Consider the following 72,089-nt stretch of genomic DNA (forward strand, 5'->3'; position numbering starts at 1 on the left):
TGGGTGAGGGTCGGGTCAGTGTGAGGCGACCATTCCTGTCAAGTAAGTAAAACTCGTTACGCAAATCTCACTACGGGACAATTGGACAACCATCTGCTTTCGACTATCAACGATCCTTCTAAAATCGCTGTTACTTTGTCGATCCTTTGATGACCTACGGTCACTCAGATCATTTTTCTTGCCAAAAATAGGATTATTTTTTATCAACAATTTGAGAATTACAGCATATTTCACGATTCTCTTAGGTAAGCAAATCAGCCTAAGTCTAACCAATCATTGTTTGCTTCGTATGTTTTTTTCCATTTTATCTATCCGTTAATTATATAAAATTCTTACATCCATCTCGATATGTGATGGTGGATGAATAGCTAACGTAATCAGGGTATGTAATAGATATAGTGTAATATTCCCTTAACTGTTGCAATTAGTTGACAGGTATTAAACCTACCTCACTTGGCCTAGGGGTTGAATCTGATGGGTCTAGTCATACTGATGAGATACAGGAGCTACACCCAAGCGATAGTGTCACACATATTCTCTACAAGAATTATGTTATACATATTTTATAGTAACGCACCATCTCCGCTTGGCATCTCCAATATGTAGCTCAACAACTTTTTTAAGAAGAGCTTTATGTCGGTCTGCAGCAAGACAACTAGAACGTCACATATCGCTTTCTGCAGAGTAATATTCTATACTTTAATTACTAGATGTTCCATATTAAACCTGAAATGCGTCTTCTGTTTATGCACGTGTATATCTTCCAGGATTAAATCAAAGCAAAGTTCTAAAACATCATAAAGTTGGTGCTTATTTCAATATTTTTGTCACAACGCACTAAGTAGAACACCCCCGGCAAACCTCTTATCATTCGTAACATTTTATATATCCACAACCATATTATCGATAAGGATATTCTGGTATTGATCAATGCTGTTACCCGAGTGCATTCTATGGACATTTCCAGTTTTTTCTTATTCTGCTTCATCAAAAGGGATAACGTCTGTGCGCTTTTGACTATTGTTTTTTTTTCTATAATTTCCCCCCACGACTTACGCGCTTAACTTAATAAGCAGCTACTACGGATATGGTTGTCAAAATCAATATCTTGTTTTTAGACATGTCGCCTTATTACTACGTACTGTGAAATATTTCGGAAGCACAGGTCAGAGCTTTGTTCGTGGTAAGATTTGTTTTGATTTGGAACAAAGCCACGTCTTTTAAGCGAGGAATATGCCCACTTTTGTGTACAACAGGGTACGTGTAGCCCCAAATCGTCAGCAGATTCAGGCGGAATTTTGTAATTATTAACGTGCTCTTTTGCCCGACACTTCTAATACACTAGTTTATCTAGTTTATTCTTTTTCTTAAGTTTGTTGATTTTATTGCCATCTCATATGGCAACAAGAAAACGAGCAGCTACATTAGTTACGTCGATAATAACACCAACCACTTTATCACGTCGCCTTACCATGCATAATACACAATATAGCTAAATATTACAAACGTAACCCAAAAAAATAATTGTCCGAAGTTAGATGAATTCTACTCAACAACAGACAAAATATACATGACGAAACCAACATCAAGAAGTTAAAAATACTTAAAGCTAAACAACGCAAAACACTGTTCTGTGTATCCAAATCGTAACACACTCCAATAATTGTCGTAACTTAAACCTGTAAAGTGACCCAGTACTGACAACGAGGCTTAACACTCTGCACTGGGCTACAGCGTTCGGACGCATCCACCACTGCTACTATATAAATAAACCTCCCAGCCTTCTTTTGCAAATAATATTCACACATCCTTCCTGATGATGGATTCTATAACAATCAAAAAGCAACACCGCGCCCAACTTCGGACTACACATAGAACAGAAATTCATTATTTCGATGTACATACAAAAAAGTAAATTATAAAAAGTTTAAATTGCATAGTTACAATTAAATGAAAGCACTCTGATATCTACCAGAACCTTTGTATATATATATATATATATATATATATATATATATATATATATATATATATATATATATATATATATATAAGAGAGGTCACCAACAATTATATATATATATATATATATATAAGAGAGGTCACCAACAATTATATATATATATATATAAGAAAGGTCACCAACAATTATATATATATATATATATATATATATATATATATATATATATATATATAAGAAAGGTCACCAACAATTATATATATATATATATCAGGTAATGTGATTTATAATTTAAAAATTAAAAAAAAAATTTTTAATTTAAAAATCAAATTTTAATTAAATTAAAAATCAGTTTCATATGAAGGAACAACAACAAAGTCAATTATCTGTACGATCGTTTCGGAAATCCATGCTTTTTATTTGTGGTATACATGAATCACGTAGAACAATTATACATAGTTTTTTTGGTAAGCAATAAAATAAAAAGCTATAGCAAACATCTAAATGACTACTTTAAACACAGTTCCTGATTTCAAAAAAAGAAAAACTAAAAGATTCATCTGCCTTACTTTTAATGCTAGGTTTATTTTTGGTATCTTTTCAATTCAATAGAAATCCTCCTAAATTTGCTGATGAGGAGACCGTGCTTACCAAAAAAACTATGTATAATTGTTCTACGTGACTTCATGTATACCACGAATAAAAAGCACGGATTTCCGAAACGATCGTACAGATAATTGACTTTGTTGTTGTTCCTTCTTATGAAACTGATTTTTAATTTAATTAAAATTTGATTTTTAAATTTAAAAATTTTTTTTAAATTTTTAAATTATAAATCACATTACTTAATATTGAATTAGCTCTAGGACATTTAACTATCGAGCTTATTATATATCTAAATTACAACGAGCATTTCCTGTAATTTAATTAAACTAGTAATTTCACTATTACATTAAAATACACTTAGCTCTTTAGACTATTATTCTAATCTCCTTTAAATTTATATATATATATATATATATATATATATATATATATAATAAAAATATATTTAAAATGTGTTCAGAATGTATAAAAGCATTTTCGCATGCATCTTGATTACATGTTTCCCGAGCCGATGAAATGTCTGTATTTTTTTTTTTACAGGCATTTCATCGGCTCGGGAAACATGTAACCAAAATGGACTGCGAAAATACTTTTATACATTCTGAACACATTTTAAATATATTTTAATCATTCTACACGTTGAATAATTTCTGAAGAGGACTCTTCACAGAACGTCTGAAACGCGTAAAAACTATTTCAATGAATTCAAAACATTATTACAATGATCTAAAAATGATACATTTTTATATGAAAAATCAAAAGACGGAATAATAAAATAATACATACATAGCAATTTTTGGTGACCTTTATATTTAAATATTCATTTTTTCTCTCGTTAAAATCTCTCAACCAACTATATATATATATATATATATATATATATATATATATATATATATATATATATTGTGTATATGTAGGCAATATTTTCTCATTTAGACAAACATTATTGAATAGCATGGAGTCCGTTCTATTCAATAATATATATATATATATATATATATATATATATATATATATATATATATATATATATATATATATATATATATATATTTGAAAATTTTCTGGGGGGTGCAGGATCTTACAATGGCTACATAGAGACCAAAATGCATAATGAATATAAAAATAAAAATGAAAATAAAGGTTAGCTAACCAGGTTTCCTTCCTCACTGATCTAAGCTTAATCGAGGAAAATACGATTTAAAGCAAAAAACAAAACAAAAGTCTCAGGAATATGGCGGGGTAGGACAAAACAAAACAAAAAAAACAGAAATAAACGGGGGGATTACATAGAGACTAAATTAAGTCCAAGAAGATTGTCTTTTTGCTTGCAAAGAGAAGGTCTCAAAGACTTAATAAAAAGAGTCTCTAAAATTTTCAAATGATAGGGAGAGTGCGACTTACTAAGGATCGTAAACATGTCAGCACTGAAATTCGTGACACACGCATGGTTATTTATAAGATGGTCGCAAATCGTAGAACCATACGTATTACTCAGAACATCCGAGGCTGAAAAATGTGCATAACGAATCTTTGCAAGCACATGCTGTTTCAAACGAAAATCTAATCTTTGCGATGTTCGCCCAACATAGCGCGCACTGCAACTACATTTTAATAAATAAATAAATAATAGAATTATTATGGGAGGGGGATAACATATTTGCGAATAGACGGCAACATAGGCAACGTTGAAAAACAACACGTGGGTTCGATGCAAAATAACACCGTTGCACAGACAAAGAAATGTGCTTAGCAAATCGGTCACTGATATTACCTAGCCAAGGTAGACATAGGTACACAGGACGTCAATTAGCTATAATTTCTTTGTGTTTATATATATATATATATATATATATATATATATATATATATATGTTTTCAGAATAGTTAAACCCCCCTCCACATATTAAGAATGGCTTTCAGCATGATTCTTACAATAGCGGTATCAAAGTTTTTTTTTTTCTTATTTTAAAACAAATTATAAAAAAAAGATACAAGACAATTAATTTTTTTTTTCATTAAATCGCTATTTAGGTTAAGGTTCAAAATAGTTAACCCTTCTCCCCATAACCGTTTTTTATGCAGTACAATACTTTGTTTCAATAATTATGGTTTAAATAAATATTTATTCCTTATTTAAAGATTTACAGTATATTTTATTTAACTGAAGAAATATTTATTGTTCATACATATATTTTTCCCTTTTTTTTACATTATTAGGTGAAGTTTCAGAATAGTTAACCCCCCGTCTTCATATTAAGAATGGCTTTCAGCATGATTCTTACAATAGTGCTATCAAAGTTTATTGATTTTTTCTTATTTAACAAAAATTATAAAAAAGATACAAGAACATTTTAAACATGTTTTTCGTTAAATCGTTATTTAGGTGAAGGTTTAGAATAGTACAACCCTTTCCCCTTATTAAGAATGGCATTTTATTATTTCAGCATGATGCTTACATTTTTCTTAATATAAAAAAAGATACAATAAAATGTTAAGGTTTTTTTTTTTAATTAAAATATTAGATCAAAGTTCGGAATAATTTACTTTATAGCCAATTAGCCAGCTTACTAAACTATATAACATTGACAATAAATTTGATAGGTATAACCTACCTCACATCATTTTGATTATCGAAAAATCAAAGCTTTACTGTACTTCGTAAGATTTACAGAAACACTTCATTTTCTATGCATGTAATACACAAGAATCTGCATATTATAACAGATTACAATGTTTTTATGGAAAAAATTTTGTACAGAAAATTCAAAGTGTTCTATTTATATTATCAGGAAGTTGTGATGCATTAATTGAAATCTATATCAATAATTCGACTTAAAAAGATTTGTGAATTTCCAAATCTTCATTGAATAAAATTCAAAATAAATAGAAAAGTCTATCGCATATTTAAAGTTGACGGTTGCTTATTTAACTTCATTAAAAGCCATCAAAGTCAACTAAGAGCTGCCCAATATTCTGGCTTAATGGATCATTTAGCAAGGAATGAAGATGGTTATTCTGGTGTACCAGTTATTCTACCATCTACATTTACAGGAAGTCCTGGGAATCTACAACAGCTTTATCAAGATGCAATGGCAGTTTTCTGTGACCTATTCATTACTTCCATATGTAATCCAAAAGGTCCTGAAATATTAAATAACTTGGTGGTTATCAGAACTTTCACAAAATCGATGTCAGCAATGTCACAGTTTTTGTTTAATTCACAATCTGACTCCCAAGAACCTGCTGACTGACTACTATTCTCACTCCAAGCAGCGTATCGACGTCCCTGTCACCGCCTCAATCATCACCAGCACTTCCTGACAATATCAACAGCATCAGTGACGATCGCATTGACCTTCAATAAAAGTTTAAACTAAAGTTCTTTGTTTGTTCTACTTGCTTCCATACGTATGTATATATATATATATATATATATATATATGTATATATGTATGTATATATATGTATATATGTGTATATATGTATATATATATGTATATATGTGTATATGTATATATATGTATATGTCTAAAAATTCATATGTATATATATATATATATATATGTGTGTGTGTATATTATAAATATTTATTTTATAAGGAATTTCTTACTGATGTGTTTTAAAAGATTTTAACTACCGTGGATTTCCACGGGGCCTGCTAGTATTTAGTAATGTGACTGATAATTTAAAATTCAAATTAGAATTAAAAATTAAACATCTGTTTCATCAGAAGGAACACAACAAAGTCAATAATTTTTACGATCGTTTCGAAAACGATGTTTCTATTGTGATAGACATTAAGCCACGGGCAATAATTTTGACATATAGATTTTTTAAACAAAGTCTCCTCATCAGCAACAGTATTGGGTGGGGTTTTCATATGTAAAAACCACCATTAATAAACCTAGCAATTTTTAAGTAAGGCAGATGTCTCTTTTAATTGTTCGCCTTTTGAAAACCGTAATTATCGTCAAAGCATTCATTTGAATGTTGATTGTAGCTTATAAATGTACATTATATATATATATATATATATAATTTCATGAAATTCGCGTTCACATATTCAAGCGGTGGTGACGAGGGACGAGTAGGGGTGATATCTCTTGGTGAGATTCTCTCTCCGGAGGTCTGGTTTAATCTAATTTCGGCTCGGGAATTCGCTACTATACCAAGGGAAAGTGTTGGTTGGTGCAATCTACTAGATTAATTAGGGTCCAACACGTCAAGCGGGGAATTCTCGAATTTTGCGTGTGTTCAACCCCAACAAGCCTGCGATAGCCTGCTTATCTGGGAGCAGAACTTGAATCCTTTCACAAGCTTTAAGGTCAGCAGTTGCACATTTCCGCACTTAGAAGCAAGACACTCTGTGCAGGTGTTCGTCAGGCCAAACGAATGTATGATTTCATTCCACATTAATCCATACAATGACATATCTGTCTGTTTTTACAAAATTTCATCCCTTTTGATAGGTTACCCGCATTTGTCAGGGATTCAATCAATGTTTAACAGACAATCTCAGCATATTTACCCGGACTAACTCAGGGTTTTAGGGGATCTTAATCTCCTCAATGAAGATCAATATCGCTTCCCTAGTCGGTCACGCTATATTAACGTATAAACGAAGCTCTTCTTGTAAACAAATTGAGCTTAGGTATTTGGGCAATGTGAACACATTGTTAATTAATTGCCCGCATGGCAGCAGCCGAATAGCTGACCACCTTATAAAAAACCTGTCTTGTGAGCGAACTTTAGCACGAATTCTTTTTCAATTCTGGTTCGTGCTCATACATTATTTATATAAAGAATGTTCACGTTCGGTTGAGAAGGACTTTCCTCTTTAAGCAGGAGAATGTCTCTTGGGTTTAAGCGTTATTACTCTCTGGGATATTCGAGCAATATAACTTTGTTGTATTTCAATTGCTTCCCCCAATTTTTCCCCATTCATAACGTAACGCAACTCTCGTCTTATTTGTACATATTTTCGATTCCGCTTCGTTTTTTTTTGTTGTTGTTTTTCTCAATAACGAATCCCTCGATGCAGCTTTGATAAAGCGAGGGCGAAACCGGTCAGCTGACTCCCCCATTATCGACACGGATAAATTTATAAAACTGGGCCCTATCATAACTCATGATCAGACAACCTCTTTAGAATCCAAATTTCCGGAAAACTCATACCCGGAAAACTCGTGCCCGGAAAACTCGTACCCTGAAAACTCCCCCCTTTTGATAGGTAGGAAAACTAGTCCCTTATTGATAAATATCGATTGTAAACACATCTTATGACCTTTCTTAAAGAAGAAATTGTCATTAAAAGAGAATACACATCTCATAATATTTAAAAAAATATTTTTATCTCTTGTTTTAAAAAAATAAACTTCATCACGGAGTCAAGACACGAAAAACGAAACCATATATTTATTAAAAAAATTAGTTTTAACAGTGTTTGTGTCATTACGAAACAAAAATAAAAGAAAGAAAACACGTATTATCAAATAAAGTAATTATTTTATTTAGAAGAATTAATTTAGTTTAAAGTATTATTGTGTTATTACGAAACAACAAAAAAGAAAACCCGGTCTTATGTAATTTTGGTAACGCGCTGAAATAATAACGTTATTATTTCGAAAGCAATTCTTTACATGGGAAGGGGAGGGTATCGTTTAAAAGTCATTACGGGGGCACTTCTGCTGTATGCAGACGGCGGCTATTGTTAATGGGCGATAACGCGGCAAAGATGAAACAAACAAATGTTTTTTTCTGAACAGAAAAATATTTGAACCCCAAACATTTATTGTATCAAAATGTATCAATATATAATTATAAAAACATTTACTTAAAAGTAAATGTATTTAATTGCTTCCTCAAATTTTCTTTCACTTTTTTCGTATATATCCAGAGTTTATTTTTTAATTGCGCGTGTATTTATTTAATTTTTGACAATTTTTTTCTTTGGATTAATTTTATTCATACTTTTTATTTCGTGCTTGCTTTAATTTTATTTTAGTTTTATTTAATTTAATTTTTATTTATTATTTTCTACACTAAATATATTTTTGTTAAATTATTTCTTCGTGCATATTCAAATAATGCTTTTGCCCCCCCCCAATTTTGGCCTCAAATAGTAGCTTCAAAAAGTTTCATGATTAAATAAACCAAAGAAAACCTTTTGCGCATGCGCTTTGAAGGAGTAATGATTAAATAAAAACACCAGTGCTCACGTTCCCCGTGAAGTACCAAATTTTCTAAATAAAATATTTGTTTTATTATTTGATAATACAAGAAGTGTTTTCTTTTTTTGTTTGTTTGTTTCGTAATAACATAGAAAATGTTAAAACCTAGAGTATTTTTTTGTTAGAAATATATGGTTTCGTTTTTAGTGTATTCCGTCCGGTTTCGTTAGATACTCAACCGTATTCACGTCCGGTAGCTTGACTTTTTTCCGAGCAGTGATCTTGGACATTACCTAAAAATATATAAGAGATTTTTTTTGTACAAAAGTAACACTGAACATTACTTTTTTTAGACTAAATCAACTCTTTAAAATAAGTTGAACCACTAAAAACTTTCAAAGCTAGGTAGAAAACGAACACTTAGAAAAATGAATTTAATTTTTTTTTAAAACAACAGTAAACAAGTAAAAATATATATTTTTTAAATTATGGGATGTGTATTCTCTTTTAAATACAATATCTTTTCAAGAACGGTCATAAAATGTGTTATAAATGTGGTATAAAATCGATATTTATTCAATAAGGGACCAGTTTTCCTTCCTAGCAAAAGGGGACGAGTTTTTGGGGTCGAGTTTTCCGGGTACGAGTTTTCTGGAGACGAGTTTCCCGGAGACGAGTTTCCCGGAGACGAGTTTTCCGGGGACGAGTTTCCCGGAGACGAGTTTTCCGGGGACGAGTTTTCTGTGGACGAGTTTTCCTGGGATGTGTGTGTGTTTTTATCTTTGTTGTGTGCGTGTGGGTGTGTGACCTCTACAGAGCCAGAACAGAGGCACAAGCTTGAAAGAAAGGTGTAACTGGCTCCAATCCATGTGGCATCAACTTTTGTCTCCGTTTAGTGGTAGGATTTGTCCTCGTCGCCGTGGTTCGCTTACGTGTCTCCAATCTTGGTCCTGTTTCCAGATTTTCCACAAGGCCGATCTGAAAATAGACTGCACTTCCAAGCAATGGCGTTTTCCAAACAAACAAATGAAGACAAGGATACATTCTTTTTTTGTGACGTAAAATAATTATTGCAGTAAACGTTACAAACAGTATATACACAAATGCTTTGGTCACTTATAAAAATTTTATGGGTTGGTATCTGTTCGCTAACAAAGTTCTTCGTCTGTTATCGTCAGTTTACACTTAAGAAAAAGATACACTAAAAAAGGAAATAGTGCGGGTCTCAACAATAGTTGCAATAGGAGAGGGGTTTCCGGAGACGCGTGGCAGTTTGTGCGTGGGTGCTTCGGATGTCTCCGTTATATTGGAATCGGTTAGTTGTATATCAGCCTACTCGATACAAGTCCCCAAACTATCAGCAGCCAATCGGAGCCGACCCCTTCACTGGTTCCAGTAACTTTCTGTCTCCCAAAAGTGGGAGATCCAAATATTCCCCACATACTTCTGAATACCCTGACGCAGAAGAAAAAAATAATAAAAAATAAAAATACGACCTTTAAAATTATCGAAAAGAAAAAAAAAGGTTTTCCTCCCCTTATTTGAATTCGTTAATGGCAAAACTGAATTATTATTTTGGTAAAAGCAATAAATATCCATATCCCGTTGATTGGCGACTTTTATGGTTTCATGATCAGATGACATAGTCCGGTTTTATGACCACCAGTCTCTCTTGCAATAAACATTTTTCTTTCCTTCGTCTTTCATTTATAACCCGTCGTGGAATGCTTTTCCCAAGTGTTTTTATGGTCGATTACAACTTAACTGGCCACCTGGCAGGCGATTATCTAGCCTTCTCTGGAGGCCTCTCAATGAAAATAGTTGAAATCATTCTCTGCTTGCGAAATATTTATATTCATGGTGTCCACTTGAACCTTTCAATTAACACAAATTCCCTTTTCTTCCATCATCATCATCATCATCATCATCATCATCATCATCATCATCATCATCATCGTGTTAAAACGGCCACACAGGAGCCCGGCTGTTTATCAATCCATCATCAAGGTCCCCCGTCGCTGTCCGGTGCCTAATCTGGTAATCTATATATATATATATATATATATATATATATATATATATATATATATATATATATATATATATATATATATAAAAGCGAAAATGTATGTATGTATGTCTGTATGTATGTAAGTATGTATGTTTGTGTGTCTGCTAAAAATTTTGACCGACGGAAGAAAATTCACAAACTTGGTATCATATTAACCCCCACCCTCCGGACGACAAATATCGAAAAATTACCCCAAAAGGACCATCAGAAGTGCGTCAACTGATCGATTTTCTGCAGGGGGGGGTCCCAAAAAGCGACATTTTAACGTTAAACATTACATATTTTTAAATCGATTTATAACTGTCCCCAAAAATACGGGCGCCAACTCTTCTACATAAAGCATACACGGGGCCGTTTATTTTGGGTCAACTTGTATTTAAAACCCGCTGAGTCATGTCACGTGATCTTGACGTCAGCCAGTTCTAATGGCAGTCTGAATTAAAAAAAAACATGTTATCGGTAAGAAAAAATAACCCTTACACAAGCTAAACTATGAACTTCTACGCTATGACAACCTTGCAAAAGTTATTAGCACATTCAAAATTGTTAGATACGATAGTTAAACGAAAAATAACAAGCAAAAATTGTGAAGTAAAAATAAAAAAGCTTACAAAAAATATTAACGATCGAAGTTTTTACAAAAAAAAAGCAGCCAGACGCCATTTTCCAGTCTTTAGAGTCAGGAAGACGAAGTGAGAGAGAGACAGAGAGAGAGAGAGACAGACAGAGAGAGTGACATACACAGACGTAAACAGAGAGAGAGAGAGACAGACAGACAGATAGAGAGAGATGTCTAGACAGAAAACGAAATACGTAATTCAATAACAAATAAAATACTGCTACGTCATCTCGTAATGCTCCCGAGATGATATTTAGTGGCTATCTGTCAATCAAACCTCTTTCACTCGCTTTATAACCTTTATTTTACCACTATAATCAATTCCTCTTACTCTTGGCCTACACAGTTAAGTGGTTAAAGTTAGTTTCACCTCCGCGTTCCGGGTTGAATGTACTTGCAATAACCCTTATCCCTGAGTGGCTTCCGGGCCTTGATAAGTGGTGATCACTGTGTAAAAAAAAAAAACTCACAACCTAAACTATTTTTTTATTTTGCGGGCAACGTTTTTTTTTATTGTTTTTACTTCGCTTATTCTCTAGTTTACTCCCCTCTATACACAGCGTTTTTTTTTCGATGTTTTTTTTTTAATTTGGTTTTTCCGATTTTTTTAACATCGTTTAAGAGTTATTACTAATCCCCCCATACACACACCTAAAAACACCCGGGCAACGCCGGGTACCCCCCGCTAGTATATATATATATATATATATATATATATATATATATATATATATATATATATATATATATATATATGGTGTTCATCGTGACACCCTGCACTGATGATTCCCGAAAAGATAAAACACTAGTGTGTGTATGTATCTGTATTATTATTATTATTATTATTATTATTATTATTATTATATATTTATATTTTTTACATAGGTGTCACTACTTATCAAGGTCAAGAGGCCACTCAAGAATAAGGGTTAAAGAGTGTGCAGTTGGCCTACACACACACATACACACACACACGTATATATATATATATATATATATATATATATATATATATATATATATATATATATTGATTTCAAGCCTCTGAGGGTTTTTGAAGTGTGAAAACGACGTTATTTTTGTATTTAATAATTTATATAATATATTTGAAGCTGTCCTCAGCTCTTGGTCACAAAAAAGTATCGTAATGAAAATGAAGGACGTTGAAAATAACGGGAAATTTTTAGTATGAGCAGCGTTCATTCCTTACAACAATTTTCGAAAGAGTTCATGTGAATTATTTTTGCGGTTTGTGGAAGAGGAATGTTGCATTGTTTATGAATCGGGCATTACTGATATGATCTCTGATAGTATAGTCAGCATTCTAGAGTGAGCATTAGTCATTATTTTAAATAATCCTCTACAACTGTTGTAAGAAATAGCTCCAGAAGTAAAGCTTGCTGGTCCTGACGATCTGGAAGAGAAGTTGGGAATGTCAAGGAATGAAATACAGAAAAGTACAGGATGATGCTACCAGCTGTGTGTGTATAGTTTGAGAAGTGAAGACAAGTACTTTGCTGGGTATTTAAGTTACTAAATGCATGTACTTGGGCGCTTGTAGTAAGTGAGAATGTTTCATATATGCTGTCCGAGATATGGTTGATTAGAGTACAGTTCTGTTTCGCAGGAAGTCTATAAAGAAAATATATAGCTAACGTTATGTTTTAAATTTACTCTAAAGCATATAGAGGCCTTATTATCTGACTTAACTGTTGTTGATTATTTACAGTAACCGTCAGATTGAAATAGTAAAAAAGTTTGTTTTATTAAAAAATTGATCCAGTCGATGAATAGAGAGCGAGACAATGTGCATACTAAAATTGAGCGAGTCCAAGAGACAAAAAAAACGATCGATATTAATGCTGATTATATTCATACTTTTTCAAAATAGTTTTAATCGTTAGTATTTTTTTCTCGTAACACATTTCCCCCTCCTGGAATAAATGCACTGGATTATAATTAATTTTTAGCCATTTTTTAAACATTTTATTAAAACTCATAGGTCAGCTCTCTAATAGGCCACACTAGCTTACATTTATTTAACACGGTGAGTGACAGCGCCTAATAATCACAGCACATAACTACATCTCAATGTTAAGAATTGTTTTATAGATATAGATTGTTACTTTGTAGCGTTACATTAATTTTGAATACGGGCGCCAATGCCCGCTACTTTACTTGGCCGGTAGTTGCTTTCAATAACACCCGTAGTTTTTTTTTTAGTTTTTTACAGGTGGGGTGGGAGGCATATTTTCACCGAGTAACGCCAGTTCATAGGTCTTGGTAGTATATAAAAACATTTTATAAAACCAACAGTCGGTTCTCCACTGTGCGATGTAGCCTACACCGTATTGTGAACTAAGTAACTGCGAAAGACATGTGATTTCACTCCCGGTTCATCGCGAGGACCTCATCCCCAACTAGAGTAAGCGATCAGTGAGTTTGATTTAAAGTAGTAGATAGGCTCTGTCTATCGCCCGGCTTCCATACTCCTTCTTTGCCTATTAGTCAAGCCCAGAGACACTATCTCAGTGATTCGACAGAAACACCCAGCGGTAGATCTTGTTTCCTGGCTAGGGCAATGAACGCCGTTCTTCCCCATTCCCAGCACGCCCCACCACTAAAACTGAACATTTGGGAGTGCTTGAGTATAAGATATGGCTGAGCGATTAGATTGGGTTGACCTTCTTCTAAAGGGTTGAGGGTACCGGATTGACAGTCCCTGGCTGCTGTTCCCGACTGGTAGTACAGGAGCCCTAACTCTTTGGTTTTGGTTTGGAGCGGCTGCTCCATCAACAGTTAAATAATATCGGGTTGTTTGTAGTGCCATGATGCGCATGGAAACGGACACTGCACTCATCCCCGGTGGGCTTTCCTGAGGCCACAATCCTAATTGGAGAAAGGTCAGCTGATGGTCTACTTGTGATGCATGTCTGAAGCTCCGCATAACCTCTTGTTTAGTTCCCCCTTACCGAAACTCTTAAAAAAAATATGACGACAGTACAATCTAAAAATAAGCTTAAACCAGGATTAGGGACAAACAAATTCAACTTGCCTCCTCCCTTGAGGCTCTCATTCACAAATATCCGTGGGCTTAGAACTAACTTAGCTGATGTTGAAGCATTTCTCTTAACAAATACCCCGGATATCTTAGCACTAAGTGAGACTAACCTACACTCCTCCATTCCCTCTAACCACTTTAACATGCCTGGATATCTCCCACTCTGCCGTAAGGACTCTGACAGACATATGCACGGACTTGGAGTTTACATTCGTAATACCCTTCCCTTGATTAGAGAAACAAACCTAGAAACAGATGATCAAGCCTTTATGTGCGTTAGACTAAACATGCAACACAATATTAGCTACTATTATTTTCTCTAACGCTCTCCCTCGACTCAGGACTGCTCCATAATAAACAAAGTATCTGACAGCATAGACACGGTACTGACCCTCGACACTAGCGCACAAATACATGTGTTTGGTGACTTTAATGTCCACCACAAAAACTGGCTTGGATTCTCTACTTACACAGATGCAGCGGGCAGAACAACCCATAGCTTTGCTATATATCACTCCCTATCACAAATTGTTACGTTTCCAACCCGTTTCCCTGACCAGGAAGAACAACACGCATCACTTCTAGATCTGTTTTTGACCACAGTTCCCGATGTCTGCACTCGGGAACGCTGATCATGCAGTGATAACGGTTGAAATCGCCCTAAACTCTAGACCCAAAACTGAAGAACCAGTGCTCAAAACGACGAGATATTATAATAAGGCTGACTGGGAAGCCATCAGGGAACTAATTAGAGATGCTCCATGGAAAAATATTTTCTCTCTCCCTGCTGAATAATGTGCAAACGAGACAACTGACTGGTTCAAAACTGCAATCGAAGTGCATGTTCCCATGCGGAAATTTTATAGTAAGCCTCACTCTCCCCAATGGTTTACGTCGACTTGTGCAACTGTCATTGCTCAAAAGCAGCATGCATACCATAGGTTTAACCGACATAAGTCCAGTTCAAACAGACTGAAATATATAGAAGCTAGAAATAACGTTAAGAAAGAAATAGCGACAGCTAAGAGAGAATTTACGGAATTTTACTCAGCAACCGACAAGGCTAACATGCTTGCCAGTCGATTTGCCTCAAACTCCACACTGGACCCTTCCAACCACCCCCTACCTGACTTTCCTATGCGGACAGACGCAACACTAGACGATCTGAAAACCACCCCTGCTCAGGTGCATGCTATCATAAAAAACCTTGATACCTCAAAAGCATGTGGACCCGATCTTATCCCAGCTGTGCTATTAAAAAAGTGCTCAGCCGAAGTAGCTTCAGTTCTCTCCAAACTCTAAAACAAATGCCTTAATGAAGCTTGCTTTCCGGTCTGTTGAGAATCTGCTTCTGTTGTACCAGTATTCAAGAATTCTGGCGAAAGGACATACCCATCAAATTATCGCCCCATTAGCCTCCTTCCACTTTGTGCCAAAATATTTGAGACCATAATTAACCATGCTCTTGTCCATCATCTTACAGATGCTAACCTACTGACTGACAAACAATATGGATTTAGACAAGCCCGTTCCACAGCAGACATCCTAACTGTGATCTCTGAACGTATATACCATTCACTGGACAACGCGGGGTAGGGCAGAGCGGTAGCTCTAGATATATCTAAGGCTTTTGACCGGGTATGGCATGAGGGTCTCCTCAGTAAAATCAGATCATACGGTATCACTGGAAGAATACTTACCATAATTAAGTCCTTCTTAGATAAGAGAAAACTCCAGGTTGTCCTCGACGGGCGTACATCTAAACAATATGATATAAATGCGGGGGTGCCCCAGGGTTCTATCCTTGGACCTCTATTGTTCCTGATATTCATAAATGACCTCCCCGACAACATTGCCTCTGAAATGGGTATATATGCTGATGACACTACACTCTATGGCAGGCACGACAGGAAGACGAATGATCACATTTCTAAAGAAATGGCAGAAACACTAGAGGAAGACCTCCAATCTGTAGTGGAATGGGGTCAAAAGTGGTTGGTCGCGTTCAATGCTGCCAAGACTAAACTAGTTTCATTCAATAATTACAAGAAACCCTCTCTACCACCCATAGCAATGGCCAACGACTCTTTATCTGAGAGTCCATCTTTCAAACTCCTTGGCCTAACGTTCACAGGAAACATGAGTTGGAACAATTACATTGAAGGCATTGCCAGGGCCGCTGCAAGAAAGGTGGGCTCTCTCTACCGTGCTAGAAAACTACTAATACCCGAAAGTATCCTGTACCTCTATAAGGCCACCATTCGCCCATGTATGGAGTATTGCTGCCACATCTGGGCTGGTGCATCTGCTACTAGTCTCTCGCTCCTTGACAAGGTTCAAAAGAGAGTCGCAAACCTGATAGGCCCTGAACTGGCATCTAAGCTTCAGCCTCCATCGACGAAATGTTGCATCCCTCTGCCTTTTCTACAAGTATTTTAGTGGTGAATGCTCTGACGAACTGCAATCACTTGTGCCCCGACGACGTGTGCACCCTCGACAAACCCGACAGGCTGCTAAATCCCACCCCCACACTGTAGAGATCCCTAGATGTAAAAGATCTTTTTACTCCAATAGTTTCTACCCCAGAACCGCTAGACTCTGGAATTCCATTCCAGGTCCCTGCTTCCCCAACAGTACTGACGTGCAGAAGTTCAAGTGTAACGTGAACCGACACCTTGCTTCCCAAATCCCTACATAGTACTCCAGTAGTTGTTGCCCCTGATAGTAGCCCCCTACACCAAAGTGGCAATTTGCCTTGTTTGGGGTGAAAATGTAATTTAAAAAAAAAAAAATGGAAGATTTCACTGAATTTCGATAAGTATATAGGAGTGTGAAATATTCGTAGATCATCATTCAATTCCGGGCAACGCCGAGCCACTCTGCTAGTTAAAAAATAAAATTTATCAGAACAAAACAAAGACTGTAGGTAACCTAAAATATGTATGATAGATAATAATTTTCTTATAAACTAGCAGCTCAGCCGGCCTGGTTCTGGCCCTATATACTTGTCACAACTTTATTTGATTACGTATGTATATATTAAACAATGTGATTCATGTCAAAGTAACCTACATCTAAAAATTAATTGTCTAGACCAAAAGTTGGAGGATGAGGAGGAGGAGAAGGAGGAGGTTGGAAGAGTCTGCAAAGATCAACTCTTTCAACTTTGACCTCTTGCAAGCAAAATTCTCGCCAAAACACTGATTTAAAAGCTGCTGCATGTTTGAATACGCTTTATGTAAAAATTCAAATATTTAGACCCAAATTTAATGAATACTTTCTAGAAACCGCAAATGTAAAACATTTAAACTTTGTCCCCTGGACAGCAAAAATCTCAGCTAAACACTGATTACAAAGCTTGTTTTTTGTCTGAATACACTTTATGTAAAATTTAAAATGTTTAGAGCAAAAATTAGCTGAGTAATTTGGTAGCGTCCGCAGATGTCAATTTTTAAAGACCTTGGACTCCAATTTTGACCCCTTCAGATTTATTGTTTTGGGCTCAAATCAAATTATAAGGTTTAATCCATATCCAACCAACCTACATTCAAAATTTCAAGTGTTTAGAATCAAATTGGTGGAGGAGTTTGGTGGAGTTTTAAAGGTTAAATTGTTTAACTTTGACCCTTTAAAAACCAAATTTCTGTCTGAAAACCAATTAAAACATTATTTACTAATCTCAATACCCATTATGTACAAATCACAAGTTTGTAGACTAAAACTGGACAGAGTAGTTTGGTAGGGAAATGTACACACACAGACAGACAATTTCACTTTTATAGGTATATAAATGTTAGCGTAAATAAAATTAGCTTAATAGCGTATCCGTCTTGACCAATTTGCATTAAGCCGCGTATACATCAAATTACCTGAAATATTTATCTGACTGACTCAGATGATTTTGTAAACTAGCAAATGTTAGAGACGGGGTCGAACAGTGGACACAATAAGTGGAATTTGCTCTGATGAACTCATTTCACTTATCATATCCCCGACTGCATTGAAGCTAGCCCTTGGAATATTTTAGAAATAAATTAATACCTTTGTACTAGTAAGGTAAAAAACGTAATTTGTAACTCTTTATTTTATTTTGTTTATATTCTCTTGTTGACCAAGGTCGCTAACATTCGATGCCGGCTGTGGAGCCTTCTACATTCAAACTACATGTTTGTAGACCATATTTAACACGATATAATCCCCACCGATGTTTGTGCTTAATTCTTTTATACTTGTTTATTCTATTAATTTTGTTTAATATAAGCTTATTTCAGTTCTAAAAATGCAAATGTAAGGAGACTATTAAAAAAATTACTTTTACGTTTATTGTTTTATTTTTCTCTCTATATATAAAGTGGAAGTCTTGCGCGGTAGGTCCCCCCCTAAAATTTCTCTCTCTACCTCTCTCTCTCTCTCCCTATCCCTCTCTCTCTCTCTCTCTCACTAGCAATCACAACACGAAAACATGTCTTGTGGGAAGGAATTTAATACGTTGAAGCTAGCCCTTGGAATATTTGAGACAAAAAGTAATACATTTGTACTAGTAACGTAAAAAACGTAATTTGTAATTCTTTATTTTATTTTGTTTATATTCTCTTGTTGGCCAAGGTCGCTAAAATTTGATGCCGCCTGTGGAGCTTTCTTCCTTCAAACTACATGTTTGGGGACCATATTTCAACACGGGATAATCCCCATCGTTTTTGTGCTAAAATGTTTTATGCGTGTTTATTCTATTAATTTTGTTTAATATCAGCTTATTTCAGTTAGTTCTTAAAATGTGTGAAGACTATTCAAAAAAATGAAATCTATAACGAACAGTGTCTTGTTGATTCCACTATATAAAATCACGCGTAAATACGGAAGGGGAAAGCATCTTAAAAATAATATCTTTAACTGCAAATTACCGACTAATACAAGTAAATATTAATAAGTCCTTTTAATCATTTTAAATGTAGAGTAGATGATGCATTGTGGACACGTTATCGGCAGTTCTCGTTCCTCTCGCTTCTCCTTATTTGTCTCTCAGTGCTCATTTTTTCAGTGAGTGAGTTTTCTGACAAAGGGAGAAGAAAAAGGTGTTTATTATATTGGCAGTATTTTGTGTGAACAGTTGCCAGAGATATTGGCAATTCTGTTTCTTTGTCTATACTTTGTGGGCATGCCACTAGTAAGTGTTATGATTTAATTTGTTGTTAAGAGTTATCCCCCTTGGGATTGACATTCATAATAAAAGCGCCCTCTGTTTCATTTTCCCGCTCGATCCTTTCAAGAGCGTATGTGTATTTTACAGTTAATAAAACCTTTCTAAAAGGCAATTCTTTACTTACTGATACTATTCACTTCAATTTTATTAACTGTTCGCTGTAAGCGTAACACTTTCCGCTTTCTTTCGGTAATTCACAAATACTGTGAGGGCTGCATGTTTGATGACATTCTTGTTTTGTTTTGAAATTGTTGGCATTCCCTTGACAACCGCCATAATAAAATAGTTTGCATTCGTGATCCGCAGTATCATAATGCCAAACCGGAAGACGAGATCGGCACGGCCCTACTTCCTTTTCAAGGTGGCAAGCATCAACTGGATTTACATGAGGATGTGGCGTTGTGTCAGGTATTCCGGTGGGCATCAAATGTTTGCAGAGTTCCATACATTTGTCAGCGGTAGGGAAACGGTTAGCATTGCCTCCACAACCACCGTAGACAAACTGGAGGTTAAGCTGCTGGATGTAAACGTTTCAACTGAGCTTACGTTATCTCCCTGATAGTCAGGGACCGAACATTGGATTAACTACTAAGAAGTATGTCCTATCAGCAGGTGCGAAGTACTGAGGCTGCTGTATTGCCATTTGGTGAATGAATTCTGGACCATGCAGTAGCTCCTGATGAGGCCTCTCGATACCACATTAGTGGGTAATTGTTGCGTCTTTATCTTACCATGTGCTACAAAAATCGTAGTTTCCTTTTCTCTAACATTCTCTCTCTTTCCTGTAAGTAAGTTTGTCGACCTATTCAACAAATCATAACTCCCAATCATGAACGATTTCTAGAAAAAATACTCGGTGAAACACAGATCTCAAACGTAGACGCTCACTACCATGTCGCCTTCTCTAATATTAGAGGTCTACGTTCCAACATTCCAGAGGTTCAAACTCTATTACAGGAGACTAAAACAGCCCTATAATTCCTAAGCGAAACTGGCATTGTACCGACTATTTTCCCAGATGATTTCGTAATTAAGGAATACTCTAACTTAACATCTAAACTTGACCTCCAAGATTGCCATGGGAATTGCGTATGGTTCTACATTAAAGACTACTTTCTCATGTGGCAGAGACATCTCAAAAGAGGATCCTAATTTACCCTACATGTGCTTCGGAGTTGCACTTGCTCACACTATTTCGTTTATATTTGCACTCTATAGCCCCCACAACAGTTGAGTTACTATCTTTAAGAGCATATCTGAGTAAATTGATCACGTCCTGTCTTCGAACCCTTCAGCAAACATTCGCGTCTGAGGAGACTTCAATGTTCACAATGTGGAATGTTAACCGACTCAAGCAAGACCGATAACGAGCGGAGGTTCTGTCACCATCTCCCCATTGGTTTGACCTCACTCACATTGTTCATGTGCCCACTGTCTACATTCAATGTTGAAAAATGATGTGTTCTCTATCGTATCAGACCTGACGAAATGGTTAATTTTTGGTACAAACCGTTTTATACGCTCGAAAAGGTTCCAACAAAAAACTACCAACCAGCTGTGGTTCTCCGCAGTATGTGCTGCTGACATTGTACAGGTAAATCACTGTTTCTATGGCTTTTCAAGTAAGAGATTTACTGAGACTCTCGTGACCTTCAGGCGGGTCAGAAACCTCTGTAAAAAAGTAATAAAGAATTTGAAAGAGTTGTATGATCGGTCCGTCAAGTCAAGTCCAAAGTAGCTCAGCAACGGATAGGGTTGCATCAGTTTTGGCAAATAGCAAAAAAAATATCCTGAACAGAAGTGTGTGTTTTATCCCAACTATCATCAATGGACCTGGGGGTAATCTCGTCAGCATCAGACAAAGACAAACTCTTTGAAAAGATCTTTGCAGCTAATTCTACCTTTAATGACCAAGGCCGCCAACCCCAAGTATTTCCTGATGTTTCTGAGAACACGCTATGCTACATACAAATATTTGTACGTGATGTTGCCAAGCTAATCAAAAACCTTGATTCCAGTAAAGCAACTGACCCTGACGGCATTCTAATTATAGTGCTATAAAAAAAGATTCAACCTGAACTAGCGCCTATACTTACAAAGTTATTTAAGCCTTGTCTTAAGGAGAAATGCTTCCCAACATGTTTAGAATTAAGGTGATTTCATGTCTCCAACTCAGTACAAACCACCAAGTCTCATGTTTGTCATAAGTAAGTTTCTGGAATATGTGTTAAAGAGAGATATAGAAACAATCTCAGCAAACACAACTTTCTTAGTGACGCGCAATATAGTTTCCGTTCTGCTAGATTTACAGCAGACGTGCTTACAGTTATATCTCATATGATCAGCGAATCTCCCGACGGAGGATTTCTCATGAGCAGTTGCTCTTGACATATCAAAGGCCTTTGATAAGGCATGGCAAAAATGTATATTTCACAAGATCTCCAGCTATAGTACAGATGGAAATGTCTCCTCAATTATTAAATCATTTCTTTCTGATAGATTCATAAGGCTAGCGGTTGATGGACAGTAATCAGAAGCTAACAGTATTAATGTTGTAGTCCCTCAGGGTACAATCTTTGGCCAAACCCTCTTCCTGATTTACATTGATGATCTTTCAAATCACACCCTTTCCTCATTCGTAGACATTTATGCTAACGACACAACAAGCTATTGCTGCACTCAAAAACCGTAAACGACCAAGTTCTCTCCGATATTCTCTCCTCTGATCTTTAGCATCTGGTAAAATTGGGTAATAGATGGCTGGTTACTTTTAATGAATCTATAACCAAGCTTATATTCCTACACTAGCAACGCTCTGATGCCAATCTGGCATCAGTTGAAATGAATGGATCTCGTCTTGGGTATGCTTCATGTTTTGACAAGCTTCTAGGATTGACCTTTACTTCTGACCTGAAATGGAACACGTTAATAAAATCCATTGCCAAGGTCGCTGGAAAAATGGTGGGGTCCTGCTTCCGTTCCAGTAGATATTTCACTCCCGCTGCAATTCTCTACCTATATAAGAGCCTGGTTCGTCCAAGAATGGAGTACTGTTGCCACATCTAGGCAGGAGCTATTAGAAGCAGATTATCCTGTCTTGACAGAGTTCAAAATCGTAGCTTAGTTGTGGATGCCCTTTTCTCTTTTCTACAATCTTTTTCCCACAGAGGAGACGTTGCGAGCCTGTGTCTGCGTTATTGGTATTTTCATGGCAATTGCTCTGCGGAGCCTGAGTCTATGGTCATCCCTTGCCAAACTTTAACGAAAAACATTCGTCTAGCGAAAACCGCTATCAATAATATCCCCCACTCTTTATCTGTGCCTAAATCTAAATGTATATTCAATGAACAAAGCTTCTTTTTAGAACTGTACGCCTATTGAACTCTCTTCCGATTGCTCGCTTTCCAGGTGACAACAATCTGATTGTCTTCAAGTCCAACATAAACAAGTTGTTGATGAACCGTTCCTCTAAATAATCCAATTTTCAAATGTCCACTACTTATATTTACTACGCTATAATCACATTGACTAATGTATACCAATTAACCCTCATTCCTGAGTGGCCTCCGGACCTTTCCACGTGATAATGTTTGTGTAAAAATAACAGCTTAAAAACCAAATCAAACCTCTTCACTGTTGAGGTCCCTAAATATCAAAAAGTATTCTACTTTAAAAGCTTTTTAAGACATTAGTAGCTCCATAGGGACAAGTGAGAATTTGCTTTGTTTGGGGGAGATTGTTATTAAAAACATATTGTAGCATTTGCTGTTAAACATCTAAATATATTCGGAGATTTTTAAAAGTATTTTTTATCCAAATTTTATTGTAGTCAACGGCTGCCTCCCGACTAAAATCAGGCATAAACATTTAAAAGAGTGTTTGATAAAATACATTTTAGAATGTTATAATATTCGAATTGTTCTGTTGTTTTTAATCTTATTCGGATATTAAAAAAAGTGCTGCCAATTAAGTAAATCAAGTAAAATTTGTGACAGCGGTTAAGGATCATCAAAACCCGCCAGGATACATAGTAAGTGAAAGGATGAGAACACCATCTATTTTTCTTAACTACTAACAGTTAAAATGCAATATGTGCATCTTCAAGTTAGGAAACGAATAAGTTAAGAAATATGTCATTTTTTATATTCCTTATTCTTTGATGGTAATTAGAAAAGCCTACGCAGCATCTATACAAACCAAAGTTGTTGGGAAAGTTCATACATCCACCTATATATTAAATCAGCTATTTAAAATTGTTACTCACCCAAAACCGAATGCATTTCAAGTGCAACGTTGAAAACTACTGAAAATTCATAACTATTCTTTGCGATATCTTCTATGTAGGGTTTGAGTCTATTCACATTATATTTACATTTATGTACATTTGTACATTCAAATAAACAGTTAGGCAATTCAAACGACTAGAGGTTTGAATGAAGAAATTAGTATAATATATGACATTTACAAAAACTTGTCACCCCTCAAATATAGAGATATTGAGTGCTGATAGTTCTCAAGTATGTCAGAGTATTTAGATCAAAAAGACACTAGAATTACAGTTGTCTTATAAGATTACTGATAAGCAATCACAAATCTCCAACATAACAAGAGTGGTACATGGCGTGGAGCATGATTGATAATGCGGATGTAATTAAATCTAATATTTGATTTTTAGACCTTGTTTAATAAAAAGATGCAATAGAGTAGTTGTGTTATTAATATGGATGTGTGAATGAAAGTTGGAAGCCACTAAAGATATTGGAAATTTGGAGCAATTTTCAAACGTTGTAAAAGCGTCGCAATGTCGTGTATATATCTTGTTGCGAACTCGGGTTGCATTTGATAGCTTGGTGCACGTGGTTTAATTATGAACTCCCATGTAGGTGTTATTAGCTATGGCAATAAATGGCGGTGCAAAAGTCTATATTTTAACGTTAAAGGAGAGAGGCATATTTTTAGCGGCATTAAATTTTACGATCTATTTATCTTCCAATTTCACAGATAATATGTAGTTTTCTGAGCTCTCAACTATTCCTTTCAGCATGAGTGCATTCGATTTTTTCAATATGCTTGGAGTAAAGCGTGATATCAACAGCAAATGATTTTGTGTTGGAGATAATTTCCTTAGAGAAAAACCTCTAGGAAACATTAATATGATTTCTTAGGGATACGAAAGGCCCTAGATAACTATTACTAAATCACGTTCTATTGCTAAGTCCAATATATGGTATCTGCTTTATATCCGATATTGATAAAACGCATCGTTCTGCATAAATCAAACCTGTTGGCCAAAGAGAAACAAAGCATTTATGGATTCGATGACTATAGCTTACTTCATTCAGGATTAAGAGATTTTAGCACAAAATTACGAAGCAAAAAATCCGAAATAAAGACATAGATAAGTCGAAGCTGACAATGATAAAAACGAAAAATTAGCTATAAAGTACGTGTAAGACTGGCGTTTCACTCAATAAAACAGATATAAAAAATAAAAAAAACCATAGAAGATATGAATGCAAAATATAATAAGTGAATATGTCAGCAAGAAAATTGTTGATGTCAGCAAGAAAATTAACCTCATGTACAATTTTTCAGTAAGTTTTTTTTTAATTATACTAAGCTCATTTTAATACTACTACTGCTGATACTACTACTACTACTACTAATAATAATAATAATAAAAATAACGACTAGGATTGCTCACACAGGTCATCATCAGTGAAAACTCACTGACCACACCCTTTGTTATTCGTGGGAGCCGGTCGGACAATACAACTGTCCTGAGTTTAAGTAAGTTTCTCCTACTTTTGATAACCGATGTAAATAAAATTGCGTTATCGAAAGAGCCGTTTACCATTAAGTCTTTGTTTACAATGACTACTGGGCTTTACATGAATTTAGGTGACAACAATCCTCCCCAAGGTCCTGGTTCTATTCGCACCTATCTGTCACGTAGGAGATACACTCTATTCATGAAAATCAAACTGGAAAAAAATTTAATAAAAAACTGAATTGGTGTGTTTCTTAAGTTAACAAAAGCATCTATTACCGTTACTTTCTCGACACAAATTAAGAAGTTTCTTTTGTTACATATTCATCTAGCCGGGTTGCGTTTCTGTTTCTATAGACCACACGCTGGCAACAGCTGGCTCATTTTCTACTTCACCTACGGCGTCGACTTTTTTATCTTATGTGGTGTAACCTTTTTGCATCTCTCACAACGGCAGCTCGCGCACACTTCCTAATATGCATCTGCGCATTATCCGCTACTGCTTCTAATACAATCGATTGCTGTCCATTCTCCTGATATTTTACTACGCGCTCATGTGCGCTATCTTACATAAGTTTCTTTATAAAAGTGTATTTACATAAATTTAATTAAATATCCTTCTTATTGTTTACAAGAAAACAAGAAAACACAACTCAAGATGTCACACACTGAAATAGGAATTATTAAATTCAAATTAAAAATGGCAGAGTGTATAGTCTGCTTAATATTTCCGTTTCCGTATTTATTCTTTCATTTTGTAGGAAAACGAAATGAATTTTCACCTATTTCCAAATATTTAAATACAATTTTTGAATAATTTAAAAGGAATAAAAACTCAGCGAACTCCTTAAATAGCGGAGTGTATGTTTTTTTTTTTTTTAAGATTAACAGAAATTTCATTTAAGCAATGTTGAAGTGCTTCAGGTTATGAAAAAATATAGTTTCTAATGTTAAGCATATTTTACAAAGCGAGGGATTGCTTCACCTTTGATGTTTGTTGGTCAGGTTTTACAAAATTTATGTAGGATATTTTATAATTTAATGGGTGTGGAAATAATTATGTATTCTCATACATTCTAGAATGTCTATTGCTTATTGCTCGTTAAATAAGCTCGTTGCGGGTATAAAATCTCTACTACTGAGACACCGGCTTGGGTTACTGGTCGCCATAATAACATTCCTTTTTCGCGACGGAAGTAGGGTCATTCCACTGTCAGATTTGTTGCGGTTTACCTGATCTATGATAGGTAATAAGTAAGTCTTGTGTGCGGCGCGTTTACGGAGAGCAGAGTTCTTGCCTCTCATGCAAGAGGCTCGGTTTCGACTCTTGTGTCCGGATGTGTCTAACTGATGAGTCCAAACGAAGGCGATATTCGAATCATGGACTTCCGCTTTGTAAACTGGAATCATGGACTTCCGGTTTGCTAACTTTCATGGCTCTTGAGAGCTGCGACTTTGTCAAGCTGTGGAAATAAGGATGTATGTTATTTGCAGCCTTTAAAATCTAATTTCCTATAGCAGGTATATATATATATATATATATATATATATATATATATATATATATATATATATATATATATCAGAATGTAGGGTTCTTTGCAGGTCCTGAACACTTTAAAATCTTATGTCATATATATAGATATATATATATATATATATATATATATATATATATATATATATAAAGCGAAACATCTGTGTGTGTGTGTGTGTGTGCCTGGTCACGAATAGGCTCCTATATGGTTGACTATTTTAAAATACTGGTTAAATATGATAATAGAAGTATCGAGGATCAGGAATGGGTATGTTTGATCTGGCAGAACGGCGGTTCATAAACATTGTGGGGTCTGCGTTCGCGCCTGGCCCCAAAATATGGAAATAAGAAATGAAAAAAAAAACGCTTACAAGTATGGAAATAAGAAATGAAAAAAAACGCTTAAAAGTGTTTTTATAGAGATGTACATAAGAATACTCTGATAAGTATGTCTTAACTTAAAATTGAGGGGTCTGCTTTCGCGCCTATACTCCATGGAAATATAGCACAAACTTTAACAAAGACTTTTCATATGTATTTGCGTAAGTATACTTTGGTAATTATGCTTCAGTTTGAAGAAACATGGTATAATAAAATTATTGGGTGTTTGTTCGCACCTGACCTCCATAGTATGTAAATATGTCACAAAGTTTAATAAGTTTTTTTTTAAAAGGGGGGAGGGTCCACAACAACACCTTAACTTTAATCTTATTTCACGTTAGCTTCTATTATTTTTTGTAATTGAATTATATTGTGTCGAATAAATTCACCTCATAAATTCACGTTCTTATTAAAGTGAAAGCCACTCCCCAAAAGTCGGAACTTTAGATAATTCTCAACTAATTTTGCATAACTCTCTTTTTTCCTTCTCCACTTGCACGTGGCACACTTTCGAAAATAGATAAATAATAAAACAAGAACGTTACTTGTTATCGTGTCAAAAGAGGGAAAGCATCCTGCTCACGTGATTAAGTGTCTTTTAAAAACATTTATATAACCTTTTTATTTTTATTTATATATCTGTTTAAGCTTTTTTGCCAGGGTACTAGAAGGAATTCAGTTAATTACAACCCTTTCTGCGTTTTCTTCACATTACAATAGTACAACCCTGAATCTGACGACGCAATACTACACCGTCCAATATTGTAAAACTGAAACGAAGCTGTTCTGCTCGAAAATGGTGCCATTTTCGTTTTATTCATATTTATATCGATTCTTTGCTTTAAAAAACTAAAGTAATTACGTGTTTACTTTTTTAATATGCAATTTTGTTGTTTCGGATTATATTACTAAATAAGTAAAGCTTCATTATTTTTCGAAACTGTTTTTGTTTCTTTGTTATTCGATATTTCCTCGATATTATTAAGTAAGAATGTTAAGCAGAAAAGCCAACAAACGACTACCCGGAAAAATAAATATACAAGAAATAAATATTACCACAGTCAATAAAAGTTCAGTTCATGTTTGTTTTGTTTTGAAATAGTTTTTATGCTCTTTACTTGAAATAATTTCAGCGAACCGAAATTAAAACGAAATTTGAAGCGATCGCTACTTAAATAAATTTTTATATGAACTACATATGCCATAATCGAATATTCCTCAAGCACAAAATAACGGAAAACATTAAAATATGTTTATAAATAATCCTTACGTTGACGGAACTCTCTTAAATTGTTAACAAAGAATGCGTAGGTGCCCCTCCTCCAATTGAAAATAGGGTTCTCCCTTTCAAAGTCGCTGCCATTTTGATTTTTTTAAAACCGGTTCGTGAATTTAAAAAAATAGAAACTACTTAAAAATACAAACCAATGAATTTTTCTATCATAGAAGTAAGTTTTATTGACTATGGTAACATTTATTTCTTGTATATTTATATTATTATATATATAACATTTTCTCTTTGTAAGTAAACATCATTTTGTTTATCACTCTTGACTACGAATGGAAACAAAGTTGATATAGAAAATATATTTTCGCGAAAATAATCTTTACTTTCATCATATTTTGCTTAGTGTAAACTTTTTGAGTATCAAAACCTATATTTTTACACCCGCCTTCTTTTTCATAACCTATCATACTTTCATCAATCACAGTCCATTCGCTGTAGGCTGCTTTTGAACCCAGTCAACGATTGGTACTTCTGCTTGTATATATATATATATATATATATATATATATATATATATATATATATATGTGTGTATGTGTGTATGTGTATGTGTATTGTGCATAATGGTTGTATAGATTGGTTTTCTAGAAGTAAATATAATGAAACTCAATGATTATTTACTTTATATTTGATTTCTCTATGAAATAGAGGGCATAGCTTGTATATAGTCTGTTTATTATACAAATATTATTGGTTATATAGGTGTATACATGTTAGAAGTGAATCCTAGTTCCAGGAGACACCTTCATCAGCCCCCAAATTAAAAGCGATATTGATACTCATGTCGTTTATTTTTTGGGTCTGATTTAAATATCGCTCCTATTTTGTTTAAGGAAGTTTTCTCCTTGAATTAGGATCCCATTAAAACATATATGTACATATGTAACCAATACTGTTTGTATAATAAACAGACTATATATTTATTCAAAAATAAGAAGCAAGAGATAAGATGTATGTGTATATACTTGCGTGTAGTCGATCAATTTTGGTCGGGGTTCAATGGGTAAAGTGTTTATTAAGATTTCATTTTTGTTTTCGCTAATTTATATTTCTGAATTCTTTTCCTTTCACTCAAAATCTTTTATTTTTATTGCTATTTGATTTCTGCCTCCATCTAGCGTTATATCTTTGGAAAACTGTTATCTTACTTAATTAAAAATTGGAGATGCTCAATTTTTCGGCCATAATTAGATTACTGTAGACAACACAATTCTTAATTCGTTAATTTTTTTTGAGTTTATTGCTGTCTACTAGACGGGAAAGAGCACTGATTATCTTCATAAACACAATCGAAAATTATCTTCGTTAATTATTTTGTTGGTGTTTTTTATTCCAAATATCTAAACTTAACATAAACTTAGAAATCTAATACCATACTAAGCTGTTTGATATTTGTTTATGAAGAAGCTGACATGCTAGTGACTTAAAAATTGTATTAACAAATTGATTTACAAAAAGCAAAATAAGTTTACTAATGGCAAGAATATATCTTCTTAACTCGATAGTATTCTATGCTTACGCTAGTCTTTATTATGTATAGCTAATGGGAATGAAGTTATAGTATTTACAAGAAACGCATAATACCAATAAGTATCATGAACGTTCTAAAATAAACGGTATGTAACCAAAATCAACAAATAAATATAAAATTTTAAAAAATACACACACTTTTTTTTGCTTTTGCTTTTCAATATATATATATATATATATATATATATATATATATATATATTATATATATATATATTAATATATATATATATATATATATATATTAATAATTTGATCCCCATGAACTGCTATGAATGCTTGGAATATTACCTACAATACCAAGTATAGAGATACAGACACGGTAGGATATTCATGTTATTCATTATTTTTATAAATGGTAAAATAAGATGGCCAGCATCCACTAATTTTTATAACTGTAGGGTAACATAACCGTTTAACTAAATTCATAGAATAAAGTTCCGTTTTAACTGTACTAACCGGCAATATATTCTTAAATTATCAGACTTTAATTGTCAATAGCTTCCTTGAAAAATCTACGAAGGTAACATTTTATGTTTGTCTAGTATTAAAAAAAAAACTATACTTTTTTATGAAAATGATTTTTTTAAACGAATTTTCAGACTGACTTGTGAAAGTATTCATTCAACGTTTAAATAGCAATCCACATCGAATAAATGTCTATAGTTCTGTTTGAAAGGTGCGTGTGTATCCTAAGATAAACAATTCAGAATCAGTTACTATAAAACAGGAAGTGTTTGTTTTTTTATTCTCACATACAAAGTACATATTACAAAAAATTTAGAAGCACGTGGGTCGAATAATAAATTAGATGTTTGTCGTATTTCAGTAACAGTTGAAATTTTTATTGTCCACTTGTATATTACTTTATGCCTATACATTCACAATTACTTGACATATTGCGCAAAATGAGAAGTACACAATTTGAATTTCCTGTCCGATCTTTTAAAGCAACTGTATAGCACAAAATAACTTTGCATTTCCACTAATATATGTGTGTGTATGTATATGTATATATATATATATATACATATACATATATATATATATATATGTGTGTGTGTGTGGATGTATATATATATATTAATATATATATATATATATATATATATATATATATATATATATATATATATAATATGACGAATACTTCAAATAATCAACTATAATATAATGAAACTATGACTTAAGATGACAGGAACATTACAGTACTGTTTTAATAGTAATACGCAAAAATATATAGAATATTTATGTATAAGATTGTATTATTCGAACAAACTCTACGATAAATCCAACTTTTTTTCCTTGCGGTAATCATGAATAGAGTGTTTATGTTAGAAAATGTAACTGCCTTTTGCTATGCTGATAAAACTTACAATGGATTCAGAGATTAACATCAAAATATTTGTGAAGATGGAAAATTGTTGTATGTTGAGACTAAGACACTTCTCGAATAGAATTTACGTCATATGTAACGGCGCTAATTTCAGACAAAATGGAATAATAATTTTTATATTTTAATATAGTGTACTTGGCTAAATACAATAGTATTTTGTGATGTCATCATGAGATATGGTCATAAAAGAATATAGATTGAGATAAACATCAATTTTTAGTAAAATGAATCTAATTATCTAGATGTATTTACCGTGAACTCATGCTATTAAGTAATGACATCTCTAAATGTACAAACTATCAACAATATTATTTCTGATTATTACATCCATGCGCATTTCTTAAACATAAAATGTTAAAATAAACTGGACAGACCAACTAATCTACCAGATAATCGGCATTAAGTATTTTGAGTGTATACATATTAAGTATGTACTGCACAGATGCTCGAGCCGGAATATCTCATCCTCATCATCATCTCAGTTTCAGAAATTCACCAACGAATCCACACAGCCTCTCCAGTGCTCTTTAACTGGCATGCCACTTTGCAGGTCCCAAACACCTTAAAATCTAATGACCTGTAACAGGTTGGCAATATAAATAATTCTTCTTCTACAACGGTTTAGTTGTCCATCTTATTGTAATGTCTTATTGTATATAGAGGATAAGCTTACTGGCTTCCACTTCGCTGTATCTCGTCCAGTGACTGGCTACTCTCATCTTTCTTTGCTGTAATTTCAATGATAGTGGTGGTAGATCACCATAAAGCTGTTGGCTTGCTGTGTGGCTCCTACATGATGTATTTAGCGTCATCCGGAGCATGCGTGTGTAACAGCCATCAAGTCTCTTTTTCAGCGTATTTGTAAGAGTCCATATATCAGCACCACAGAGAAGAACTTTTTCAACTGTCGCCACAAAACCCTTACTTTTAACTTTTTCTGGGAGAGTGGATGGGCATATCTTCCTCAACTTGTGACAAGAACTCCAAGTCGGTGCTCTTCTCTCTCCGGAATCTGGTTCGGTGCACTCTGACCATGCTCCAAGGTTCTTGAATTTTTCGACAACCAGAATAAATCGCGCATTTTATGATCAAAATTTACTTCTATCAAACAGCTAAAGATGCTGATTTTTTCAAACGAATTTCAACTGTATTTGTAGTACGTTTATAAGCTCTTTAAATATGGAGTACATTTCACGATACATGCCTACTACATATTATTACAGTTTAGTATAAATATATGCATCTGTTATCTATAAATATAAAAGCTAAAATGTGTGTATGTATATGTTCGCTTTTTGTGTATGTCTGTGAAAGGCTTTTTTCGTTGGACTTCTCGGTCGGCTCGTTCCTTCTGAAAACTTTTTACATCACGTCTAAATGATAAATAAACGGTCTATTTAATTTGCCCGACTTTCACGCACTATTTTCCCAGATTTTTAAAGCGTCTCGTGTATCTTTCGCTTTTCAGTATACAACAAGCAAAAACTGGCTTACAGCCGCGTCATGTTCCAAGGTCAAACATCATGCGACTTAAGATTCTCGAACCTGTCAATTTCATTTTATAAACGTTAAATTAAGATGCCTTTTATTCTCTTCTCTCGTGGCCGAGATGATTAGGTTCCGGTTTCTTTTCCATTTCCTTTCCACCTCCACGTCAAAGCATACTTTCCTACTTAAACTTTTTTTTTCTTTTACAACTCCAAACAGCTAGCCAACGTTTTTTTTTTTTAACAAGGTTGTCTTGATCACCCCTAAACACACACATCTACAAACACCCGAGCCACGCTGAGTAACCCCCCCGCTAGTGTATAATAAATGATTCCCTTATTCCCTTATCCTAGTGTATTTTATTCTGCGTTAGCTTAGTATGGACGGCTTATAGAATTTGGGTTTCTTCTTTGAGACGTTTTAGTCTCCACCGTTCTTTCATGTCTAGAAATCTTAATTCATCCTAAGTGGGTAAAGGTTTACCAATTTCCTCTATATATGTAGTCAATTAGACCGATTACTAATGAACTCAATATCGTATTGCTGTTTTATATTGTGTTTACCTTTATTTCATTTTACTAGACCGAATGTGCGTCGCCTCTGTGTACAAATACTTCCACATTTCATGGAATACCAAGCACAGCCTACTTGTTCAGTTTTCGTTTTAATTTTTTTTATTGTTTTGTTATTTCATGAAAATAGAACTTTATAAAATGGCATATATTCAATAACTGTTTCTGTCATTCCAATCGGGATATTATTTTAACATTTTATACATTTGTTTTAGTGCCATTGTGGGGAGAATAGAAACGAAAATACAAATGATCTTCCTGTGAAGCACCTGCTCGTTGAACAGGAAAAGGAGACACAAAGATGGCATCTGCGATATTTAATAGAAACGGCCCCATGTGATCTCGCGAGGTCACGCGAGATTCATCTGGGTGAATGTAATAAAAATACAGGTCGCTTACTTGATATACCACCGACCGACAATGCGCAAAATATGATCCCCTCAATCCAGTGTAAATTGTGACGTTTCGTTCAACTATGTACCGTTTTAATTTTCTTCCCGATTTGTTTGAACATGAAAATTTAAAATACAAGGTCAAAAACATCTATCTACTCCAACACCCGTCTCAGGTCTCCATTCAGCTTTACAGAAACGTCCATTTATCAGGATACCATGTACGTTAAACACAACTAAATATGTAAAGCATATGTGTTCCTTAGAGCTGTGCTTTATCATTCTAACGGGCCCTTATGTAAAGGTAATTGCACTATCAGATCTGCAGTTAGATCAGTAAAAAAGGTGTACGTAGCTATGGCTTGCTCTCAAATCTTGAACGCTATCTAATAAGCATTTCAGGTAATGAATTTCAAAATTGTATAATTATCTATTTTTATTTCTTCTCCTGGTGTTCATATCAAAGATGCTTCGACGTCGTACACTGTGGTATAAAAATATAGAAATGAAAGCTGAAAAAGGGAATATTCTTATATTTATTTCGAATCCACTCAAGCTTAAATAAAATCTCAAACACAATAAACTTACCTAAATCAATGATGAGAACATTCTTATTATTTAAAATGTATTATTAATTTTTATTACTATTGTTTATCTTCAAGCATATGTATTAAGAAAAATATTTTAAATGAAAAAAGTTTCATATTATGAAAGTATTATAGAATTTTTTTAATTTTACAAATTGAATTTCACAATCAACATAACAATTTCCAACGAAATCTACACAAAATCTTTAAAACCATAATCAACTGTAATAAAAACAAGATGTTTTTAAAATAAAAAATAGACTAGTGCTGGGGTTATTATTAGAGTCACATTTGTGGTCTTTGAGCAGAATGTATGGCCCTCTAGGTTTCAATTTGCCAACTTTATCACGAATTTTTAATTAATCGGCGATTTGTTTAATTTCAGTATTTATTATATATATATATATATATATATATATATATATATGCAGTCGCATAAGTTTGTATTCAGTTTTTTGTAGTTTTTTTAAGGTTTTCTGTGATTAGTAAAAATAACTTTTCAACATTGCTCTGGAGTTTTCCTAAGCATACACTGAAATACCCTTGGAAGAAATCCACATTGTTAAAAATGTAGAAAATCAGTTCTAGTAAATAACAATAACTAATGGATAAAAACTAAAATGATCTATAGACATCAGATCTTGTGGAATTATTTATTTTATATACCTTCACAAGCATATTTGATACTACGGATATCGGCCCATATAGAGATGATTCTGTAATTATAAAAAAGGCTCTCACAAAGTCAAGGGAGATAACTTTAAGAAAATCATACCCAACGAAATGAAAACATAGGCCTAAATTAGACATACTAGCTAACATAGAAATAACAAACTTTCTATACGTCACGTAAAATTTAGATAAAAAACATATATGAACCCTACTTAAAAGATAACCCTAATCCAATATACGTAAACTATCACTCACCATCAATTATAAAACAGATTCCTATCTCGATCGTAAGTAGACTCAGTAATAACTCAAGCAATGAAAATGTATTCCACAAGTCAATCAATATCTACGATAGAGCTGAAAAAAATAGTTGATAAAAATATAGATATCAACTATAAGCAAAAAAACACCAATACTTATAATAAAATTAAAAATAGAAGTAAAAAAAACATACTCTGGTACACGGCGCCATACAACAAAATGCTAAAAACAAAACTTGGCAAAAAATTTCTGGATCTCAGCGAAACGCACTTCCCCGTAACCAATCTCTTACACAAGAATTTCAATAAAAATAACCTAATGTTATCATACAGCTGCTTCGAAAATTTAGAGATGATAATAAAAGCACATAATAACAAAAAAATTAAATAAAACCAACGAAAACAATAACAAAATAAACAATAATAAGGGGGCATCATGACAAAACTAAAACTAAAACAAAGGACACATATGAAACTGTTAATAATAATAATAATAATAATAATAAACATGAACAACAACAACCATAGTAGAAATAAAAATAAAAACACTAATAGAGTGCAAGATAAATACATCTGCAAATCCTGCACACTTTGCCCATTTCAAAATAAATGTCTAACCAAAAGCATAGTTTACCAGGTCACAATATTTGCGAAAGATAACCAGATAACAATAAATATTACGAAGGTATTATTCCTTAGATTTCAACACCAGATAAGGGATTGGTTACATCGATGACACCTAATACGTTCCCTTTCGCGGTTCTATACATCCCTCCTGTAGTTTCTTTGATGTACAAATCATATCCACTGTCCCTCAACCACTTCTGAAACCACACTCTGACTCAGGCAGAACATCCTCGGCAATGTGTTTCAACATTCTGTCTAGCACGATCTTACAGACCGCAAAGAGATGCCCCGATAGTTTCCACCTTCATCTCTGGCACCCATCCTCTTGTACAACACCATCATAAATGCATCCCGCCAATCCTGCGGAACACACTCATCCCACCAATCAGTCCGCAACAAGTCCGGCAAGCGTAGCACCATCTTGGGCCCGCAACATTTAAAGATCTCTGCATGCAAACAATTTAGATCAGAAGACTGTCCATTGTTCAGCTTATGGACAGCTGCTTCAACCGCCTGGACCGGATTACTAGGAATCGATCTAACAAACTCCTGATCAACGTAAGAAGGTCTGTTCATCCACAAGCAGTGATAGGTGATCTAGATGGTCCGTAAACCGCACGCAGTAGGCTTTATAAGACCTTGGTGTTGTTCGAATCAGAGGCAAGCTGTATTTCTTCTGCTTTCTGCCTCCACCATTCATCCTGCATGTTTCGCAAGCACCTCTGCACCTCATGCTTGATTGCCTTAAAATTGTCCCTCAATCGATCTTGCTGACCAACCGTAAAACCACCTCTGATACAAGCCCTGGCCTTTGAATCAAGCAGAGCCTGAATTTCAATATTATTCTACTTGAACCAATCCTGATGTTTATGCTCACAATAACTTAATACTCTCTCACATACCTTAAAAGCAGACTCCTTAAACGCAGGTCCAGTGTTTTCATAGTCAATCACTTCCATCTCCTTGACTAGTTTCTCCCTCACAATATTGTCCCTTAGACGATGAACATAAAGTCGCTTTGTGATAGCCACACCAGGTCCCCTCATCTTTGCCATATCTGGGCAGGAGCTGCTAAAAACAGGCTATCCTGCCTTGACAGAGTACAAAATAGACTTCATGGCTTAGTGGGGGATGCCCTTTTCTCTACCCTGCAACCTCTCTCCCACAGAAGAGACGTTGCGAGCCTATCCTTGTTTTATCGTTATTTCCATGACAGGTGATCGTCTAAACTCCAATCTCTGGCCCCCCTCGCCACCCTTCACGAAAAACACCCGTCTAACCGAATCCACTGTGAAAAATTTCCCCCACTCTATATCTGTGCGTAAATCAAAACGCGGATTCCATGAACAACGCTTCTTTCTTAGAACTGCACGCCTTTGGAACTCTGTCCCGTCTGCCTGCTTCCCACCTTACTACAACTTGGATGTCTTCAAATCCAACGTTAACAAATTCCTAATGAACCGCCCACTTAAGTAAACACTTCATCAAATCTCCAAACTAACGTAATTTACTTGCAATAACCCTTATCCCTGAGTGGCTTCCGGGCCTTGATAAGTGGTGATCGCTGTGTAAAAAAAAAATTAATTGATGTTTTCTCGAATCAGTATTGAGCAGGTTTTCTTGTTCTTTTACATATATGTTTTTACCAGAATGGAAAAGGAGTGAGCTTTGCCTTGTGGGGTTTGTTCAAATGATGATTAATTTTAAAGTAATAACATGAGGAATTGATAATAATAATAATAATAATAATAATAATAATAATAATAATAATAATAATAATAATTAATAATTAATAATAATAATAATAAGAAGAAGAATAAGAAGAAGAAGAAGAAGAAGAAGAAGAAAAAAATAATAATGAGAAAAAGTATAAGAAATAAGAAGAAAATTTAAGTATTGAACCGAAGTAAGAAATAGAAAAAAAGACACACTACTGGTTGATGAGTAAGGGCCCAACTAGTTCTTAAGTTTTGGAAGAGTCAAGGGTTCAGTCGATATTTATTCTAGTTTTCAAGATGGTCGTGGATTTTTTGTTTGATTTTGTTTTTGTTTTCGTGGGATTTTTCTCCGGATTCATAATTCGGCTGGAGACATAGGAAATGCTCTCGTAATATTATAAGGAAAATCTTTTAACTCATAGGAGTCATGTGCTTAAGGAAACCCGTTATAGCTCTCAGGAGATCTCTGCATTATTCTAAGATGCGAGATGGAGGCGATGGGGTCGCAGGGATATGTTGACCTTCGAGGGCGCAAGGATTCACGCCACATGGTATTATTTGTGGGTGTTATTTTATCTATTAAATGTTATTATTTATTAGATAATGGTATTACAGTTTTATTTGCCCGTGGGGTGAGCTTAGGGGTCACCTTCATTAGTAAATGTGGGTAGTAGAAAATGTATGTCTTCGCTATATATTTTGAATAAAAAGGGGGAGAAGAAATGTTAGGAAATAAGTGGAACATAAGAAGGAAATATGGTAAATCATATTGTAGACAAATTGTACCGGAAGTGAGGGCCAGTTGATCGGATCTGCGTGTGAGTCACGTGATCAGGTTAGCTGGAGTAAAAGAGTTGGGATTGGACGACAAGAAGAGGGGGGTATAACAGGTCGTTCCCTCCCCTTCACTTGTGGGAGCGGGCTCTGGCGTGTGTGAAAATAAGACCTTGAAGAACCATGCAAGGAAAGACATTCATTTTCCATTCTTCTGCGATCGACACCTGGAAGATGAATTCCAGATGAACAAGATCAACGACGCATGAAGTACGTCCAAAATACATTTACCACACACATGCACACACACACATACACACACGCAACTGCATATGAACAACTAGATATGAATATATCACAAATAGACAGCAACATTTAGACGATCATACAACGGGGCCCTTTTTATGGTACCAACTATACAACAAATATATATTAACACAACGTCCAAGTATATATTAACACATTATTAACTCAACATCTAATATTTATTCCATTACATTTTTACATTTTAACACAAAATGCAAGCATTTATATACAAAGAAATCAAGTAATTGTGTAAACGGCATATAAATATTAATTAACAGATCTCAGTATATATTAACACAGTATATCTATATTTCTGTACACAGCATTGAAATATTTATTACCACAATAAAATTAAATATTTATAAACATTATACCTAAGTATTTATAACCGAATAACTAAATATCAAAGGCGACAATTAATATAAATAAAATTTGCTTCAAACAAATTATAGGTATGACAACATGAAAGTACAATAAAAAAAGAAAGGATGATGAAATAGCTGCTTTTCACTTTCCCAGAACTTTTGTTGTTTCTCTTCTGTTATATTCTTCTCGTATGCCTCAACTAGAAAAAAGTGTGAATATATTGTGCTCTCTATTCGATTTTACTTCCTATATTTTCTCTTCTCTTCTAGACGGATCTTCGCTTTTCGTTTCATTTTTTTAATCATCTTCTCTCTCTCCCTCTTTTTTCTCTATTTGTGTTTTAACACAAACGATAATCAACAAATCTCCTTCCCCCTCCCTCTCTCTCTCTCTCTCTCTCTCTCTCTCTCTTACTGCGTAAGGATAAAAAATACAAATAAAGAAAAGAAATAAAACAAAATGTAGACAACTTTTCGATCAGCCAAAACAATGTCAATTTTAAAATTAAAATATAAAATAGTCTGTAATCAACTTGCGCGATTGCATAAAAGATGTACTAGTGGTGATCCCAGTGTTGTGTATGTATACGCATGTATGTATATGCGTAGATTATGCATAGCAAGTAATAGATATTTATGTGGGTTTATGTATATATGTGAATTGATGCATGCCAATATATAAAAGATGTTTTAATATTCATGGCAGTTGTAACGGTTATAATATCGAATTAGGAAGCATGTAATCTAACAAATCCGTAAGTGTTTAACCACTAGTAAAATAAATAAAAACTAATTAACCTGTAAAAGGCAACTATTACTACATAACGTGATTATAAATCATTTGATATAGATATAATCAAAGGCGATTCCTATAAAAATCGTTAAATGGAAAGAAAAAATAAATAACAGATTTTCAATAATAGAAATTAAAACATATTTTTCAATAACAATGATGAATTCTTTTTATTTCCTTCCTCTTTTCCTGCCGTTTATGCGTGTTGTCTCTACATTTGGATTGTCTGACTCCCTACGCACACTGTTAGTTTTCAATTTTTCTTATACTTGATTCGAAGTATATGGAACAGAAGATTTAAAAATTCTTGAGTTTTTCTCTAATCTGAACACCACACCATGATGGAAGCAACGTTTTTTTAACAATGCCAGGAAACACCGATCCATGTATGCACATATGTAGTAAATAATGTTTGTACAAATGAACATTCTCTCTCTCTCTATCTCTTTTTCTTTATATATGTATATATATATACATTTATATATATATATATATATATATGTCTATATATGCTTAATTTGATGAAAGCCTTGCATTTTTCGTCCTTGTTTCACGTTCATTAGATTCAAAACCCTGAAGTTAGCGACAACAAATTTTATTAAGGCACAGTTTCCATACTCTTAGTTTAGGAACATAACTAAAACTATGTATAATTTTAAAAGTGGAATTATTGTAGTTGCATATTATAAGAACATTCATCCAATTTATATTCATTTTTTATGAATTCTTTTTGCTTTTATTGTTTGATGTTTTTTTATATGTATTATTGGAAGGATATGCAAGGTTTCTGTGTTTTTAATCCGTGATTTATTTATTTTGTAAAAGAAAATATTTTTGATGAGACATATAACGTAATTAATCAAATTTAATACAAATGGATGAACCAAGTAATAAACAAATGAGAAAGCAATGTCAGAAAAGAAGTCACATTAAACATTAAATTTTGAAATCTGTATAAATGACTTCCACTTATGTCAAATGAAAGAACACTAAGTAAAGTCAATTTGTTTAATGTAATTTAATTTATAACTTTGGAATCATAATCATTACAACGAAATCCGTTCCACCAACCACTTAATTCAAATACATAAGCGTGTGAGCTTACAATATTAATTTTGTTTTATTCATTTATGAATGTTGCTTACATTATTAACTGGTGAATATATTGTTGAGGAAATTAACTTTCCAAAGGATTCTAAACGCTTTCAGACGAAATAAATATAGCTACATAGAATTGAACGTTTGTTCTGATTAAATTTCTAATTGCAAATTTAATATATATAGAACACATATATATCAGATTGTATACAAATAGGCATTTCCATATAGCAGTCTATTTATAAACGTATACATATACATATATATTTTTTCGTAATGTGAGATATATTATAATTATTTGAACAGTCAAACAAACTCAGAAAAGGCATTAACGTCAACAAACAGAAAGTCGAATACTTGAGTTTCGCCCACATTATAGTTTATCAGTTAGACATGTCGGAACTCGAGACTCGAAACTCGAGACTCTTGCATGCCAGGCGAATATTCTGCAACATGAGCAAACCTGCCACACACAAAAAAGTCTATCACCTGACACAGATCAAGCAAAGCCCGACAGAATATTAACTATGGTATGAACCTACTTCGTCCAGAACAATTCTAAAAATTCTGTTGCTAATTGTTCACTAGGTTAGTATGTTGGATGGCATCGTGATCGCAAGTATAAAGTTCCTACTTGTGAGACATCTGCTTGGGGGTATAGCCAGTTAGGCGACGGTGGCAGAGTAGCTTTACACCATAGTCGGATTTCGCCCAATTGGACTTCCGATTTGTCGGTTTTCATACTCTTGTGAACTGTGATGTTGCTTGACTGTTGAAATAATTATATATATATATATATATATAACTACATATATATATAACTACATATATATATATATATATATATATATAACTACTTAGTTTACTTACATAAATTTAATATACAAAAGTATAGATTTATGCGTAAACTTTAAGTATTTACTTCAAAAGTGCTCAATACGTAGGTAGAGCTAGTCAGTAATTTATAAAATATATATGGCGATTAAGCTACACTGAATATTCTGCGTGTCATACACTATAGGATTCGTCAGGCTTATGCGCGAATTCTGTGGTTGCTTCTTGTTTTTATATATGTTGAGGATTTCTAGTTAGCCAATCTGCTTTTTAGTATCCACCGCGCCCCTTCCTATCAGCCAATGGGTATGCATTTTATCGAACAAAGGATTTGTTTCAGAACTAGGTTAGTGGTTTAAGGTAAATCTTTTCCTTCCTTTCTTTTATAAAAACAACATTAGCGAATAAATACTGGGAACTCAAAGAAAGCGGACATTCGCCGGTAGTCGAATGGAAAATAATGAGACAAACTACCACGTGCAGACATTTAGACGACCCATGTAAATTATGCCTCCATGAAAAATTTGCTATCCTGTACTTTAAAGAACCTCAAAATCTATTAAACTGTAGACGAGAAATACAAACAACTGTATTCACAAAATAAAACTTACTCTAAGATAGCGATACAAAATAGCTTTAAAACTTACAATAACAATAGAAAACAAACAAATAAATAAATTAAACAAACATGAATATATATAAACGATCACACATATATGTATATATATGTATATATATGTATATATGTGTGCATGTATGTGTGTACACATATATAAATATTTATATATATAAAAAAAAGGAAGGAAAAGATCTACCTTTAACCACTAACCTATTTCTAAAACAGATCATTTGTTCGCTCAAATGCATGCCTATTGGCTGATAGGAAGGGGCGCGGTGGATACTAAAAATCTGATTGGCTAACTAGAAATCCTCAACATATATAAAAACAAGAAGCAACCACAGAATTCGCGCATAAGCCTGACGAATCCTATAGTGGATGAAACGCAGAATATTCAGTGTAGCTTAATCGCCATATATATATTTTATAAATTACCATATATATATACATATATATATGTATATATATATATTTCATCCATCTTAATAACCATATATATATATATATAATGTAACTTGTGGTTCATTCGTAATTAACAGTCTAAATAACTAAATAAATAATTGCTTCGACATTTTGGTATACTATGTTTACTGTGCCCATGCGTGTTTTTATATATCTCTTTTTAATTTCAACATTATACTTACTTTTTCTATAATAAATAGGGGGTTTTCTTTGTACCGATTGGCCATTTTTTATTTATTAACAATTATTTATCACCGCGTCCCGTCACGTTACCAGTGTTTCCAATTTAGCGGTTTTCCCGCTGGATCTGGAGATTTCGTTTGCAATCTAGCGGGGAATTCTAGAAAATCTGGAGGTATTTCGCACCCACACATCCGCAATTTTAGATTTAAATAAAATAAAGAACAGCGCTTGAAAATACTTCAAAACATAAAATAAACTCATTCATGTAAGTAAAAAAATAGCATTTATTGCCTTTGGTAACAATTATTTATTGGATATTTTTTGCACCTTTTCTCCGGCTAACCATTCTTAAATCTCGCTATAAAATCGATTTTTCCAAGTACATTTTAGGGGGAGGCATTCCAACCTCCGTAGTTTAGTTTAAAATACGATCTAAGCAACCCCCCTTAGTCAACAATTCTAAAAAGAAAAAAAAAACAGCAAAAAATAAAAAATATACCAAACACAGTAGAATTTAATTATCTACCAACTTAAATACTTTTAACATGCTAAATTTTTTTTTATTTTTTATTTTTCTAATTTCCAAATATTCAAATGTTCAAAGTGGATTTTACACACTGAATCAAAAATAATAAACAAATGTCCGCTTATCGCTTAAGGAGTAAGAAAGCTTAATTTCTCAAAAGTTGTAAACACATGACTAGGTGTATCAGAATTTTTGCATGAATTTTTTACACCCCTAACACGAAACTGCGAATAAAATATAAAATCTCGTAACTTCTCTTTTAAGAGTATGTTGTTTATTTTCTTTATGGATTATACCTCCAAAATAAACTATTAAAGTTGTATAAAAAGTAATTAAAATATGTTTTTATTTAAAAAACACAGTTAAGTATTTTTCAGTTTTTTAAACTTTAAAAATCTATCAACATTTTTCTATTGATTCAATCTTTACGAAATTTTTAGGTTCAATGTGAAATTTTATGCTCTTTCCAATAAACTGAATATAATATTTAAGACAAATGTTTTTTTTATTCAAGCCCCCCCTATTTTAAAATGTCTATTAAAAAGTAAATAATTAATTTACTCACCAAAGTTTTATATATCACAAATTGAAGATAAAAAATCAATAAATAATATATTCAAATTGAAAACAAAAAAGTAGTGTTTTTTAGAAATTTTCCTATAAAATCCGAAGTTATAAACCATTTTTTGAAACATGCTTTTTGCTTTTTTTTAAGCAACCAGGGTCCTTGCTCCTTTAATTGAAAAAAAATTCGGGGTTGAATTATATTTTTCGAGGAGTTATAAGCTTGGAAAGACAGGGGGCCAAATTATTTCACGCCTCCCATTTTGAAATGTCTATTAAAATGTCAATAATTAATGTAATCACCAAAGTGTTATATATCAGAAATTGAAGCTAAAAGATCAATAAATAATATATTCAAATTTAAGACAAAAAGTAGTGTTTTTTTAGAAATTTCCCTGTAAAGTCCGAACTTTAAAACTTTTTTTTTTTAACCATGTTGATTTTTTATTGAACTTTGGTCCTTGCTCCTTTAATTGAAAAAAATGAGGGGTTGAATTATATTTTTCGAGGAGATATAAGCTTGGAAAACGGGGTTGAATTATTCAATATTTTTCACGAAATTCCTGCCACACCTAACAAATGACTTATCTACCACTAACATTAAGTTCGAATTGCACTCCCAAATTTAGAGTTAGTGATAGTCATAGATTTTTTTATACAATTTTTCAAGAGTGAAGTTCCTAATGATTAAACGATATGCAACCAGTTAATTGTTGGAAAGACAACTTTTAATAAAAGAAATGAAATAAAAATAACTTAAACACAGTTTCAGCACGTATAAAAGATACATGAATGTTACTGCATTTGGTATCAGGTATTGTTGTTATTGTTTACAATTTTCGAATATTAATTATTTTACACAAATGATTGTGTTGTTCCTACTTACTTGCCCCCCAAGAGTCGACATTCATGATTTTACTTATTTTTAATAATTTTTAGACGTTTATTTTATTTAATTGTCAGCATGAACCAACTTTTTAAGATGCAGCATATGCTAACAGTTCATGTATATTGATTACTCGTCCCCCAAATCGGAACTTTTTAGGGAGTATCGGAATCGGGAACATATGTGCACTATTTCCGATTCAAAAATCGACTCTTAACATTTTTAAACTTTAATTTACCATTGTTTGTACTGACGATAAATCAATTATTTTAATACTTCTAAACACTATATATGGTAACATTTAAATAAGATGTATTTTTATTTGCATAAAATAAACAAAGCAAAAATTGAAACTTCGCCACAAGTTACTAGGTAAACTCTACAAGAATGCTGTTTATAAGAGGTATCGAAAAATTGTTTTAATTAAAAAAATATTTTGTCAAGCAAAATAATACTAAGTGTTATTGCTAATTAAATAAATATAGAATATAAAATGTGTTGTTTTTTATATTTAATTTATCTCTGTTATAGGCTTATGCTTATATACAGTTGAGTTTTGTCGTGGCTACCGTAATATGATGGCCTTGCGACGACTATAATTTAGTCTGGTGCCGTCATGAACATCGGTCTGTTGAAATTTGGTCACGTGTCTCATGACTAAACCGGAAGTTGGTTTAAAGTTTTGGAGGGGTAAATAAATTTAAACATGCCATCGAGATGTATAGTTCCAAAATGCCGAGGTAACAACGAAAATGGACCAAAAGTTGGTGTGGTTTAATTTATGTTTTAGAACGTATTTTAAAATAAAAATGAAAGTATGTATAGAAAAAATGAATTTTACATGTAATTTAAGTTATGTACTGAAATAGTAAATTATTGTTTAGAAACGTATTTAAAATGGGGAGTATGGTGAAAATATTATGTACTTTCACCTAACAATTTAATAAAATCGATATCGTAAAAACGGAATTCCTTGTTTAAATAATTCTAAATGAAAAAAAAATTATCTTTTTAGTTCAACTATTTTACTGTGCAATATTTATATCAACGTGAAATAGATTAAACGTTTTTGTAATCCCAAAAGTTTATTAATAATTATTTGTGGTAAATGCTGTGCCCCTGTAGGTGTCAGAATTTTGGAGAATATACTTCAAAAATAAACTATTAGAATTGTTTAAAAAAATAATAGAAATATTATTTTTTTATTTAAAAAAAGTGTTTACAAAATGCCGGTCATAAAAAAAATAATATTTCTATTATATTTTAAACAATTTTAATAGTTTATTTTGGAAGTATATTCCATAAAGAAAATACACAATCCACTTTAAACGAAAAAATTACGAGTTTTGTATATGTTATTCGCAGTTTTGTGTTAGGGTTGTCAAAGATTACCCCAACATTCTGATACTACTAGTGACACTGTAAACGAAAATAACGTTTAAAATTACGGCAAACGAGTTTCCAAGATATGAAGAAATGTTAGTTTAGAAAAATGGGGGAACACTTTTCAATAAAAAGTTAACGTAAAATAAGCACCCATCGTTTTGTATGGCGCCTTCTTTTTAACAAATAAAAGCGAAGAAAAATGAGTATGGCCACTTTTATGCTGAGGGTTGGAAGTTAACGTACAATGAACACAGTTTAACGTAAAATGAGCACCCCCTTTCAAAAAGTGTAAACAGTATTTTTGTCGGGGAGAGGGGGTCAACTGTAGGTTCTCATTTTACGTTTACGTTTACGTTCATTCCTACATCAAAGAGGCACTTCGTCTTGTTTGAGGCGAAAAAGTATTTTTTTTTTTTAATTGCTCGTTGCCCATGTAAAAAAATTGGCCATAAAGTGGGTGGACGTTTTAGGTAAAATTATCTCCCCATTTTTAAACTAACATCTCTTTATATCTTGAAAATACTAGTTTGCCGTAATTTTAAACGTTATTTTCATTTTCAGCACCCCAGAAAACCTATAAAAGTGGTAATGTAAAAGGATATTTCGAAGGTGGACTAATTCTGCACATTTTCCTTATTTTTTACTTTATAGTTTTTGTCATATAATTTTATTTTCTTTTTAATATTAAGTCAAACATGGTACGATTTTCTTTTAAATTATTTCTTTAGGTACATTTTCGACCGGAAGACATACAATAAATAAAAGGACTGGAAAGACAATTAGTGTTAAATTAAAAAAAACTATCTTAAGGATGGTGATATTTCCTGAATATTACCAAACTGTTCCTCCTATTTATCGTCATCAACCACTTTTAGAGAGTCTTCTAACGCAAAGAAAATGCGTTTAGAAAATGCTGCTCTTAAGCGTGCATTATGTGGAAGTGTTGTTGCCGAGTTAGAGTTATGGAAACGTAAAACTTTCTATAATTTTGATGAGTTAGAAAATAATTTACGTTTATAGATAAAAATTATTGGACTTCTATTAGGCAAGACAATACCATCATTATATGCCATATAAAAAGATGGGTATGTCCAAAAATACCAATGTCTATTGTGATTGAACCGGATTTGGCGGTTAGAGTATTCTGTAGTTATGTGGAAATGAGTGCTATAGGGGAGTATAGAATTCCTAAACATGTAACAGAGGAAAATACTCTGCAGATTTTGACGGAAAACATGAAAAAAATGGGCATCAAAGAACAGGAAATGAAAACTTCTAATATATGTTCTTTATTAAAATTAATCGTATCATTTTTGCTATTAGTGCAAGATGAACCATTTAAATATTTTAATGCCATTAAGTTCATACACGAACAAATTAACATAATAACAATGAATAAGGTTAATTATTCGAGTAAAATGATGGTATTTTCTTCCTTATTATATAACTGCTCCCCTAGAGGCTACAGACTGTTAAGAGATACTAAAAATGTAATTTTACCATGCTATTCAACCATTCGAAGATTAACCTTATCAACTGCTTAATTAAATTGCTTAAGGAGTAGATAGGTTCTGTCTATCGCCCGGCTTCACTACTGCTTCTTTGCCTATTAGTCAGGCGCAGAGATACTATCACAGTGATTCGACAGAAACACCCAGTTGTAGATCTTGTTTCTTGTCTAGAGCAATGAACGCTGTCTCCCCACTCCCGACACACCCAACCCCTAAAGCTGGGAACTTGAGAGTGCTTGAGTACCATTTATGCCTGAGCAATTAGATTGGGTTGACCCTCCTCTGATGGGTTGAGGGTACCGGATTGACAGTTACAGGCTGCTGTGTCCGACTGGTAGTGCAGGAGCCCTAACTCTTTGGTAGCGCTTAGAGCGGCTGCTCCATCAACAGTTGTATAATATCGGGATGTTTGCAGTGCAATGTCGCGCATGGAAAGGGACCCCGCAGTCATCCACGGTGGGCTTTCCTGATGCCACAGTCCTTGTTGATGGAGGATCAGCTGATGGTCTACGTGTGATGCATGTATGATACTCTGCATAACCCCCTGTTCGGCTTCCCCCGTACCTAACTGAAACTCTTTAGAAAATATGATGACAGTACAATCTAAAAATAAGCTTAAACCAGGCTTAGGGTCAAACAAATCCAAGCTGCCTCCTCCCTTGAGGCTTGCATTCAGAAATATCCGTGGGCTTAGAACTAATTTTGCTGATGTTGAAGCATTTCTTCTAACAAATACCCCGGATATCTTAGCATTCTATCATAAAAACCTTGACACTTCAAAAGCATGTGGACCCGATCTCATCCCAGCTGTGCTATTAAAAATGCTCAGCCGAAGTAGCTTCAGTTCTCTCCAAACTCTACAACAAATGCCTTAATGAATCCTGCTTTCAAAGTTGTTGGAAAATTACTTCTGTGGTACCAGTATTCAAGAATTCTCGCGAGAGAACTGACCCATTAAATTATCGCCCCATTAGCCTCCTTCTACTTTTTGCCAAAATATTTGAGACCTTAATTAACCATGCTCTAGTCCCGCACCTAACAGATGCTAAACTTCTGACCGACCAACAATATGGATTTAGACTAGCCCGTTCCACAGCAGACATCCTTACTGTAATCTCTTAACGCATATACCATTCACTGGACAAAGCGGGAGAGGGCACAGCGGTAGCTCTAGATATATCTAAGGCTTTTGACAGGGTATGGCATGAGGGTCTCCTCAGGAAGATTAGATCATCCGGTATCACTGGTAGAATACTTAACATAATTAAATCGTTCTTAGATAAGAGAAAACTTCAGGTTTTCCTTACAATCCTACATCTAAACAATATGATATAAATGCGGGAGTGCCCCAGGGATCTATCCTTGGACCTCTACTCTTCCTGATATTTATAAATTACCTCCCCGACAAGATTGCCTCTGAGATGGGTATATATGCTGATGACACTACACTCTATAGCAGGCACGACAGGAAAAGAGATGAACATATCTCTAAAGTAATTGCAAAAAACTAAAGGATTACCTCCAATCAGTAGTGGAATGGGGGCAAAAATGGATGGTTACGTTCAATGCCGCCAAGACTAAACTGGTTTCATTCAATAATTACAAGAAACCTTCTCTACCACCTATAGCAATGGCCAACGACTCTTTATCTGAGAGTACGCCTTTAAAACTCCTTGACCTAACGTTCACAGGAAACATAAGTTGGAACAATAACATCGAGGGCATTACCAGGGCCGCTGCAAGGAAGGTTGGCTCTCTTTACCGTGCTAGAAAACTTCTAACACCCGAAAGTATCCTGTACCTCTACAAGGCCACTATTCGCCGATGTATGGAGTATTTCTGTCATAGTTGGGCTTGTGCATCGGCTATTAGTCTCTCGCTCCTTGACAGGGTTCAAAAGAGAGTCGCAAACCTGATAGACCCTAAACTGGCATCTAAGCTTCAGCCTCTGTCCCATCGACGAAACGTTGCATCCCTCTGCCTGTTCTACAAGTATTTTAATGGTGAATGCTCTGACGAACTGCAATCACTTGTGTCCCCACGACGTGAACACCCTTGACCGACCCGACAAGCTGCAAAAACCCATCCCCACACTGTAGAGATCCCTAGATGTAAAAGTTCTGTCTACTCCGGTAGTTTCTTCCCCAGAACCGCTAGATTTTGGAACTCCATTCCAGGTCACTGCTTCCCCAACTGTACTGACATGCAGAAGTTCAAGTGCATCTGTCTGCCGAAATCCCTACATAGTGTTATATCCCGTTTTGACGGTATATAATAACATGACAAAATGCGGCGAGTGGAATGCGTAACAAAAGGTTTATTCGTACTTCGAATAATACTACTACACTTGGTTAATCCTGACTACACTTGGAGAGTGTAAGACGCGAGACGGTCGGGCTAGTGCGTACCACTGAACTGACTCCAAGACAATTCAAGACGCTCTTTTATACACCGTTTTGTATCCGGTGTTATCCGTAATTATGTCCCTTATAGCACATAGTACCCGAGTAGTTGTTTTCTCTGATAGACGCCCGCTACACCAAAGTGGCAATGTGCCTTGTTTGGGGTGAAAATGTAATTAAAAAAGACTCCTATGAATCCTGTCATTGAACAACACGATAACAATTTTCTCATGTGTATTAAAAGTAATTTCAAGTTACTAATGCAGAATGACATCACAGTATCTTTACTTATCTTTACTCTATCATGATTATAAAGGTGGTAATATCGTTGGCTTAGCTAACAACAGCAATGAACCTGCCACAAGTGCATTTGCTGTTATGCTTAGCAGTGTAATCTCACAATATAAGGATGTTGTGCATGTCATGCCAACTAAATGTCTTCTTGCTGACATTATTAAACGTGTAATAATTGGCTTAGGAGATATAGGTTTTAAGGTATTATCTGTTATAACAGATAATAATGCAATAAATAAAAAAGCTATGTCTTTCTTTTTTAGCCCATCAAAACTTTCAATTGTGTATCCCCCATCCAGTTAGAACGTCTTGCTCCCTTTTCTTCGTAGTGCATATATTAAAATGCATTAGAAGCAAATGGCTTGCCCAAAAAGATGAACGTAAATGCATGATGTTCCCAAAGTTTTGTTATAATGGAAATCATGAATAAGATAACATCCAAAGTGATCCATTTATTAGTTTACATAAACTTTATGCCCTAGAATCTCAATCACTTGTGAAATATTGCTAAAAGTTGCCTTCAAAAGCTCTTTCTCCGACTACTTTTGAAAGGCAACATGTTAATTTGGTTTTGCAAATTTTCAACGAATATACTATTCAAGGTTTTCTAACCTTAGGGAAACAGGAATGCTTGAAAATTATTCAGAAATCGCAGAATGCATTCAAATATTTTATATTTGGTGGACAACACTGAATGTGAAAACACCATAAACAGTTGTCGACTTCGTAATAAATATGCTAATCCACTCACATTAAATAGTGATAATTATAGTTTTCTAAATGTGACTGGTTAGAAACTTGGAATAGCATTCCTCGAAGAACTCGTAAGTTAACAAAGGAAACATATACTGTGTTGCACCAGACGATTTACCCAATTTTAGAATTGACTAAATATTGTATAAATGTACTGAACATGGCGTATATATTACCAAGAAAGTTTTAGACCTATAACCTTGAGACAAGGTTTGGCCAGTATCGACAACTTAGTGGAGATCAGTATAATATATCGATACGTCAGGTGTATGAATGTGAACAAAACTCAGAATATTCTCAGTTTTAAAATTGAGCTTACCAATTAATAATCGAACTATTGAATTGAAAAAATGAAAAGACACAAACGGGGATGAAATGACAGGGGAGCAAGAGTTACATGTTTATAAATTTAACATAGATGTAACAGAAGATGATGTTGATCAATGCAAGGAAGTACTTCCTGTTATATTATACTTAGCAGGTTATTGCTTTCATGCAGTTTTCAAAAAACTGAAATGCAATAGCTGCTAAAATTTAATATCCGGGAAATAGCCTGCTAAGGAAATATCTGAATGAAACAGCTACTTTTAGAGGTTGTCTGCTATACCCAAATGGTATAACTAATAAGTTTGGCTTATATTATTCTATAGTTATAAACAAACTTACAAAATGCGATTCTTTTTTACATTGGATTCATCAGAGAAAATTAGCCATGTACATAACTTTAAATATTTTGGCTGATCAAAATCGATTATTTCATTGACTCTTGTGATGAGGGTCATACTACTCAGCAAATTGAAAAAAATGCTGATATGGAGTTCATCGAATTCCCTAATAAACATATTTTGTCTCAAAGAGAATGACAATATTAGTAAAAAAAATATCAGAAAAAGAGAAATTCAAACTTTTAATTAAAATCTACAACTTTTTAAAAATGTCTGAAATATTTCTGCCTTAGTAACTTTGTTTATACTAGCATTTGTTTGAATTTAATTTTTAACTTATTGTTTGTTATTCAGCTAAACGTATTGTTCGTTATTTAGTTTAACTAATGTATTGTTTGTTATTTAGTTAAACCAATTTATTGTTCGTTTTTCAGTTAAACTATATCATTGTTCGTTTTTCAGTTAAACTAATTTATTGTTCGTTTTTCAGTTAACCTAATTTATTGTTCGTTTTTCAGTTAAACTAATTTATTGTTTGTTTTTCAGTTTTGATTTTTAAACTATTATTTTTTTTATTTAAAAATATTTATTGCTCATTCTTATTCATTTCTATTAAATAAAGTTCAGTTCCATACATATCAAATCGTATTCCTTTTCTTTTTAAACTTTTTAACAACTATTCTCCCTTTACATTCGTTTTTTACTATTAATATTGGATGAGTTTCACTACAAAGTATCATGTTTATCCTTTTTAATCCAATTTTGAAGTTTTCTACGCTTTCTGTAAAAAAATGTCTGCTCATTAGCAACAGTCTGTGCTCCACTTATGTTGCTTGCTAGGACCTATGGTGATGACGTCATTTCTCAGCTGACAGGCCATCTATGACGATGGTCACGGTTTTGTATGATAGCTTTTGGAGTCTGCTCCCTCATTATGCAGTGACAAATATGATGAAAGATGGACAAAACGTTGAATTAAATTTGAAATGAATTTGTCAATTGTAATGCTTCTGTGTGAACACTTTTAGCATGACATTTTCTTTGATTCTGCCAGTATCATTTACTTGTGCTAAGATTGGGTATTCCTAAGCGCCATATGCTGTCTGAAGTCCGATCAAATGTTCAAGTAATTTTACGCATCTACTTGTTAAATGTCTAGATGACGCTTCTCAGAGAATTCACAGTTTAAACGAATGGGCAAGTTTTATTTGATTTGAGCCGCTTTCTTTGACCACCGTGTCTTCTGAAATTGTTCATATTTTATTGTATCTTTCTATATTTTTTTTAAATATACATGGATATCTTACAATAAATTTATCAAACTCTTGGATGAAATACATAAATGGAAAACATTTTCAAGTTTGTCAAACTAAAAAAGACAGTATATCTACATTTAAAAGTACTCTCTTCTAAAGTATAATCTACTTTATTTGGCCATATTTGTGAAGCCAATAAAAAAAATTATTTTATAATTTTGGATGGAGGGTTAGTAGCGCATATAAATGCGGAGCAATTATTGAATAAATATCGATTGAAAGATGCTCGTTGTCCAACAGTTTTTTTAAAGCGGCAACCTCCCCCGAAAATTATATTTAAAACATATCTTAAAATGTTTAGCGTTCTTATAAACAAAAAAAAGTTATGAACATACTCTACTGCTCTCATGTTGAGTGTTTCTGTTTGCTTGCATCTCCTAGAGGATAAATATAGACACAAGGTCGTTTTTTTTAACGAGGCGAATATCCAGCTAAAAAAAAGGCGCACACTGGATCGGAACAAGTATTAACATTGCCTCAGTCTTGGAAGATTACACCTCTATTGAACGAGGAGAGAATAGGTGAAGTGTAGCACAGAACAGATACTACATTTTGTTAACGTTTCGGTTCATGTAACCACCGACCGAAATTCTGTGCAAATTCTCGAGTTCAACAGAAACATTTTCGAATTCAGGATAACAAAACAAAATAAGTATATTAATATTGTTCTTAATTGGAGTAATAGATGGGAGTTCTCTTATTAAATCAGTATATCTTGCAAGAACTGTTCCAAAATTTATTTTCAATCGATGTTTATTCAATAATTGCCTTTCTATTCCAAGCTGGCTAAAATGGCCGTTTTCAGTCGAACTTTCTTCTGATGTCTGTATTCCGTTGCCCAATTTTCCTAATTTCATAAATTTTACTCCAAATGATCACCCGTTTCCGGGCCATCCTATTTGTTTTCAACCAGTTAACTTATTTTTTTACCACTGACCCAAAAGCCCAACCGGCAAAATCATAAAACCACAAGCAATCGCTTTATTTTTGTATAATCACCCGGGCTTTGTGTTGGTAGTAGGAAGAGGTCATGTCTTTTATGACTTTTAACAATGAAATATTCTATACCACAGTTTGACTAGGAGCATGAACATGCCCAAAATTAATAACAAACAAAATCCATTACCTGTTTAAAAAAAAAATGTCTGCCCCTAAAAAGGTCATAATTGTACGTAAAAATTATCTGCAAAACTGTTTTTCAGATTATTTATGTTAAATAGCCTAAATAATAGCGAATCGAATTTTCCATTTTGCAACAAAATCTATAATTGCGATTGGCGAACAATGAAAACGGGTAAAAAACAACGATAATTTCATGAGAATACAGTATTTAAACTAACCGTTTTTCACGTAACTGTTAAAAATTAAATAAAACATAACCTATAAACACTCATAATTATAAAAAAATAAATACAAAACGATTTATTTAGGAATTTACGGTACAGGATGAGTTTCACACATACATTTAACGTAAATAAGCATATTTTTTTCTGAAACATTATATTGTGTTAAGGCAGTTTCTCAAAAAACAATTTTTTTAGATATATCATGTGCGTTTATTTGGGAAATGTCCACGGCTTTTAAGGGATAACGCATGGTTTTACGACGTTGTCAATCGAACTTCAGTTGATGGTAAACAATTTAGTTAACATTCATAAAGAATTAGAATGGCCCGGAAATGGTGATTATTTTAGGTTAAATTTATATTATAAACTGAGCTCCCACTCTTCCTACTAAAATGATTTTAAGCATTTTACACGTAATCACATATAGAAGTAACATTTCATTTTGGAATAGGGATTTAGCTGAGAGTCTTAATCTAAAATTATTATTATTATTATTATTATTATTATTATTATTATTATTATTATTATTATTATTATTATTGGCTAACGTGGAGTTTTACACAAGTCAACAAACGATCTGATTGGAAACCTGTGATTTTCTCTGGAAGCTGAGTGATAACGTCTCCCCAGACGTCCAGCTCTCTTCATCTCCTTCGATAGCATTTGTAAATGAATTTGCACCATCGCAACAGCCCCTTACCATTGATGTATCGCTGGTAGTGGCCATTGGTTTATACTGAAATTTGAGTGGTGCTCAGCCTCCCCAAGATCCCAGTTCTCTTTGCGCTTGTCCAGCGTTCTCTCCTTGGTCTTTCATTCCTTCTTGACCCTTCTCGGCTTTTGGTATCAGTTTTTTATTGGAAGGAGCGGTGATGAAACAATGGGAGGGATGCATTATGGGGGTGTAGACCTTGTAGATATGCAGCTTCGGTGTTCTTCATTCCCTGTAACGCTTATTCGTTATATTGTCTTCTTGTATTATTCTCTGCATTCAAGGTGTTTCCTTAATATTTCCGTCGTTTTTCTTATCGTTAGTCGTTGTACTTTTGCAGTTATTCCAATTTATGATAATCTTTTTTCGAAGTTTTTTCGGAATTGTTCCTCGTGCTCCTAATATTATCGGTACTATTTTGATTTTCTTCACCATCCAAATGCATTTTAACTCTCTGGCTAGCTCTGTGTATTTGCTTCGTTTCTCCATTTCTTTCATACTCACCCTGTGGTCAGCTGGGACAGCAAAGTCTACGATTTGACAGGATGCTTCTTTCTTGTTAATTATTACGACATCTGGTCTTCTTGCTTGAGTGGGTTTGTCCGTCTGTATGCCCATGCCCCATAAGATTTTGTGGTGCTCGTTTTCGAGTGCTGTTGCGGGTTTATGCTTGTACCATTTTTCTGTACGCTCAAAATGCAGTCGTTTGCATAATTCCCAGTGCACCGCCCCCCCCAATTGGGCATGCCTGTTTTTGTATTCCTTTTGGGCCAGTTTGCTGCATTCACTTACTATATGGTTTATCGTTTCGTCTCTTTGCCCACATAGTCTGCATTTGCTGTTTCTTGTGTTTTATCGATCCTTGCTTTGGTGTGGTTGGTTCTTATCGAGTTATCTTGTGCTGCTGTTATTAGAGAATCAGTTTCTCTGTTTATATATCCTTTTCGCATCCATGTCCAGGTGTTTTTGTTATTCTCATCTTTTGTCATTCTTATGAATCTTCCGTGGAGTTGTTTCTCTTTCTATTTCTCTTTTCTGGTTTTGTCGTTTGTCTCTCTGTTTTCTGTTTTGTTGTTTTTTCAGTGCATCTGACTGTCATACTTATCATTTCAGTGTTTTGCAGTATGTATTTTTCTAGCCTTTTTTCATGTCCTTCACACAGTCTTCTATACAGATCAGTCCCTCCTGTCGTCTTTCATTTTTACTGAGAGTCTGTCAATATCGTCCTGTGGATGTAGTGCATTATGCATGATCATGAGCTTCCTGGTTTTCTGGTCGAATTGTCTCAGTTCTTCTTTTGCCCACCCGATAGACGGTCCAGAGTATCTTACTAGTGATACTGCCCATGTATTTATACGTTTTATTAGGTTTCTGCTATATAATTTCGTTTCCAGGAGTTTTCTTGTTCTCCTGAGGTATTCCTTTCCAATTTTCTCTTTCATTTCCGGTGTTCTGATGGTGTCCGCTTCCAGAATTCCCAAGTATTTATAGTCGTCTTGTCCCCTAATGCCCTCATTTCTGTTTGGTTGCGTAGTTTCATGCCTTCTCTTGTTTCCAGTTTTCCCTTTCTTATAACTAGTTGTGCGCATTTTTCCATGGTAAATTCCATTTGGATATCTTGGCTGAATATTCTGGTAGTGTTAATTAGTGTCTCTAGTTCCTTTTCTGTCCTTGCAAAAGTTTCTAATCGTCAATGTACATCAGGTGGTTCATTTTTTTCCTCTGTATTGGAGAACTTGTATCCGGCTTGGCACTTTCTCAGAATACTGTTCAAGAGCATCATGGCTATGACGAACAGTAGTGGTAATAGTGAGTCTCCTTGGAAGATGCCTCTTTCTATGTTAATTTCTGTTATGTGTTGTCCATCATCTGTCAATTCCGGTCTCCATGTTTTTATTGCATTTTCTGTTACGTTTTATACATTTTTAGTCATTCCATTATCCATGCTTGGGGGTTGCATCTCGATTTTGTTTTTGTTTGTTTTTACAGCAACACATCAATTTAATAAACCACTAACTTCTTAGAATTAAAATTAAATTTTCATTTCATTCATTTGAGGTCACTAGCTAGTTAACAAAACCCATGGTCTATCTATGTTAAAAAAAATTTTTCTAAATATTAACAGAATTATTTAAAAATTCCTTTCTAACAATGTAAGAGGGGCGTTGTTAAATATTTTGTTCTTACATCGTTTTCTCATTTTGCCGTCCAATCGTCGACTATTTTCAACTGTTTATGAAAACTTCCAAGTAGTATGTACCATGTTGTACACTATCGACAGACTGATAAAATCTGGCTTTATTTTAAATGAAATAACATATTTTGTTGTCTTACAGTTGTCAATCAATTACAAGGAAAACATTTCAGAAAAGAATATACGCGGAAATTAGCGGTTCTCATGTAATCATTTGAAAATGTACAAAAAGGGATTATAAAGCTGAACGTCTCTGTGTGTGTCTGGCCACGAATAGGCTCTTATATGGTTGACTATTTAAAAGAAAAACTGAATACATATAATGATACAAGATGTATCGAGACACAGGAATGGGTATGTTTGATCTGGCAGAAAGGTAGTTAATAAAAATGGTGGGGTCTGCGTTCGCGTCTGGCCCCCAAAGTATGGAAATCAAAAATGAAAAAAAAAGTTTACAAAGGTTTTTTATGTAGATGTAACTAAAAATATTTTAGATGTGTGTTTCAACTTAAATAAGGATGGTATAATAAAATTATGGGGCCTCCGTTCGCGCCTGTACTCCATGGATATATTGCACAAATTTTAACCAAGACTTTTTATACCTCTGCGTAAGTATACTCTAATGAGTATGTTTCAGTTTGAAGAAATATAGTATGATAAAATTATTGAGCGTTCGTTTGCACCCGAACTTCATAGAATGTAAATGTGTCACAAAGTTTTACAAGGTTTTTTAAAAGGGGCGAGGGTCCACAAAACACTTTAACTTTAACCTTAATTCACATTAGCTTTTATTTATTTTTTAGTTGAATCATATTTTGTCGAATAAATTCACCTCATAAATTCACGTTCTTATTAAAGTGAAAACCAAAAGAAAAGTCGGAACTTTATACAATTCTCGACAAAAATTTTGCATAACTTTTATTTTAACTGTTTTTCCTTCTCAATTTGCACGTGACTCTCTTGAAAACATAGATAAATAGATAAATAATAAAGAAATGAGAACGTTACTTGGTATCGTGTCAAAAGAAGGAAAAATTCTGCTCACGTGATTACGTGTCTTTTTAAAAACATTTACATAACATTTTTATTTTTATTTATATATCTGTTTAAGCTTTCTTTGTCAGTTTACTAGAAGAAATTCAGTTGATTACAACCCTTTCTATGTGTTCTTTACATTACAATAGTACAACCCAGAATCCCACGGCGCACTACTACACCGTTTAGTACTGTAAAACTGAAACGAAGCTGTTCTGCTTGAAAAGGAGGCTATTTTCTTATTCATATTTATATCGATTCTTTGGTTTAAAAGACAAAAGTAATAAGGTGTTTCTTTTTTAATGCCCCATTTGGCTGTTTCGGGTTATTTTGCTAATGTAAGTAAAGCTTCAATATTTTTCGAAACTGTTTTTGTTTCTTTGTTTTTCGATATTACATCGATATTATTTAGCAAGAGTGTTTAGCAGAAAAGCCAACAAACGACTATCCGAGAAAATAAATATACAAGAAATAAATATTACCATAGTCAATAAAAGTTCAGTTAATGTTTTTTGTTTTTTTTTTGGGGGGGGGGGGTTGAAATAGTTTTTAATCCTCTCTACTTTAAATAATTTCAACGAACCGAAATTAAAACGAAATTTTAGGCGATAAATACTTAAATTAATTTTTATATAAACTACACATGCCATAATCGAATATTCCTCAAGCACAAAATAACGGAAAACATTAAAATATGTATATAAATATTACTTACGTTAACAGAACTCTCTTAAATTGTTAACACAGAATGCTCAGGTGCCCCTCCTTCAAATTTAAAACGGGGCTCTCCATTTCAATTTCGCTGCCATTTTGATTTTTTTAAAACCTACTTAAATACAAGCCAATGAACTTTTCTACCATAAAAGTAACTTTTATTGATTTTGGGAACATATATTTCTTGTATATTTATAGTATTATATATATATATATATATATATATATATATATATATATATATATATATATAACATTTTCTCTTTGTAAGGAAACATCATTTTGTTGGTCACTGTTGGCTACGAATGGAAACAAAGTTGATATAAATATATATTTTCGCGAAAAGTATCTTTACTTTCATCGTATTTTGCTTGGGGTAAAAATTTTGAGTATCAAAACGTATCTCTTTACAACCTCCTCCTTTTCATAACCTATCATACTTTCATCAATCACAATCCGTTTTCTGTAGGTTGTTTTTGAACCCAGTCAATGACGGGTACTTCTGCTAGTATATATATATATATATATATATATATATATATATATATATATATATATATATATATATATATAAATTTACACGTAAAATTAGTAAATATATTGTTTATGCTTCGGATATAACTACATTGCAATATAAAAAAGAAATAAGATTCTAAAATTCACGTTTAATTTGCAATACAATCGATTAGCAATTATTGAAGATGAATTTCGTAGTTCCAAGTGTTTAGTCTCTCTCTCTCTCTCTATCTCTCTCACAGACACATACACATACACATACATACACACATTTTTACTATTTACTTGGATACCCATGACGACAGAGTTAGAAACCCAAAGTCAATTCTTAATGTATGAACAATCTAGCTCCAGAAGAAGGGGTGTTCTGAATAGGAACAAAAATTAAAATAAATTGAAATTACTATTAAACATTCATCTTTAAAAAGTTCAATCAACACGCTTTGTGACATACAAATATCTGTACGTGATGTTGCGAAAAATCTTGATTCCAGTAAAACAACTGGCGCTGACGGTACTCCAATCATTGTGTTAAAAAAATGCAATCAATACTAGCGACAATACTTACAAAGTTACTTAAGCATTGTCTTAAGGAGTATTGCTTCCCATCACCCTGGAAACAGTATGTCTTGTTTTTAAAAATTCAAGTGATCAGTCATTTCTCTCTGTGTAAAGGTCAATAAGCCCCCCGTGCATCATGAGGAAGCTGGTGGAATCTGTGTTAAATAGAGAAATAGTTAACCATCTCAGCAAATATAACCTTCTTAGTGACATGCAATATGGCTTGCATTCTGCTAGATCTACAGCAGATGTGCTTACCTTATATTTCCTAGGATTAGCGAATTCTCGACTGAGGCTAGCTTTCTAGGGAAATTGCCCTTGACATATCAAAGGCCTTTGAATGGGTATGGCATAAAGATTTCCAGCTTCGGTATAACTAGATATGTCTTCTCAATTATTAAATCATTTATTTCTGATAGGATTATACGAGTAGTGGTTGATGGGCAGAAATCAGAAGCTCACATTTCTAATGCTGGATTGCCCCAGGGTCCACACTGGGAACAACTCTTTTCCTGATCTAAATTATTGATCTTCTTAATCAGATCCCCACATCATTCGTAGACATTCATGCTAATGACACTACCATCTACGGTAGCATACCAAAGACCGTAAACGACCAAGTTTTCTCTGATTCTCTCTCCTATGATCTTGAGAACGTGGGGCTAAGAGGAAATAGGTGGCTGGTTACTTTTAATGCATCTAAAACGAAGCTTGTATCTTTACATCATCAACGCTTTGTACACCATCTGGCATCAATTGAAATGAATTGCTCTTGTTTTTGGGAGAGGGTCATGGTTGGAAAAGCTTCCGAGCTTTACCTTTGCCCCTAATCTGAACTGGAACACATACACTGAATTCGTTGCCAAGGCCGCTAAAAAATGGTCATATTCTTCTCTCGATTCAGTAGTTATCTCACTGCTGATGCAATTCTCTATTTATATTAGAACCAGCTACGCCCAAGGATGGAGTACTGTTGCCACATCTGGGCAGAAGCTGCTAGAAACGAAATCCAGCCTGCTTGATGAGGTTCAAAATAGACTTCCTACCTCGTAGGAGATTACCTTTTCTTTTTTCTGCAACTTTTGTTGTTATTTTCATGGCAAGTGCTCGTCTGAGCCAATCTATGCACCCCTCCCCAATCTTTCACGAGAAACACCCGTCTGGCTGTAAACACTATCAATAATTTCCCTCACTCTTTATCTGTGCCTAAACCTAAACGTAGATTCCATGAACAAACTTCTTTCTTAGAACTTTCGACCTATCTTCCGTAGTGCTGATTTCTAGCTAACTACAATATGGTTCTTGATAAGCCATTCTATTGTAGTTAACAAATTTACCAAATTTTCATTACTAATGATTACTGTATTGTCCAATTGACTACGGTACATTCTTAAAGCCTGATCCTCGAGTGACCTGTGGTCATTGATAAGTGGGTATGCTTATATAAAAAAATCCATCATAGGGAAAAGTATAACAGAAATGCAAACATATTGTTTGGAATGAATGAATAACGGCACACAAAAATCGACTGAGTCTATTGATCGATCCTTGCCGATTAGCATAACAATTTAACTCCATTTGTGAATGCAGAAATATTGCTTGGAGAATATTTCAGACAAACGTTACCTGTAATTCCTCAATCAACACCAGCAAACGAAATAAATGCTTGCCTCAAATAATTTTGGCGCATTGTGAAGACATGAAAGACATTAAACTTTACTCAAAAAAGCTGCCCAGTTTCAGAACGATCGATCAGCAGAGAAAATTTTGGAATCAATTGTTAGAAATAAAGAACAGAAAACTTCCGACTTCAGCAATTTAGTTACACAAAAATAAGATTTTCCAGATATTCCAAAATATTATGTGAATACACGTTGGCTTAGTAAACGAGCTATTCTTGCAGCTCAAAACAAAGACGTCCATCGACTTAAAAATATTATTCAGCTAAAATTTCAAGTTAGATAGTTGCATACCAGTCCGTCGACATTGTTGTCAAAGGAGTTGAAATGGATAATTATACAATAGAATTTTTTAATTCATTACATTTGCCAGGGATACCAACGCGTGGACTGCAATTGAAAATAGGCGTATCCATTATAATGTTGCAGAATTAAAACCAATCCTAGCTTTGGAATGCCACATGGGTTGCAGTAAAAAAATAAATAATGACCAACATCATAAAAAAACAATATTGACAGGACTTTTCAAAAGTGAAGATGTCCTCACTCTACGCATCTCTATGATTTCACAGGGCACGCCGTTTAAATTTACGATATTGTCACTTCTACATTCGATTGTCGTTTGCAATCACCATAAACAAAGCTCACGAACAAGTTTTAAAATTGTAAACTCACATCTATATACGGACTGTTTCCCATATAGACAAGTTACGTTGGGTTCTCAAGAGTAGGCAAACAAGAGAATCTGTATATTTGATCAGAAAACGAAACAACAAAATATGTGTATGTATCCAGAAGTACTGGGAAATTAAGTATATGAAAAAACGTGCATATGTATATATGTGTGTGTGTGTGTGTGTGCGTATATATAAATATATATATATATATATATATATATATATATATATATATATATATATATGCGTGTGTGTGTGTGTGTGCTTGTATACGCTCTTACAATTTGGATTTTCCTTTTAATTGAGCACTCTGCTGGAATTCTTTTTCAAAAAAAACTAATCACATATATATATATATATATATATATATATATATATATATATATATATATACGAGACGCCATGGGCTCGTTTATAATTGTAAACACCGTATATGTAAGGATAATGGGTGTAATTGGTAAAACGTTGGATATTTGTATAGCGCGTAATAATGTACATTAAGAGTTCATACAAATAAACGTTTAACTAACGTACTCTGACGTGTATACATCCAAACGTATCTTTGGAATTGTCTGTGATTGTTTGTGCTTGTAACACATTTATGATCTTTCTGTCTCCGTGTCGCATGGGGTATTATATAGTTATGTTCTATTCTGGTGTAAGACACTTGTTTGAGGTTCTGTAACCGAATACTCTTATCGGAAAGAAACAGCAGGCCAATCCTTTTTATATTTAATTACTTTATATCTTTGATGCCCCCATTTTCAAATTTACAACGTATATCCAGATTTCTAAACCCTTCTACATTCGCCTCTTAATAAAACAATAAAAGCTCTGAGTACATGACTGGACCTGAAAAGTTGTTATCATTTCGTTTTACGCCACTGTTACGTAGAAAGACTAAATCCTTGTTCATTGCTAAGTTAAATATTGCAATTGTTTTACAACTATTAATTTTAACATTTCGACTTACACTGTTCTATGCACGTTATAAACTTGTTCTTATTGAAGCTGACTTTACAATATTTGACTTTCCATAATTCGGTTATGTGTTATTGTTTATGATCACTTATTTTCGGTTGTATCTACTAATGTCAGTATCTGTGTAATTTAAATTTTAGGGCCCTAATGTGTAACTATTTCATTAACTCAATAATGTGAATACTAATTTTGTTCTTCCTTTTTCAGTGTGTTGTGTTCATTGTTAAATTATAAAATCTAATTGGCTTTAAAACTAGTTTATTAGAATAATTCATTACGACCTTTCTGCTTACTAAATTCACAAGTACTTTGAATAATGTTAACTTTTTCTCATGTCAAATATCATAAATTGGCTTGGAAATATTTTGCACATCATAAATCGACAATATCTTAATGTTTATCATCACTTATTTATGAATGTTTCTATTTGTTTACGTATCTGGCTCTTATCCTGTTTAGGAACCTAAACTGTAACCAATACATTAAACACAATACTCTGAATACTATTGTATTAGTTTTTATCCAATATGTCTAATTACTTAACACCAAGAATTGTATTTATTTTTAGTTACTCCTTTCCTCTTTCCAACCGTTGACAAAAATCTTTACGTGAAGAACACAACAAAAAGGTTGTAAACTTATTACCTCTTCTCTGCGAAAAAACAATAACTTGGAATAAAAAAAGCAGGAAATAAGATGCATATATTAGTAAATCGGAAACGGACCCTGTTTTTCAGTGGTATTATACCCTTCATGATGTTTTTCAGTGGTATTATATCCTTCATGATGTTTTTCAGTTGTATTATATCCTTCATGATGTTTTTCAGTTGTATTATATCCTTCATGATGTTTTTCAGTGGTATTATATCCTTCATGATGTTTTTCAGTGGCATTATATCCTTCATGATGTTTTTCAATGGTATTATACTATTCATGATGTTTTTCAGTGGTATTATACTATTCATGATGTTTTTCAGTGGTATTATACCCTTCATGATGTTTTTCAGTGGTATTATACTATTCATGATGTTTTTCAGTGGTATTATATCCTTTATGATGTTTTTCAGTGGTATTATACCCTTCATGATGTTTTTCAGTGGTATTATATCCTTCATGATGTTTTTCAGTGGTATTATACTCTTCATGATGTTTTTCAGTGATATTATACCCTTCATGATGTTTTTCAGTGGTATTATACCCTTCATGGTGTTTTTAAGTGGTATTATACCCTTCATGATGTTTTTCAGTGGTATTATACCCTTCATGATGTTTTTCAGTGGTATTATACCCTTCATGAAGTTTTTCAGTGGTATTATATCCATTATGATGTTTTTCAGTGGTGTTATACCCTTTATGATGTTTGTCAGTGGTATTATATCCTTCCTGATGTTTTTCAGTGGTATTATACCCTTCATGATGTTGTTCAGTGGTATTACAACCTTTCATGATGTTTTTCAGTGGTATTATATCCTTCATGATGTTTTATTAATTTAATTATCATGAAATATTCTAGAGTATGAAAAAAAAAATAAAAAATAAAGGAAATTATTAAAAAAGAAAATATGTCTACAACTGAAATATTCAAAATATTAATATTGAAATATCATTAGTTTTAAATATTCTATAAAAGAGTTGTTCTATTTTGGCCACATGATGTACGCGTTCATTTGTAATCGCAAAAAATTTTGAACTATATAAAAAAGGATCTCCTATTGAAATCTAGAATTTTACAACATTACAAATGTTTTCATTCAAAAGAATTCATATGAGTTTAATTGGTATATTCTAAACTAATAATAGCATGCATTCATTTCCCTCCAAATCACATTTAATTATATAAGAGTTTGGCTGTGAACGTAGAAAGCGACTATCACAAATTAATAACTGTTGACCGTTTCTCCTTAATAATTTTGGAAGCGACCGCAAAGCATTTTTACATACTGCATACTTTAGTTTAAATACGGATTATTAAATTTGATATCACCTTCCTGTTCAGAACTCCATCAGATTATACAGGGATGTGGAAAACCCCTTACTTACTTGGAAATAATTTTAAAAAAAATTAAACTTCGAGTGAAGGATATGTATAATTTATTTGTTTTACGTGTAATAACGTTTTAGTGATATGCTCACATTTTTCAAATATTTTTCTATTGTCAACGTCCGAAAACCACAGGTTAAAAAAGTACTATCGCGCTCTTTTTAATGAGAAGGAAGCAGTCTACAATTCTATTCTATATAACAATTAAGATTTTAGTTAACTTCATAAAAAACGTAGATACGTCCGGAAATACAAAAATATAGATATGATATATGTTCAAAACTGATTCAAAACGACTTTCAATTCTCAAATAATTGACTTAGGGGAGTCACTGTAGTGCTTTATTTTTCATAATCTTTTTCATAGTTATGAAATTGTGATAGAAATATCCCAATATCTTTCAGATTACGATACTATTACAGATTCGGACTCCGGATATTAATAAATTTATAAATATTTAAACATAGAGATGTTATCCCTTTTTCAATTACCGTAAACACACATATAAGCCTGCATATATTGCTTTAAACGTACACATACACTTGTGGGAACTAGTTTATTGATTATAGTTTAACTATAAATAAAATATCATTACATATTTAATATTTTATCATTATTACCATCAAAAGAAAAATGTTGCTTTAAACAGACTCGAACAGCAAAGACAATTACAAGAATCGTCTTGGCATCAGAAAACATTCAAAAATTATTCTGATGCCGATACCCCAAATGTTCAGATTTTCCGGATTCTCGATTCTGATTATGAGTAATAGTCCCAACACAGGTATTAAATTGGATTGGCAATTAAATATTATTCATAAGTTCAGGAGGAGCTTTTGTTTTAGCTGATCAATCATAATCAGTTTAATGTTCGCGCTTGGAATTTTTCTTGCATTTTCCTAGACAACAGCATGGGCACAGTAAATCTTAAGATACATGCAAGAAGGAAAGTGATAGTTTATCTATAGCAATACCCGCTGGTTGTATATTGATTTACGGATCTTGGGTTTATCATGTTTATTTATAATCGTTCCGATGTACATTCTGACCGGGAGTTGAGACACCTCTTACTGACATTTTTATAGCTTAAATATTTTCTACGGTTTAGATATAATTCACTTAAAAATATAAACATATTAAATGAAACAAGTCTGCACGTTTAAACTCGTAAACTTTTTAAACATAATACATTTCATCAATACAAATATATTTGGGATTGCATAACAGAGAAAGTTTTTATCTGCATTGAAAACACTTTCAAATAAAAAGAAACAAAGACAGCAAATCTGTTATAAAAACTAATTAAAATTCCATTAATTTTCTCATAATAAAAGAATGCCATATAAAAGAAGATGGTGCACGACATGCCAACTTGCATAACTCTGTCATTGCTGATAAGCTTCTCAATTGAAAATTAGAAGACTGCGTTAGTATGATTAATTGTTCAGAACCTCGGTGTTCGATATCTGTGGAATTCCATGGAAATGGGAAACAAAGAGGGGTTGATTCTTGTCCTTATCAAATCATGGTCATTATTTAACTTAACAAAAACGTCTATTCATGCAAAAAGAGTTCAGATTTATCAGCGAAACTCAGGGTCTTTACTCAGAAATAAGAAAAAAAGTAAATTGGATTATTTTGATTTAAAAATTCATTAAGATTATAGGGGGAAAAATGTAGAAATAACATTAAACTTCTTTTTTTAAGCTGCGTTTTTAAGAACTTTTAAAGAGACGAGAAGAGTATGCTCATTAACATTCAGGGTTTTTTAGAGTCAGCTAGCTTTTTACACATTTTTCACAAACGAGGAAACATCACACAATATGTCATAGGGCTGACATATAAAATATTATCGCTAATAAATTATCCAACAAATAAAACGCGTTTAAACTTTATTCAAATAAAACAATTACATTTAAACTACATTTACTTACTAGTTAATATAAAAAACAAATTGAATAATTTAATTTCGTGTGGTTATAAAGCATGCCTTTCACGTGATAAGGAATAAGGACTTTTCCTTATCATGCGAAAGACATGCTTTATAAACACACGTACCACAATTGCCAGATAAGTGTTTTTCGAATTCTAATCCATCGGAAAAAACAGTTTGGAGATGATATCTAACTATAAATACGGTCGCCAAATATAAATAATGTAAGCGGCTCAGTTTGTATAACTTCGGCTATTGCATATAAAACATAAGAAAATTACGCAAACGTATTAAGATAGATGATATAGACGCTCATTGAAATAGCAAAGGATTGACAACACAATTACCCGAAAGTATTTCTTTTAAGCTCCTCGGCCTAACGTTTACAGGAAAAATAATCTGAAATAGATATTGTGAAAACATTGCCAAGGTTGCTGTAAAGAAGGTGGACTCTCGTTATTGTGCTAGGAAGCTACTTACGCTTGAAAGTATCCTGTACGTCTACAAGGCCATCATTTGCCCATGTATGGAGCACTGTCGTCACCCTTGAGAGTCGCCAAACGGATAGGTCCTTAACTGTCATCTAAGCTTTAGCAGTATTCAAAATGTTGCATCTATCTGTCTTTTCTACAAGTACTTTAACGGTGAATCCTCTGACGAACTGCAAGCACTTGTACCCTCTCGAAGTGAGTACCCCTGACAAACCCGACGAGCAGCTAAATCCCACCCCTTGAGAGTAGAGATCCTTGGGTGCAAGAAAGCCTTCTACCCCAATAGGTCCCCCGAGAACTGCTAGACTTTGAAACTCCCTTCCAGGATTCATCTTTCCCAACTGTACTGACATGCAGAAATTCAGGTGTAATGTGAACAGACGTCTTGTAACTCATCCCCCTTCATAATCTTCCTGCAACGTATGTCCACGATAGTAAGCCCCTACTTCAAAGTGACATCGTGCCTTGTTTGAGATGAAAATTGATTAAAGAAACAAAACAAAGCATTTTTATGAACATAGTTAATGAGAATCAGAACACATCAACAATTCTCGATGATGTTTGCCAGCATTTACATGCAGTGAAAAGGAATGACAATGTATGAAACTTGGACCAACATTTCGATCTAAATTAAAATCAGCAATAAATTCAGTGAATAAAAAATAAAGTAACCCGAAGCAGCGAGAGATAGGAAGATGATCACATGACATTTGGGAATTCATATTTAAAAGTTTGCAAGACACTTGATCCGATGAGTTAGGGATGAACGCCGTGAAACGGCATTAAAAATGATAACAAAATACAATAACGCATAAAATACACATGTATGTAAGCAGATAACATCATAAAAAAGGCGGACAAAATACCGTAACGAGGGTCCGGAAAAAACATCGTATTCTACACGGTAATCTGAAAAAAAAAACAGTATCCTAAGCCCACTGTATCTCGAGGTTCTACTGTACCTTGGAATATAGGAAACATTAATACCAGATAATGTATAGAATTATTGGTGCGTTTAATGATGAAAATCGCCACCAAACGATCCCAAATAAGGATAAAAACGTTCTCTTTCACAAGGCCGACACATTAGGTCACAAATCAATCGAAACAATATGTGTATCCTACTCTCTTCCACGCACACACACACACACACTCTCTCTCTCGCTCTCTCTGTGTATATATATATATATATATATATATATATATATATATATATATATATATATATATATATATTGAGAGAGCGAGAAAGAGATGAGGAACAGATCGAGAAAGAATGAGGGAGCGTTATAGACAGGGGATAAATGAATACAGCTCCAGTCAAATATATTTAAAGGTGCTGTGCTCGGAGTATTTCAGTTATAAAAGGCTTGGTAAGTATAATTACCTAGGGCTATATAAATAGAAGGGTTGTGACAATTTACCACATTTTTTTTACCGGATTAGATTTTATTTGATATGTTCAAGTTTAAATACCAATGCTTTGTTTTAGATTTAAAAACATATTTTTGTTAAAGGATGTTTGCGATCGAGAGGTCTCCATACTGTTAAAAAACAATATGGAACCACTCCTTACAAAAGTTCACAGACTATATTTACTTCAATAAACTGGTTAAAAGTTGAGGTATCCGTCCCCCATCGTTCTACATATATGCTGATGATGACACGATAACGAGAAATATTTTACGTATTTCTCAATAGTTTTATTTCTTAATGTCGAATGAATAAAAGGACTTTGTGTCCGAAACGATCGTACGAATAAATTGATTCTGTGTCCTTCTATGAAAACTTAATTGATAATTTACCAATAATAAATCGCATCATGTATATATATATATATATATATATATATATATATATATATATATATATATACAGTGATGATCATATTTATTGGCACGGTAAAATAAAAGTTAAATTTTGTCTAATAAATTCTAAAAAAGGGATTAAATTAAAGAAAATAACAAAGTATATTATGTATTTTATGTTCTATGGACTGACGAAACGAAAATAGAGTTATTTGGCCATAATAAAGTGTCTTATATTTACAGAAAATCTGGCGAAGCTTTCCTGCCTAAGAACACCATACCCACAGTGAAGCACGGTGGAGACAGTTTGATGTTTTGGGGATCCTTTGCTGCCTCTGGACCAGGGCGACTTGTTAAGGTCACAGGTAGCATAAAAAAGGAAGATTATGTTAAAATATTGGATGAAAACCTGAAAGACTCTGCTAAAGAGCTCTCACTTGGTCGTCGTTGGTGGTTCATGCAAGATAATGACCCAAAGCATTCGGCTAAACTGACTAAGAAATGGCTTGAGGACAATCATATTAATGTTTTGGAGTGGCCATTACAAAGCCCAGACCTTAATCCAATTGAAAATTTATGGAGAACATTAAAATTGAGGGTAATGCAAAGGAAGCCTAAGAATCTTATTCAATTGGAGGATTATTGTCAGGAAGAGTGGGCTAAAATTACTACTGAAGAGTGCAACAACTTGGTTGTAAACTATGAAAAGCGACTGAGGAAGGTAATCAAGGCCAAAGGCTATACAATTGATTATTAAATAAATCGTGCCAATAATTTTGAACAAGGGTTTTTTGCAATTATGTTTGTTGTTCCTTTGTTATTTATTTTTTCTAAAATCCGATTGCTGCATCGGAAAGGCCAGTTAAAAATACATAATATACTTTGTTATTTTCTTTAATTTAATCCCTTTTTTAGAATTTATTAGACAAAATTTAACTTTTATTTTACCGTGCCAATAAATATGATCATCACTGTATATATATATATATATATATATATATATATATATATATATATATATATATATTAAACACGTGTCAGTGGGTAAATATATTTTAACAATACATATGACATAATTGGTCAAAGAGAAAATTATTCGCAACTCGCATTTAACTAAATGTGCCCTTTCATATAAATAATTGAATTAATATATATATATATATATATATATATATGCTATTTGTTTTTTGTTTTGTTAAATTGTTTGAATAGATTCAATTATTTATATGAATGTGCATTTTTAGTTAAATGCGAGTTGCAAATAATTTTCGTTTTGACAAATTTTGAACACCGCACAAAGAGCGGCATTAATATTGTTTAAATATAATTATCTACTGACACATGTTTACTCCTCTACGACTGATCATTATGTCTGAATCTCTTTCTATCTCTCTTCCTATCTCTCTCTGTCTTTCTCTATCTCTCTCTCTCTATATATATATATATATATATATATATATATATTCTTCTCCAAGTTTCAAGTATTAATTTTACGCAGTTGGTTACTTATTACTTTTCCAAAATTATTCATTACAATATTGTACGGCATTGCAACTAACAACTCTGCAAAATCCATATATATAAAAAGATAGTTTTCATTCTAACACAATTAATTAAGAGCAGGGTTTTTTTTTAAATCCAATACAAGTCGTACGTATAAACCGAGTCCGTTTGAAGTAAACAAATCGTAATTAACTTGTACATTCCTTTGAAAAACGAGGTGTAATTAATTACTCATCCACTTTCACGG

General features: G+C 33.5%; 1 pseudogene; it reads right to left on the reverse strand.

Moving 5' to 3' along the window:
- Positions 1-19,829: 19,829 nt before the first annotated feature.
- On the reverse strand, positions 19,830-37,242 carry LOC145276664 (kunitz-type serine protease inhibitor bitisilin-3 pseudogene; annotated as a pseudogene).
- Positions 37,243-72,089: the final 34,847 nt, after the last annotated feature.

This window comes from Euprymna scolopes, chromosome 5, assembly GCF_053919585.1.
Source record: "Euprymna scolopes isolate OS-2025 chromosome 5, ASM5391958v1, whole genome shotgun sequence".
In the NCBI taxonomy this organism is placed as follows: domain Eukaryota; kingdom Metazoa; phylum Mollusca; class Cephalopoda; order Sepiida; family Sepiolidae; genus Euprymna; species Euprymna scolopes.